This window comes from Strix uralensis, chromosome 2 (assembly GCF_047716275.1).
Source record: "Strix uralensis isolate ZFMK-TIS-50842 chromosome 2, bStrUra1, whole genome shotgun sequence".
Taxonomy (NCBI): domain Eukaryota; kingdom Metazoa; phylum Chordata; class Aves; order Strigiformes; family Strigidae; genus Strix; species Strix uralensis.
Window position 1 is genome coordinate 88,861,524 of NC_133973.1, and position 72,089 is coordinate 88,933,612.

Genomic DNA, 72,089 nt, shown 5'->3' on the forward strand with positions numbered 1-72,089 from the left:
GCACTGCTGACTCACGTTCAACTTGTTGTCCACCAGGACCCCCAGTTCCCTTTCAGCAAGGCTGCTCCCCAGCCACACAGATTGTAGCCTGTACTGGGCTTTTTGGCTGTGTCATCCCAGGTGCAGGACCTTGCACTTGCCTTTGTTAAACTTCATACAGGTCTTGTTTGTCCACTCTTCCAGCCTGTCCAGGTCTCTGTGTAAGATCGCTATCCCTTCTTACATCTCTGCCTCACCATCCAGTCTGATGTCATCAGCAAACTTGGTCAAAGTGCTTTCAATCCCATCATCCAGATCACTTATCGAGATGATAAATAGTGTGGGGCCCAGTATCAATCCCTAGAGGAGCCCACTTGTGACAGATCACCAGCCTAAGCAAAAACCATTGATCAGCACCCTCTGAGTGTGACCTGTTAGCCAATATCCTCCTCATCTCACAAACCACCCACCCAATCTATATCTTGTCAGTTTATCAAGGAGAAGCCTGTGGGAAACAGCATCAAACGTTTTGTTGAAGTCAAGGGAAACAACATCCACTGCTCTCCCCATGCTGACAGAAAGTATTATTTTGTTGTAGAAGATGATCAGGTTAGTCTGTCATGATTTGCCTTTGGTAAATCCATGCTGTCTTTTCCTAGTCACCTGCTCCATTTCATTTGTAATAGTTTCTAGGAGAACCCATTCAATTACTTTCCCAGGAATTGAAGACTAATGGGCCTGTAGTCTACTGGGTCCTCTTTTGGGACTTTCTTGTAAATAGGTATGACATTTGCCCTATTTCAGTCAGCAGGGATATCCCCTGATCTCCATGACTTTTGAAGTATATATTTTCAAACCTGCTCATTTACTCATGTTCTACACAAGAATCCTAGGACCCCATCTTATTAAAAGCCAAAACAAAAATGAAGCAAAATCTCATTTTAAGAGCTACAGACATTTGTTTTGCATACTGTAAAAAGGTATCTTTGAATTAAGGACTGTTTAAGTCCAAGTTCACAAAAAAGAAAGGGTACTACCTACAATACTTCCATGACTGAATTGAAGAGAGGAAAATGGAAGGATATAAATTTCATATTTAAAATAGAATAGAATAGATTTTACTGATAAGTAAATATTTACTTATCAGCAATTAAAGAGTCTGAGCCTTTATTAGTTTATTTTAGACCCTGCATTGAGACTTATCCAACTGAGTGAATATAGTTCTTTTCAATGTGATTTTCAGTTTCAGAATTTAGATGTAAATTACAACATATTTTCTCAACAGATAGAACAGATTAAGCCAGATCATCTCAAATTTCAGGAATCATGAAGACTCCTCTATCACTAAAGATAAAACACTGGATATGCACTCCACATGGTAAAGATATGAATTTTTACACTGAATAATACTGACTGTATCCACCCTGATACTCCAGCAACCTAAGTACTCCTGCAGGATCAAACACACACTGCATCTCTTTTCAAAGAAAATTAAACCATCCACTTTTTGACAAAGTGCTCTGTTTATTCATTCTTCAGACTGCTGGGAGCTCCAGATTCATAGTCCTAAATTGAAGCATATAAATGTAGGTGTCCAAGAGTCTGCAAATGTAAATCTATTTAGCTAGCTTTGATTTATTCCTGTATTTGGACAGCTGTACAGCTCTCCATGCTACAGTCCAGTTGCTTAAACAGAGGCACATACAGCCAGTTTGGAAAATTGCCTTCAGTCGTTCATCCAAAAGGATTGACTCCCCCCCAGTCTTATGTGAATATGTGTCTGTCAGACCCATGTGGATATCTCAAATGTCTTAGCAGACCAGAAATAGCATCTACTGCTACAGTTCAGAGCTGGCTGTTATCTGCCAAGTTTCTCTGACTGATTCGGCTAGTTCACTGCTGACCATGGTGCAAGCACAGAAAATGTATCTCACACATGGATATCTAAATTTTGGTATCTAAGTAAGGTTTTGAGGACTGAGGAGTTACTGCAAGGGCCTTGAGCACATCTCCTCACTTCTGGATGTTTGCTGCCCTGGGCTCATGATCAGCTGGGAAGGAACTCAGCTGGTGACCTTGGGGAAAATTATGAAGAAAGTGGGCTTGGTAGGGCTTGACTCTCTTCCCTCGCAAATGGGGCTGTCCTGTTGGGACTGGCCTGGGCTTCTGCTCTGTCAAAGCCAGGCCATGATCTACAGGATAATGTCCTCAGCCTGACCCCATCCCCAGGGAATTTCCTGATGCCTGGGGCTGGGATTGTCCCAGTGCTCCCTGGCTTCTCTGTTCCCTGGCTGAGGCAGTGAAATGGGTCCTGACTGCCAGGCACTGACCTGAAAGCCCCTGGGGAGTCACATGCTGCATCTTCACAGATATATCTGCAGTCAGCATATGTATGATTGTCCAGCTGGCTGCTGTAAAATGGTAGAAACTCAGATTACAAAATTTCTTATTTCTTTCTACTGTTCTGTCAGTGGTGTTCAAAAATTACTCCAGTCAACAGAAAAGCTCCATACTGTCAGGGATCACCTAGGCAAAAAGGATTTAAAAGTTAACAGTAAAACAAAGGAGCCATTGAGGATACTTGGAAGGAGCAAGTGTAGGAACTGGGACCTTAGAAGGAAAACTGCATTGTCTGGTAAATATCTATAGAACCAAATGATCTCCACAGAGTAATTATTCTTTCATGTCCACTGATGATGATCAGGTAATGAAAACATACCTAAATTAAGGCTTCCACCTATGTACTGGTATGAATTTGTGAGATCTGTGGCATACAACTTGTTGGAGAGATGAAAAACAAAACATGGCTGGTGTGGGAATTGCCTGTCTGGGTAATTTTTGGGAAAAGCGAGTACAGCCTGTGGTTGTTGGCATCAAAGTCATGGTAAATCGACAAGCTGTAAATAAAAACTTCTACAGATGGGAAAACTAGATTACTTGAGAGGATTGCTGCAGTATAGGATGGGTTAATGGAATGCTACACAAAGAGGGAGCAGGCAGCTGGATACTTCTCATAGCTGAGAGGACTCTCTTGATCAGCCATTTATTATAATGAGAATTATTACTACATCTTCTCAGGGATGAATGAAGAACATGGCCCAACATCTGGGAGATTCAACCTGATTTATCAAAGGCAATCTTAAGGATGTGTAAAGCTAGAATTTGTCTTTTTAGGAAAATTAGCATCCTTATCTGTCAGAATTACATACATTAAGAAATGTGCTGCCTGTCTCCTAATATTCAGACTCCTGAATATTACCACTATGAACTGATGAGAATTTCCTGACCTTCTGACTGGAATAAAATGAGAGTTCCATAGTATCACTTACATAATAATACTGCCATACAGGATTTTAAGAACATTAGGAGAATTACAATATTGATCTGTGAGTGAGAGCTCAAGAGATGAAACTTTAGTGAGTATTCTCTAAAATCCGCACTTCTAAGAGTAAAGGGATGAGTTACTCATCCTGCAGGCAAATGTTCAACTATGGATGATCTCTCAAATAGGCCTGCATATTGTGCAGACTTTTTTTTTTTTTTTTTTTTTTTTAAATTTTGGAGTTTTTTGGACTTGAAAGTATATAGGAAAACAGAATAAAACTCAAGTGCATTTGGAAAATTAAAGAAATGAAATAAATAAGTAGGAATCAAATTCAAGGAGAGTGCAAAGTATTGTAACTAGGAGGAAATAATCATAATTAGTATTTGTATAGATGAAGAATTTTCTTTGTTTTGGTTTGGAGGTTTTTTTAGCTAATGTCTCAAGTCAATCACAGCCTTGGAAATTTCAAATCCTCTCCTCACTACACTCTGAAAAATATTACAGGAAGGAAGTCCAAAGAAAAAGACAGACAGTACACTTCTGTACTGGAAACACAACTGTTCCAGGCTGTATATACTGTGGAAGAGAAATCTGAAATGTAAGTCCTCAAATACTTAAAAGATAGCTGCAAAGTGAAGAGGAGGACAATAAATAATGAGCTAAAGATAGACTGAGCATTTCTGTACAGTGCTTTCAGAAATTTAAACATGTCCTAGTTAAACACTAGAATAGACTGTATAAATTATTCTGTGTAGAAAGCAGATCTGAACTCTGCATTCCCTTTTGGTAACATTTGTCTAGCATTGCTTGTGCATAGTATAGTTTGCTGTAGGGTTGGGAGTGGACTTGCTGACCTCTTCAAGTCTTTTACAGACTTGTTTTTTATGATATCTCAGAGGTAATCCCTTAAGCAACTCATCTACTTCTCTTTTTTCCCCTTTCTTAATAATGAATAGATTAAAAACATATTTTTGTACTGATCTATTCAGTTTCTCTCTTTTTCCCACTGAGACAAATCCATGTGTTTAGTTTTATGTTTTCCATAAAGTGTCACATATAAAATATTAATCTCAAAGCAGGAAAGTTGATATTCTGAAGGTTACTCTTTCATACTGTTTCAGCGGGATGATTGGTTACTGTAATTAAAAAAGTTAATTGTTCAACATTTAAAATATTACTGTGCTAGTATTCTTTTCTAAATTCGGTGTAGAAAACTATTCCTATGACCGTACAGTTTTACATTTGTTGTTTTGCCCATTTCCAGTCTTTAAGTGTGCTTAACGGATGTTTTTCTGCAGGTGGTGGATGTGTGTGCTGAAGTAATTTCTTAAATTAACAGAGTTCTGTTGAATTGGATGGCATAATATTGATTTACATTATCTGAAGATCTGAATTACCACTTTCTACTTTCCTTCTTTTTTTTTTTTTTTTTCCCACAACAAGTATTTTGTGACACTCTATCACCAGGATATTCAAATTCTGTAAAATTAAAATTCATAAACTGTTACTGAGAGAAAAGAAATTTTGGGAAGGAAAATCCTAGAAAAGAGGTGGAGGTTTTCTGCTGCTGTTAATGATTTACAAAATCCTTTTATCTCTAATGGTTCCTTGTTGTTAGTTTGTCCTTCAAGTGGAACTCCCACCCCAAATTTTCCTCAGGGAAAATAGAATTAAGTCAGGATTTGCATGCAGGTAAACAGTGAAAAGGAAAATTTATTCAGGGAAGCCAAACGGAAACACTTACGGAAGCATTTTTTAAAAGAAGAAATCTTCCACTAAGAAATAAAATACACTAGTAGAGAGGACATAATTGTCATTTCTCCTTTATGAAAAGAGAACCTAAATTTCAATTTGCTTCATATGGAAGCTCTTTAAATGAAAACAAAAATGGAAATAACTAGAATATTTTTTCCTATATTTGGATACACCATTAGGAGCATAAATACCTTTCAAGAACAAGCCTTCCCAGCATCAGAATCAGCATATTTGTTTTAAATAATAAAGAAGGAACAACAGAAGGAATTAGCACTACAATATAAATGGAAAGAAAATAAATTATTCTCTAGATAATAAAGAAAAGAGGAAAATATTAGTGCATTTCAAAATTATAGATTTCCTGGCATTTATAGCTACTAACTAAATATTATGTGATTAAATTAATATGAAAGTCCATTTGCTTCTCCTTACAGAAAATATTCCAAAACAAAGCTACATGTGAATTCTTTTCACTTGCGAAAGTCAACAGTGGACAGTATAGAGAGTCTGCAGTTAACTCTTACAGATTCACTTCTAATTGCTATTTTAAAGGATATTGTATTTTTAACACTTTTTTGGATATTTTCTTTATATTACAAAATAGTTGTGTTAATGAAGGCAGCAAACACATTTAAAAAGCTGATATCACTGAAGAGTTGAGACATAGCAAAATCTTAAAGTCTGAAAATATGAGAAGCTTAGCTTTACCTGAAAACATAAATAAATGCCATACCAATATTTTTATGTACTTTAATTAATTGAACACTAGCATATCACACTAGCTAACATTAAGGAAACACAGATGTTCTCCTTCTCTACCTTGACTTGTAAAATACATTTAACAGAAAGATTAAAAAGTAAATGTCTCAGGGATTTCTATGCAGGAGAAACAATTCTATTTCAGGAGAGATTGGATGACCAATGCAAAGCTCCAGAGCAGAATTCTGACCTTTTGAATTTAGAAATAAAGACAAAGCTAAGCAACTTCTCTTTCCTGAAAAATAGCAATACTTTTTTTACATCATATGGTATTTTCAATACATTTTTGGAAGAGTCTGAACTAAGATAATGTGTCACTCATTCTGCCCCACATACCAACTTAACATGTCCTGATTGTTATGCCTTTTCTCTTAGGTGAGGCACAGTACTTGTGTATAGAGGTATTTTTTTGCTGTGGGATTGTGCTATCCTTGCAGTAAAATGTATGACAATCTAAACCATGAAATGTACATAATCACATTCACAAGTGTTTCCTCATTGTTAGTTAGTTAGTATCTAGATAAGTAAATACTAATCTAAGCATCAAAAACCATTTGAAGATGTAATTTGAGAAAGGGAGCCCACTGAAAAATCAGGTCTGTTCAGTCATTATGCTATTTAATACTATACGACTGCCATTTGTGAAGCAGTATTAAAGAACAGTTCCAGAAATAAACAGGACATTCCTGACACCCACAACTTAATATAGTTGCATCACAGAATCAAATTATTATTCAGGCTGGAAGGGACCTTTGAAGGTCCTACTGAAAGCAGGATCAACTCTGAAGTCAGAGAGGGTTGCTCAGAGCTTTGCCCAGTTGGGTCTTCAGAACCTCCAAAGATGGAGGTGCCACAGCCTCTCTGGGCAATCTGCTCCACTACCTGACTGTTCTTATGGAGAAAAAGTTTGTGTGCTATCTGTCCGAATGACTTCTGTTTCAAATTTCCTCCTTCACCTCTCATTCTTCTGCCACACACTGCTGGGAAGAACCTAACTCCATCTCCTTTCTGATGTCTCCCCTAGGCACTATGGGCTGCTGTTAGGTCCTCCACAGCCATCTCTTCTCCAGAATGAACAAGCCCTGGTCCCTCAGTCTCTCTTCACAGGGTAAGTGGTCCAGCTCCAACCATTCTGGTGGCCTTCCATAGAACTTCCTCCAACTTATCTATATCTTTCTTTTATTGTGTGTGTAAATGCAACCAAGTTCATTATCTAGATGTGGTCTCATAATAGCTGAGTAGAGGGGGGTAATTACTCCCCTTGATCTTCTGACTGTGCTCCTGTTCATACAGTCCCATATGTTGCTTATTCTCTTTTTTGTCAAGGTGCCTTGCTGGCTCACATTCAACTCACTGTCCTCCATGACCCCCAGAACCTTCTACCCATAGCTGCTACTCTCTAGATCATCACTCACTAATCTGTATTGTTGCCAGGAGATTTTTCTTTCCAGAGAATGGACATTGCATTTTTCTTTGTCAAAATTCAGGAGGTTCTGTCAACACATTTCTTCACACAGAGGATTTCAGCACTGACCTCCAGTGTATCTGTTGGTCCCTCCAAACTCAGTGTCATATGCAAATTTAATGACAGTGCACTGTGTCACCTCCTCCATGTCATTGATAAAGATGTTAAACAGAACATGTTCCCATAGATTTCTGTGGTACTTGTTACCAACAGCCATCCCATTAACTACCATTCTCTGAGCCCAGTTATCTGACCAGTTTTTTACCTATTGATTTTTCCATCTATCCAGGCCGAAATGTCCCAAATTCTACACAGGAACATTATTTAAGAGAGTGTCAAAGCCTTGCTAAACTAGAGAGAAATTGCATGCACAGGTCTCTTTTCATTTACAAATCAAATTATTTTATCACAGAAAGCAATCAGGTGGGTCAGGAATGTTTTGCTCTTGGTAAAAATCCATGCAGTCAGGACTAATTTGTGAGATTTTTCCAGTAAGGTTGACCATACTGTAGTTTCTCAGGTTGACCTTTTGGACTATCTTTACAATGAGCACAACATTTGCCTGTCTCCAGTCATTGGAGATATTATTTGATTTCCATGACCTTATGAAGATGACAGACAGCCTTGGAAGGACACTGACAAGCTCACTCAGCACCCACAGATGTAGCCTGTCAGGTGTCATGGGCTAGTATGAGTTGAGTCCTGAACAAATTCTGATCCGCAGCTGGTAGTTCCTCTCCTCCTTAAACCCTGTGTCTAAGAACGGAGGACCCAGAGACCTTGTTGATCAAAACTGAGGCAAAGGAGGTGTCATCTGTGTCTTCTGACACTAAATGGTTCATTGCTAGGTTTCTATTTTCCTTATGATATTCTGGCAAAGACTTGATTTGTGAATTGTGCCTGTGTGAAATTGATGTCCAAAATATGTGCATGTATGCAGAAGATTTTCTCTAAATGGGTAAATCATAAATTAGTCACAACTCTTTCCCCTACATTCACAAAATCCTTTGGAAATCTTTGCTGCAGCTTGTATTAGAATCGCCAAAGTTATTACTCTCTTAACTTTAACCAAACAAAATTTAAGAAAGCTATTTGGAAGTTTCCCATCAACTTGTTTTCAATATCTTCAAAGTTGCATTTAAAATATGTTAGCATATTTGCTCATCAGGACAACTATCCATGTCAGTAAAACCTAAAATGATAGGAAATAGCTACACTACAGTATTAAATTCACAATTTCTCCTGATAGACTGGATCAAAATTCATAAGCAAGATCCCATAACAGGTCTTTAAACAGATAATTTGGACTTGACAAACACAAAAACATAATATTGTATGTTACCTATGAGTATTTAGGACTGTCTCAGAAAGAAAAAAAAAAAGGTTTTCCCTTTGTTCTCAAATTTAAACATACTGAGTAGCTTAGAAATATTCAACATATTATGCTTACTTATCCAAACAAATGGATACATGTTTACTCAAAAGTGAATGAGATCATTAGCCTATCCAGGCAAGTTAACTTGCTTTGTTCTATGCCTGATTTCAGCTCACTTCAGCTCTTAATCCCACAGAAGAAATTGCAAGGCTATGCATTTTCTTGTCTTACATCATTCAAAATATCTGTTCCAGGAACAGATAAAAAGATCAATTACATAATCAGAGCTTTCCTCTTTAGTTAGTATTTTTTATGGAGATGATATGCAGAATATGCTATCAGGTTTTTAAGTCTTTTACAAATTTTCTGTCTTTTTTAAGAAACATCGGTCCTGAGTGAATTAAAAAAGAAAAAACAAGTACTTAACTAATGTAGACTGAAAACAACAAAGCAGAACACCACACTCTGTGACAAGAAAATTTGTGATCACACTCAATCTCAATGCAGACTGTCTTTCTAAACCAAATCAATCCTTTGAGACTTCAAATAAATTAGCTGTTTCACTACCGTATGATTATACTTATGAAGAAGCCCATTCAAAATGTCTTAAATACTATCAGGTTTTTATTTAGTTCTTTTCCTTGACCACAACCATTTGCTTTGACTGAAAACTTTCAACACTTCTGAAAACAGATCTTGCCTGTATTAAACAGGAGTTTTCTCTGTCTTTGACTTTTCATTTAGGCTGACAGGTTAAGCAAATCTGGGAATTTCTACGCTCTACATAAGACCTCAGAAGAGAAATCACTCAACTGGATGAGCAACATACAAAACAAGGACTAACCTTTGCTAATCAAACACAGGCGCAGTGCTGAATCTCTGCAGAATACTGTATGGATGTTATTGATCAATAAATTCCCTAACAGACTATTGCCTTGATCACCATAGACATAAGCTTTGCCACTCTCAGTAACACACTTTCAGGCCTTAGTTATTAATGAGTGCTACTAATATATCCTACAAGCACGGCTCAACCATTTTAATGTCTTTATCATCACAATATACTGAGAAATAAGAAAAACATTGTAAGAGACTGTGTTGGACTGTGTTTGTCTCAACATTGCTGCTGCACCACTACCACTTCCTGGCCTCAACATCCTGTCGTCATGGAGGAGTACGCTCTGAAGGAGATGAAATGTCCCTGAAGAAATCACCGTATCCATCCGAAGCTGGGACAACAACATCCTTTATAGTGCCTACCAAGCTGTGCTTGCATGCGAGGCTGGGTGGAGAGGGAGTCAAGGTGAGGAAGATGTGCAGAGGCTGAAGGTGCCACAGGTTGACCCTCCCCCCGGCACGACCACCGTAAACACCTGGGCATGCACGCATGGAGGAACATAGGGTGGCACATATTACAATGAGCTACGTGGAAATTGGCAGATTCGTCAGAGAAATTGTGGGGACTGAGACAATAAAAGGACTGTGTACTTGTCTCTCAGTGGAATTTGACTTCATCTCTCTGTGGAGCTCGAAGCTTGGATTTTGAGAATTTGACATCATCTCTCAGTGGATCCCCCATCACCTGCATCGAGACCAAGCCAACGGGATGTCGCTGGATTCATGGTGGTGGTATCTGAACTTGCTGCATCTCTTCCATTTTCTTGCTTACTTGTTCTGACTTTTTCTTTCTTCTTCTCTCTGTCCTATCGCTATTACCCCTTGTTACAGGAATAAAGCTTAAAAGGTTGTACAGCATCTGAGCTCGTTTGTGTCTTTATCTTGCTCTCGGGATCGTATTGAAACCTTCCCTGACTTTGGATCAGGACAGACATATAGTCATTTTGTACTAATTTTTCCAATCCCATAATTAAAGAATAAAAAATAAAAAAATCAAATCTCAAAACAAGTGAAGGTCACATGATTAGAGGGAGGCTGTATGCAGATTAATACTATGTTTTTAAAACTTCCTACATACTTAACTGCCATTCCTTTCAATATATTTTAAATGTTTCACTATAAGCAACTTCCAGGAGGAATCCATATAGTCTGAAACATAGTGTGGAATGAAATAAGGAATCAACTTTTCTATGTTTTTTGATGAGTAACGGCATCTGCATAAGGGAAAAAAGCAAAAAGTAGTATTTGTATCTCACATAGTCCATGCCAGATGGTCTGCTGAAGACACTAATTCCTTGCCTGCTAGGAAACCCTAATTACTGCTTTAAAAGAAGTAATTTAAGTAATTTAGCAATGGTTTTATCTGATATAACATTTAAAAAAATAAGGAAAATAAGAGGAATGAAAATATTTATGTGAGAGATACAGTTTCATCATTTATTTTTCATCTGCAGATCTGTGGTACAACATTGATTGTTCTGAATCTCAATATAAACAAGATCCCTTTATTATATGGTAGTGAAAATTGTATTGTACTAAATCCTGTCATTTCATTCCTGTGTTTGTCTCTGTGCTATCTATTCTTTTTATATTGAGTTCCATATGGACATCACAGAATAAAATTGCAAATTTAGCCACCTTATTAAAAAGAGAAGAAAAGGCAGAATTTTCCACCAGAAAGCATAAAATCCTGACAGCATTTTGTGGAAGAGTACTGTAAAGTTATGAGGCAATTTCAGAGGAAATAAAATTAATTTAAAGGGATAATAAAACTTTTTTAAGCATTGCTTGTATACTTCATAATTTGTTATATCCTGTCAGCTAAAAATAATGTTCATGCTAATTATATTTACTGTCTCCATAACTGAGTAATAACCATGCTATCTCTCATTTATTTTTGTCTGTAACAATATCACTAATATGTAATGTACACCCTTAATATTTGCAATCATACAAATGTACTGAACCCTAAACCTCATAGGATGGGAATAACCATGGCATCTTATAATTATTGTATTTGTTGGAGGTTCTTTAACTATGTGTCCACATCTATAACATTAGAAAAATGCAAACACGTTACATAGACTTGTTAATTGTTTGCTTGCTGCAACTAAGAGGCAGAATTAGAACACTCAAATACATTAAAATGAATTGTTAGGATTATTTTAGGTTTTTGTTAGCATCTGAGGAGAATGGAGTCATAAAAACTTTAAAACAAAGAATATCCTTTACAAATACGTAGTTTGATAAATAGAACAAAGTGTAAAATACTATGACCCAAAGCAGAAGTATTTATCTCTTAGTAATTAGACTGCAACTGAAATGAAAACCAGGATGAATTCTTTATACTGTACTGTACTTCAAGCAGCCAAAATGAGAAAGCATGAAAAGGATAATAAGGGGGAGTGAGGATGGGGGAAGGAGTCAGGGACAGGAATGGGAGACATTCTAGACAAATGTCTCAAGACATTTTCTTATGTTTCTTACCTAAACATAAAAATCAGAGATGTCCACAGAAACTAAAATTTTTGGGTTTTTAGTATCTAAAAAAAAAAAATCTGAACATTGTAGAAACATACCATTTTGATTACTTTTGCCTTTTATAAAATATTTTCTTTCAACACTTTATCCAGCCACTCTTTAAAAAATATAAAAACAAGATTCACATATAAGTTTAAATATTTTCAACTATCCAAAAAGCCATATTTTTAAATGTTGGACAAATCACAGAAATTTGGGATAGTTTCCAAGCCCACATAAGAATGAGATATTTTTTCATGTTTTTTCCTGCAGCTTTTTTTGTAAGCAATTGTATAGAAAGAGAAGATACCAGTAGTATCACTGGTTGATACTTCCAACTATTTTTCTTTACTTCAGTAGCGATATCGATCTATTTACAGTCTAGTTTCCCTCTATAGTAACAAAAAATTAAAGTGAGAGCAGTAAAGGAAAATTGCAGGTTCCATCACAGATGCAATGTAAAGTTGGTCATCTGCCCTGGCTCCTGCTCATCCTTGCTTCCTCATTCCTCTCTCTAGAGCTGAAATGGTGCCAGGGACAACAGGTCCCTGCTCTAGCAGGGCAGAGAACGGTGGCAGGACCCAGAAGCAGAATCACTTTGCCTGTGTTTGCCAGTAGTGCTCTTCATTCTCCTGATGCAGTGCTCTATTTATAGCTCCGGGCATTGCCATAGATTTTCTCAAAGAGAAGAATGGGTCCAGCTCTCTGATGCTGTGGTCCCCACAAAGAGGTAAAATCCCTTAAGGGACAGGTCCTGAACATCCTGAGAGTGCAGTTAAACTGGGGAGCAGTAATTAGAGAGAAACAAAAGCATTCTGGCCTAATAACTGTTCCTCAAACCATCACCGTGGTACCATGTCCACAAAGTTTAAGATTATGGAACCTGAGCTGAATGTAATGTAAAATACCAGAAACAGTGGTGATAAAACTAAAATTTTGTCATCCATCACTGACTGGTATTACTGAAATACTGCATTGGATATAATATAGTTTGCAAATCAATCTAATGTGTTTCTGCACAGTGCACTGAGCTCTTTTTTACATACATATTGTTCAGTCATTTAGGCCTGCCTATACTAATCAGGACAACATTTTTTTGCCCTTTTACTCTGATGTGAATGAACAAAAGAAAGGAATCTGACTGAGGCTGCACATTTAAGAACCTCTAGCTTGAAAGCAATCTAAATCCTCTTGTGCATAGACACACCAGTTTCCAAGAGTACTTCTAACCCAGACTGGAAAATAAAATCTAAACAACAGACTACTGAGGGTGAAAAGGAGATTGGAACTTCCATATATTTACAGTGCAGTTTTATGCACCAGAAAAATCTAAAGGCATTAGATGGCTAGTATTTTTCTGAAGCTAAAAAATGTATCCTCTGAAAAAGATTTAACTTAACACACACAGGTTTGTTCGGGTTTTGTTTGTTTCTTTGTTTTCTTTTAAAGATCATGTATCCACATGACAGTAAATGCTTTTAGGACACCTTTTGGGACAGGAAAAAGAAATTGTTCTGAAAAAATATCAATGTCTAGTGTGTTGTAACTACCTAGGGCATATCTACACTGCTTTGAAGGAACTTCCTCTTAACCTCCCCCAAATAAAATTAAGAAAACAGTAAATTTAGTCACCTGGTGCATGCCTGACTTCACAAAAAAACCCACAATGAATGAGACGGAGTAAATTTAGTCACTCACAATGCTTAATAACGTCATTCTTGGGTTTTAGTTTTTATAGGGTTTTGTTTGTTTGTTTGTTTTAAGTCACCCTAACTAGCTCCTTGTTAGACAAAGTCTGCTAATGGTTCTGATGATAGTTAACTTGCAGGATTGCTCCCAAAAAGTAGCACGGATAAGTTTGCTCCTCAGTGATGAACGACTCCTCATCTTCATCAAAAGGATAATAATGTAGCCAGTTGAGCACACAGTCCCTACAAAACGTTTTCTATCTTATCTTGCTCAATACAACCCATGTTCATCAAGAAAAAAATGTTACTATTTGGAGACCTCTATGTTTCTACTAGTAAAAATATTACCAATCTCCAGACCAGACTGCATATGATGCTGCGGTGTGCAAGCAGTGTTGCAGTAGAACTACAAGACATTTCAAAGACCTTTCTCTGGAGCCTTTGCTGACCTTGAGAATCAAAATCTGTTATGGCACAAAGGGACTATCATCTCATATTGAACAATGCGGATGAGAAATTAATCTGGCTACTACTGTAAAAGACAATAAAAAATATTTCTATAAATATATTAGCAACAAAAGGAAGGCTAAGAAGAATCTCCATCCTTTATTGGAGGTGGGGACTGACTTTGCCTCAGTCTTTATTAGTATGACCAGTTGTTCTCAGGGTACCCAGATCCCTGAGCTGGAAAACAGGGACAGGGACCAGAATGAAGCCTCCATAATCCAAGGGGAAATGGTTAGTGACCTCCTACACCACTTAGACACATGTAAGTCTATGGGGCCAGATGGGATCCACCACAGGGTACTGAGGGAACTGGCGAATGTGCTCCCCAAGTCACTTTCCATCATTTATCAGTGGTCCTGGCTAACTGGGGAGGTTCCAGTTGGGTGGAGGCTAGCAAATGTGATGTCCCATCTACATGAAGGGCCAGAAGAAGGATCTGGGAAATTACAGGCCTGTCACTCTGACCTCAGTGTCAAGGAAGGTTAGGGAGCAATCATCTTGAGTGCCATCCTGCATGTACAGGACAACCAGGTAATCAGGCCCAGTCAGCATGGGTTTATGAAAATCAGGTCCTGCTTGACTAACCTGACCTCCGTCTATGACAAGCTGAACCACTTAGCTAATGAGGGAAAGGCTGTGGATGTTGTCTACCTAGGCTTTGGTAAAGACCTTGACACTGTTTCCCACAGCATTCTCCTGGAGAAAACAGCTGCTCATGGCTTGGACGGACATATTCTTCACTGGGTTAAAAACCGGCTGGATGGCTGGGCCGAAAGACTTGTGGTGAATGGAGTTAAATCCAGTTAGCAGCCAGTCACAAGTGGTGTTCCCTGGGGCTCAGTATTGGGGCCAGTTCTGTTTAATATCTTTATCAATGATCTATACAAGGGGATCAAGTACACCCTCAGTAAATTTGCAGATGACACCAAGCTGGGTGGGAGTGTTGATCTCCTTGAGGGTAGAACGGCTCTACAGAGGGATCTGGACAGGCTGGATCAATAGGCCAAGTCCAACTGTATGAGGTTCATCAAGGTTAAGTGCTGGATCTTGCACTTGGGTGACAACAACCCCCAGCAGTGCTACAGGTTTGGGGAAGAGTGGCTGGAAAGGTGCCAGGAGGAAAAGGACCTGGAGTTGTTGTTTGACAGCTGGCTGAATATGAGCCAGCAGTGTGCCCAGGTGGTTATGAAGGCCAATAGCATCCTGGCTTGTGTTCAGTTTTGGGTCTGTCCTTACAAAAAAAACATTGAGGTGCTGGAGTGTGTCCAAAGAAGGGCAACAAAGCTGGTAAAGGGTCTTGAGCACAAGTCTTATGAGGAGCAGCTGAGGGAACTGGGGTTGTTTAGCCTGGAGAAAAGGAGACCAGGGGAGACCTTCTCGCTCTCTACAACTACCTCAAAGGAGGTTGTAGTGAGGTGGGTGTTGGTTTCTTCTCCCAAGTAACAAGCAATTGGATGAGTGGAAATGTCCTCAAGTTGCACCAGGGGAGGTTTAGATTGGATATTAGGGAAAATTTCTCCACTGAAATTGATTGTCAGATGCTGGAACAGGATGCTTAGGGAAGTGTTTGAGTCACCATCACTGGAGGTATTTGTAAGATGTGTAGATGTGGCACTTAGGGACATGTTTTAGTGGTGAACATTGCAGTGTTGGTTTAATGGTTGAACTTGATGATCTTAAAGGACTTTTTCAGCCTAAATGATTTTATGATTTTATGATTCTATGAGTGAAAATCAGCACATGATGTCACTGATGTAATGAATAACATACCACATTTATATTTGTAATTGCCACTTATGCATGGGTATGTGTATTAATGGAAGTGTACTAACAAATAATCTGTTTTCAATTTCCACTGTAGTGTTTCATTTCACAAAGATCTAATAACAGTGATGATAAAACCATGGTCCAAAGTGCAGCCACTCTAAAAAACTGTTTGGTCACTTTTAAAGGGTGAGAGATCTGATCTGGTTAGAGAGACTAGATCTACACTAAATAATTCTGGGCAATATGTTCAGGTTCTGAGATACCACTCTCCATACTGTTGAATGATGCCATTCTTTGGCATGGTTTGGGCCCATTTCAACCATCATTCTCTGAAACAACATATGGACATATTTTAGGGAACTGCAGTACACAAATCATGTACTTAAAAGACAGAAAATAATTAAGATATGCTACTTTAACATGCTCTCTTTAGCGTAGTCCTCTAATATTGTACCAGTAAGCAAACCCATCCTACGTCTTCTCAACATGTCAAAAGCCAAGAAATGTACTATGGGAGAAAAAAGAGAATCTGTCATATTTCTATAGACAGTCTCCCAGGGCAACTATGGATGACAAAGGAGCAGCACCACTGAGTATATCTGCATAGTAATGAGGTAACTCTCTGACCAGTATGCCGCTATCAGAATATGTGTAGGGCAGCAGTGTTAAACAGAGGGGATCGGTTATCTTCTGCACAAAATTGAAACTGTACATAGCTGTGCATGTATATGACCTCACCAGCTTCCTCTCCTTCAAGGAAGGAGCTTTTAAAAAAGTGGCACAGTTCATCAAGGAGTGACAAAGACAGTTCACATGAGGAGCATAGAGATTCCATTTTTTTTAGTTTGGTTATTCCCAGGGTAAGGAAAAAGATACTAGTTGGTAAATTTTGTGATAAAAGTAGTGAAACTTGCTCTATACAGATGATGATCTTATGCACTTGTACCCTGGCTATGCAAGGGTTGGAGGGCTGAAACCTTCTGGATCATGACAGTTGGAGTGACTTACCAGAAGAGTCAGTTTAGGGGCAGCACACAGTGATGACATTGATGACACAGCAATCCAACCTTGTACTTCCAGGTTTGTCACCTCACAATAAATTTTCTAGATGCACTATCACAGGACGCAGCTGGCAGGCAGATGAGTGGGGAGGGTATCATCTTGGGTGTTGTGTTAAAGAAGGTTTCCAGTAAGTAGGTAAAAAAGCTTATGGGAAACACTCCTTGCCAAGGCTCGTGGCAACTGACTATACTGTTTTAAGAATTTATGTAGATGGACATGGTGCATGCTTTGCTCCAGGGCTGTAGAATGGTCCACCCACTTGATTATTGTCACAGACTTTTCTTTCACACATACCCAGAGGGGTTTCTCAGTCAGGATAACAAACTTTTTGATGTGGTGTTATGGATAAACAAGGGACCTCAAACATCCTGATGTTTGTCCAACATTCTTATTACTCTCTAGCTTCACACCAACACCATCAGTTTTTTACTGTTACTCTTCCCATTGATTTTCAGTCAAAATCTAAAATTTTAATATTAAACATATTAAACAAACCTTAAATCTTTATCCTGTCTTGTAATAACACACAAAAGAGAAGTTTCAGATTTGAATGAAAATGATAGACAAGTTTCTAGGTGAATGTCAGCTGATTTAGAGTCATGGAAGTAGTTGCCAAAATGGAACAGATTGCCTTTCTAAATGGATTAATCTATAATAAATTTCCACCTGGTTAAAAGACCAATAAGTCAAGTGAGAGAGTCTCTTAAGTTTTATTAAGTTGTTTGAGAATGAACTCTTACTGTAGTAATAAAGAGTGGGAGATACTGGCAGACAACAATGTGTCCTGTTTGCTAAGCTATTTTTTCACAACTGGAAGTTTTGGCTCAATAAAGCATGAGGAGGGGAAAGAGGCAGGATTGCAATTCATCCAGACAGATGGTAATAGGAAGTATGTTACCAGAGAAGATACACACAGAAAGGAGGGTAGTTTCATCCCAAGCCAGCATTTGTAGCATTTTTATTTATTTATTCATCCATTCACTGGTTGTGGGAAAACACTGAAAAGTAGTCTTCATGAATTTGTGTTCTCTTTTAGGCTACCTGAAAGACATTTTTTTCTCTCTCTCTCTTTCTTAGCAATCAAATGTAAAGCATAAACTGCTGGGGTATAATCCAAAGGTACAAATAAAAGATGTTAAAAAGTTCATATTCCATTAAAGCTTGTTGTATGGGATATTTGTGATGTGAAGAAAATATAGGAAAGAAAGGTAGCCAGAAGTCATGTGCTGTTTTACAATCAGTTATTGTAAGATGCACATGAAGAAAGCAACTATAGCCACAAAAAAGCCCCTCTCAGTTACTTTAGTCACCAAATGAAGAATGAAGATTGGATAATGAGGGCAGACAGAGAGACAGAGAGCAGCAGAAGTGCACTGATGGATGTCTTGGGATGAATGGTGAACTAGTTAAGAGTTTTTGGGTCAAGATTAGACAGCAGACGAATGCTGGCAATGTTGTGGTGGGTCTCTGCTACAGATTGCCTGATGAGGAAGAAGTGAATGAGGTCTTCTTCAGAAAATTGGAAGAAGTTTCATATTTGCAGTTTCTCATGGGGAACTTGAACCACCTGATATTGGCCTTCAGGAATCCAAGGTCCCTGAGACATATGGGAAAGTCTGAAGTAAGGAAGACTGACCCTCAGTGGAGGAGGATCAAGCCAGAAAACGCTTAAACAACTTGGACATACACAAGTCTGTGGGACCTGATGGGATGTATCTACAAGTTCTGAGAGAGCTGGCTGATGTCATTGCTAAGCCACTCTTGATTATGTTTGAAAGATCCTGGTGACTGGGGCAGATTTCTGAGGACTGGAAGAAAGAAAACATGACTCCAATATTCAAGAAGGATGACCCAGGGAACTACCCACCAGTCAACCTCATCTCAGTCTCTGGGAAAGTGATGGAGGAAATCATTCTGGAAGCTGTTTCCATAGACATGGTGATCAGCAGAAGTCAACGAAGGGGAAATCATGCCAGGCTAACATGATAGCCTTCTATGAAAAAATGTCTGTCTTGGTGGCTGAGGGGAGAACAGTGAATGTTATCTTGACTTTAGTACATCCACACTGACAAACTGAAAAAATACAGACTAGAGAAGTGGACAAGTGAGGTAGAGCAAGTCCAGGAATTGACCAGAAAGATGATTAAGGGATGGAAGTAACTGTCATATGGAGAGATATTGAGAAAGCTGGGACTGTTCAGCCTGGAGAAGAGAAAGTTCAGGGGCAATATATCATCGTATATAAAAACCTGATGAGGGAGACTAACACAGATAGAAGAGAGAAGGTGGACTAAAGAGGTGGTATCCAGTGACAGAACAAGAGGCAATGGGCAAAAATTCTATTTAAATGTAAGAAAAAAACCTTTTTACTCTGGTGATGATGAAATGCTGGAAACAGTTGCTCAGAGAGGTTGTGGTGTCCTCATCCTTGGTGATATTCAGAAGCTGAGTGGACATGATGCTGAACAACCTGCTCTAGTTGATCTTGGTCTGAACAGGTGTGTTAGACTAGATGATCTCCAATGATTCTGTGATTCTGAGAAAGCTACTGTCCTGGTTTAACCAGGATAGGGTTAAGTTTCCCCAGCAGTGGGGGGGGAGCTCTAGCCGGGTTATTCAGATACCATGCGGATGTCACATCCTGGCAGGTCACATTTTCCTGGCGCGGAGCGCGGTGCACTCGTGGTTTTGTACATCGTGCTTCAAACTGCTGTATTTGGTAGCTATTTTGCTCTGTTCATTGCTATCACTATTACTGTTATTGTTATTGTTGTTGTTGGTTGTGTTGCTATTGCACTGTTGTATTAAACCTTCCCTTATTTCAGTCTTGGGGCTTTGTATTTCACTCCCTTTGTGGGGGAGGGGCAGCGGCCGCGTGGTCTCAGACCCCCCGGCAGGGGCTAAACCACCACAGCTACCATGTCTTTAACAGGTAGAAGGTTAAGAAATAATTATGTGATAAAAAAATCAAAATAGCATTATCTTTCAGCTGAGATTACTTTCAAGGATTGAAATCACTCTACCCAGAAGAAAGGAACCAATATTAACATGAAAACATTTCAGCTGGAGAAAGGTGATGACCTAGAAATTAGTCTACTGATCCACACCATGTTTATTCAAATTGTTCTCCTTCAGTTTAAAGACAAGTACTATTTTACATAGGAGAAAAGTCATCCACCATTTTCCCTGAGGCTTTTAGAAGGTATATTCAGAATACTGGAGAAAGCACAGGGTTTGAAGAGTGTAAAATACCAATGCCACCTGTGATCCAGTCTGCTTAACTTAGAAATCTCAGTTATGCCAAGATTTTTATGTGAGTGAACTAGCTTCATAAAATTCCCAGTAGAATCTATGCAGAGAGACAGATGCCTTTGAAGGTCTGTCAAGAAAGTTTCAGCTGTATAGGTGAAAGTTATGACACAGTTTTTTCCTGACTGGAAGAAAAAATGTCGGCCATGAAAGACACTGTTCTGAATGTTCTTTTTTAAGTCAAAACCCAACTTTATTAACCATGGGTAGATAGTTTCAGTTTGCCAGAGCTCTCTTCATACAGTCTGCTTATGGTCTCTTCCTTCATGTAAATACATGAAGTTGCAACTGCCTTGTTTCTTTGATTTTCCCTTGCAAATAAAGCTACTCTTCCAGATTTATCCCTAATTCACATCCAGATTTTGGGAAACTCAATAACAGATTTGAAATTAATTTATTTATTTTTCATAATTGACACCTTTCCAAAAATTTTCAATAATAAGTAGTGCTTTTTGACTACATGGCTATTTGTCCAAGGAATGATATAGAATAAGATGTCTAGTGTCCTGGAAATGAGTTCATGGGTTCATCATTTCTCTGTCACTGAAGAATAGGAATAGGACCTTGTAGAATAGATTTTGTTTTCAATTGTGAAACTTTTTTTTTTGTTATCAAAAAGTTAATAAAATCAAGAACTAACAAGCATTTAACATCTCAGTTACTATAAACAGTTTAAAGTATTCAGTATAGCTGTGCAATCTGACTAAAGGGTTAGTTTCTACGTTCAGTGTATATATATATATATGTTATAATAGTCACTATCATATAACACAGAGATGTGGGAAGAGAAACAGAGTTTGAGAAACAAAAGCAGAAATTCCTATACGGAAAAACAGTAATCATGAAATGTAGAAGCACATAGAGGATGCTCAGAGGAAAGATATACCAATTGACATGATCAAGGTGAAAAGCAATTCCAGGGGATCAGGAAAGCCCTTTGTTTAAGAAAAAGACCTGTGGCCATTGGGATTTCAATTTCCCTGACAATTCAACCAAGGATACCCGTTCTACAATCACTAAAGCATCATTTAGACACATCAAGCTGGAATAAAACTACTTCTTTACTGTTCAATGAACAGTAGGATCAGTGGCAAATGGAGAAATCATCTTAGGAAACAGACACAGTGTAATAAAATGCTAGGAGATGGTGAACATTTAAGGTCTGCTGATCTCGTAGTCTAAAATACTCTGGAGAGTATGGTGCATACAAAAAGCTAGAGGTTGCTAAGAACACTGGACTCCATAAAGCAGTCTAAAGAAAAAGCAGCTTTACTCTTAAATGGCTAAATAAGAACCCATTACTATCAAAATCAAATTTAGGAAATTTTATTACCTAAGAAATAGTTGAAAGAAATTGTAGTACGTGTTTACAATAAAAATCTATCCTGGGCAGAATGCTGAATGAATACAGATTTCAAGAGACTGGAACAAAAGAGCAGACAGAGATGTTAAAATATATAAATTGTTTTGGTTTGATGTTTTCTTTCCCCCATGAACACATTCAGTGCATACCATTCCAGATGTGCTGAAAACAGGATACTTGTTTCTAAACAGACTAATATATTTTTATTTCTTCCTTTAAAGGAAGAACCATGTTGAAACTGTTAGGTTATGTGATTAAAGGTTCAAGAAGGATCTGTAAACAAGGAGGATTACAGAGGAAAAATAACAATAATTTAATCAAGGAGACAAGTCATTGCCCTGGCCCCTCTCCCAGCTGTCTCAGGAGAGCCTCAGCCTCATGGGCTGGGAGGAATACCTATCACCATGAGTCAACAGGAGCAGCTCTCCAGATCGCCTTGCAGACTGAAGGGTATTACTGCCTGGTGTTATGGGGCTAGTGTTGGGATGCAAGGGAGCAGCATTTTTGGATTTCAGAAGACTTAGTATGAAATGTTAGGGAAGGAATCAAAGGCAGGAAAGGGAGGATCAACGTAGCTTGGAAAGAAATGGACATAGGGAAATAGGGGAATAAGGTGATAAAAGGGATCAGCCATGTAAACAGTGCACTTGTGTGGCCATGCCCTGCACCTGATCCCCACACTGTGTCCTGTCTCCTCATTAAACTCCATTTCTATTTTCTAACTGCTCTGCAGAGCCTGTGAGATCTGGTAGGGTCAACTGAGAAACCTGTTTCCATATGTGTGTGTGTGCACGTGTGTGTCTATGCGTGCAGGAGGTAACTGAAAACCAGGGCATCCAGGGGCCAGCTACTGGGCAGGTTGCGTGTCTAAGGCCAGTTACTCGCCTTCACCTTAATCATTCTGAAAGGGAAGGATGATGAGGTCATTGGTGTCATTCATATTCATGTGAGTGCCAAGTTTTCTGTCTGTGTTGATTCTTGTGGCCAGGTGTGCGTATATGTATATATGTATTCTATATGTGTGTTTGCATGTGTGCCTATTGGGAAGGTGTGCTCTGTTTCATTTCTAGCTGGACCTGGGAAGAGGGAGCTGGAGCAGCCCTGCCTCCATCAGGCTACTGAACTTAACAACTCCTATCAAAAAAAAAAAAAACCCAAACAACCCAAAAGATATGTATCACAAACATCAAGATGTTGTCATGTTATTTATGGTAAAACTAAAACTCATGTTCAGGAATACATATATCTGAACAAGTAGCTGGTTGTGCAGAAAGGATTAGATTTTGTATTTCCCTCCAAGATATTTCCACTAAATAATTAAAAGATATGATCAGAAGAAAAACACTTCTATATGTCCCTAAAACATAGGCAGTATCAAGTAATTAATATTTTCAGACAGTTTGCTTGAGTCTCATTCAGAACTTAGATTTTTTCTACGTAAGTTGAAGGATGACATCTGTAGATTTTTACAATTATTTTCAATACTAATGAATTTTTCTCTAGAGCAGGTAAAGAACCAGAATAATTTCATTCCCATTCACTATCAGAATCAAATTTCTATGAATGTTGATTTCAATACAATCTATATAAAGTTACTGAAGCCAGTGGAATTATAAAATGACACCAAGGTTCAGTCCAGCTTTCAGGTACATATTACTGACTGTGGCAGAACAGAGGAAGGAAAAAAGAAGCCAAAGCTACTTAAGTTTTGATTGTATTTGCAAGGCCAGGTTTTGTTGTTGTTGTTTAGAAGACCGATCACATTTCATATAGAAATCCATATGCTGACTTTAAAACAGAGCCTCATTTAAAGAAGAATGTCCTCTGAACAGAGGAGACCTGGCATGTTAGATATTTTTTGTAAGAATGGTCAGGATTAATTGGAAGATTCCTCTCTGAGATAACCCTGTAAGTTAAGAAGACATAACTCCATTTCAAGCTAAGTTCTTTATGAAAGGGTGTTTTTTTGGCTTCTAAATTAAATTTTAATTTTTCAGTCCTTAGGCTTCCTCCTTTCAAGCTCCCCATAAATCTTCATTTACATCTTTTTATCCTTTAAACATTCTTCCTTTCCTTTCTCTTCTTGGTTATACTTTCTTCTATCACACATACTCAGTCTTTCATGACCCTGGTCTTCCTACCTTGAGAGTTCAATTTAGCCTTTTCCTCTTCATCCTGTTATAGTTTATCCAGTTACTTCCCCACTGTGTTGAAGAATCCTCCCAGTATGAGTGCTTCCAATACCGTTGTCTGTTATCTGTAACACATCCTGAACCTGACTGCACAATAAGGACTCAGGAATGATCTTAGCCATTTTACAGCAACAATATAACTACGTAATTTAAATGGCAAAATGCTAAACAATAGAAATTTATAAGAAAACAAAAGCTTACTTTTAGATGTACTAGGAAAGCAAATTATCAACTTGATTTAATCAACAGCTTAAAAATTAAAATCAATTTACTAGCTCTTAATTTGTTATCACAGAATTACAAAATAATGTAACATAATTTGAGGAGTTCAGAAGTACAGTAGAATGCATGTTCAATGTAGCTTAATTAGAAGCATTTCACGTCTGTTTGGTTTTCACATGTAATTTTTACATAACAGTAAAATGAAGTCTAAACAGGCCAATACTAATAATTTGACTAAGAAATCTTTAGAATTACCGCAGCAGCAGAATGGTATAAGTTTTACCTCACTGAGTGCAGTGACACTGTCTCAGTACTAAAGTGGAACAGTTACAATGATTCTGCATCTGTGTATCTGTCTAAAGTTAAGCAATAGCGACAGCTCCATGGTTTCTACATCTGATTCATCACTGGTTGGTTCTGCTTCTCTAAGTCTTTAAAATGCGGGGTATTTATCACAAAGATAACATTCAAGCCTAGTTCTAAAGTGCAAAAAATACCTATTTTGAAGCACAGCGTGCCATCTAGTGGAAATACGTTGCAAACAGCACAGCAGTTAGCAGAACTAGAAAAGGAGGTAAAAAACACTAATCACCACCTCTCCTGAGCTGAGCAGCATTGTCCCACTATCCATTCGTTCTTTGATTAATGAACACCTGACATATTTGTGACTCTTCACTTCCAACTAACTCTAGCCGAGTATTCGAGACAGTATTTGAGGGCTTGTTATAAATTATTCTAATGAATTGGAAATGAACACAACTATTTTGAAATCTGTGCATGAATTAGGGTCTCTAACGAAAGCTAACTTTCAACAGCAGAAGCCCAAAAGCTTAATTAACTGCTCACTTAGTCACTGCATAGTAACTCAACCTCCACAAACAATTCCTGTGGCTTCAAGTTTTTTCTTTTCTTCATACTGGGATATTACAAAAAAATACTGGCTGTACTCCCTGTTCTTGCACTGAGATACAACAGTAAATTTTGAAAGACAAATTTTGCAGAATCACAGAATCACAGAATGGCTGATGTTAGAAGGGATCTCTGGAGGTATCTGGTCCACTTTCCCTGCTCAGGTAGGGCCATCTACAGTCAGTTGCCCAGAACCATGTCTCGATGACTTTTGAAGATCTCCAACAATGAAATCTCCACAGACTGGGCAACCTGTGCTAGAGATTGATCACCCTCACAGGAAAAAAAGGTGTTGCCTGATGTTCAGATGGAACGTCCTGCATTTTGGTTTGTGCCCATTGCCTCTGGTCCTGTCACTAGAAACCACTGAGAATAGCCTGGCTCTTTAAACCCTTCCTTCAAGTATTTATATATATTGAGAAGATCCCCCTGAGCCTTCTCCTCTGTAGGCTAAATAGTCCCAGGTCTTTCAGCCTTTCCTCACAGGATAGATACTCCACTACCTTTATCATCTCTGTGGCCCTTCATTGGACTCTTTCCATTAGGTCCATACCTCTCTTGTACTGGGAAGTCCAGGACTGGACACAGTACACCAGATGTGGCCTTACCAGTGCTGAGTAGAGGGGAAGGACCACCTCTTTCAGCGTGCTGACAGTCCTTTGCCTAATGTAGCCCTGGATACCACTAGCCTTCTTTGCCACAAGGGTACAACATGCTGGTTCATTTTCAACTTGTTATCCAACAGGACTTCCTCATCCTTTTCTGCCAATCTACTTTCCAGATGAGTGGCCCCAGTATATACTAGTGCATTCACTTCAAAGAGGAAATATGTATCAGCTTTGTTATTACATATTATGATATTATCATGTATTCTGCTACATATTTAAAGGAATTATTAATTTATCTTTGCTTTTTCTTCCCACAAATCCATACCAGGCATGGGTTTCATCACCCTTCAAATGCAGACATCATCGTGTACATCACTTCATAAACACATAATTAAATCTGGACAACGTATCTGTTAACTAAGTAGGCATTCTCTGATTTTGGTGGGACAACTAAGTAATGACCTTCTCCTCTTGTAACTATTGTTATTTCATCTTCAGAAAGCTTTCTGCTGACATGAGTACACTGGCCATCCTCACACTGCTGAGTTAATAACTGAGCATTAAGGAGTATCCAGGTGTGATAGCATGCAGCTGCCTGTCTTGCCAGCACCTAAAAGGAAGGGAGAAGGAGAGATGGCTGCATTCAACATTTCTAGAGGAACTCAGCAAGAATTATTTCACCTGTCATTACAGCAGAAAATACTGGTTTGAGAGCCTCACATTCTTACTGTTTGGTTTAGTCAGTTCAGGTCAATTTAAGACCATGCTTTTTCTAAAAGACAGGTCCTGCACTTGCTTCCAAAAGAAACACAGGGGCAGGGCTGAATTATCTCTTTTCACATCAGTGTGGTTTAAACGGACTGAAGCTGATTGTGAAACTGCACCCCAGAGGCAAGCTGGTTGATGAGCAGTACCGTTTGTCTCAGATGCTCCCAGTGCTGTCTCACAGCTCCCACCGCATTGTGAATTCAGCAACCTCAAGTTTCCCATGCCTCTTGCGTGCTCACTGAAGAAGAAAAGCTCTTCTGAGGTTGCAAAATCTCACCTTGGTTCACAGCTCCTGTTAAGATTCAAGATTATGCAAGAGCTATGCAAAATATTCATATGAGATGTGGAGGTCTTTCGCGCCCCCCCCTATTTTTAACATTGGTGTTCATACACTAATGACTGGATCACTTTAAACTACTGAATCTAATGAAATTCACTTGGAGGAAGAAAGAATTTATCAAAGAAATCTCAGGGCCATTTGCTATTACCTTTGAGAACTCTTGGAGGACAGCTGGGGTTTTCAGAGCAGAAGAGGAAAAACATAGCATGCAGCTTTAAATAACGGGGTGGGGGGGAGGAGAAAGAGAAGGAACAAGCTTCCTGATCTTGTAGTCTAATCTCAGCTTCCAGAAGTGAACTGGAAAAAAAAAAAAAAAAATCATCAGTTGATCTATTTATAGCCTTTGGAAAATGAAAGATGGTGTTAAGAACAAATCACTTCAGAGAAATGCAATTTAAAAAAAAAAAAAAACAAAACAAAACAAACTCGTCTTATGGGTAAAATATAACTCACTGTCTCTAACTTTTAGCATTGGCTCAGATGATCTTATAGCAACACTTAGGACACATGGTACAAAGCAAGGAAAAAGTGATAGAGTGGGAGTAAAGCTTGCTGGAAAACTGTACAGACTGACTAAATCAGAGGTTAGCCATCAAAATGACAGACAGTTTTGAGAAGGGTTCTTCAGTCTGTCTTTGACAGTTTCTAAACTTAACATAAATCAGTAAATGTCAAATTGCAGCAGAAAGGGGGACAAGTTCTGAGATGTATAAATGTGAGTGTTGCTTGTAAGACTGAAGGAAAAAAAAAAAAAGAAAAACATGTTCTGCTTTGCTCTTAATCCAGAGAGCATGTAACAAGAACGTGCAAAAGTACAGGAAACATGACCTACAAAGAATCACCTTAGGTATGAGGACTGTTTAGTCTGTAGAAGACTAAGAGCATAGTCTTTATATGAATAAGGGTTGTTGTTGCAAAGAAGAAGGGAATAATTTATTCTTAGTGTCTATGGGGAATAAGAAAAACATTTCCATTACAGGAGGTTCTTAAGGACAGATTTGACAAATATTTGGTAGGAATGGTTTGGACATAGTTAATTCGAAAATAAAGGAATCACTCTCAAGGTTAACTCTGGTTGTAATTTCTATGACTGTAGATGACAGATATATTGGCCAAACTATTAAGCATTTTTCCTGTGTCCAGAACTAAAATTCTCAGAGTTCTCTGGCAAAAATCAAAGTTATTTCTGTTCCTAGATCTGTTTGAAATTTAAGGAAGGAATCAAGGTTCTTTATACTAGGGATTTTTTTCTTTTTTTCAGAGGAAATATTGGGAAAAAAATAAAAAGGGAAACCTTTGAATTGTACAATGACTGTCTCTTTATACTTTACTTGTTAGGCATTTGTATTGTTCTCATAAGTACTTGCAATTCTCAGTGTAAATTCTGAACAATGAGTAGCTTTAATGTGATTTTCAAGTTATTGCTTTGGAATAAATTAATCTGTCTCTTTTAGTATTGCTTTTCCCATGCCAACCCTTTTTATCCATATGTGTAATATAACACACGAATCTGACTGAATGACACAACTGAGCATTTTAAAAAAGAGACAGGGAACCTGGAAAAGATAAATAAGGTAAGACTTCAGATAGAGCTACTAAGATCTCAGAATTTCTCAGTAGGTGTTTTCATGACAGGAGTCTAGACATTACACATCAATTTTCCTGCAAAAATGACAGTCTCAAAGTTATACTAAGTTCTGGTTTAATTAGTTTCCTGTGGATACCGTGGCCCAGCAGTGACTGTCTGCCATGTAGGACAGCAGCTCCCTGTGGGCCGGGGGCCAGGAGAGGCAGGGGCACCCCAGGTGTTCCATCAGAGCAGGGCCTGGCGGCCGGGGCCTGTCCCACCATTCCAGCCAGCAGCAGAGCAGCAGAGTAGCCAGGGACCACAAGGGCACTCCAGCCACAGAGCATCAGGCATCTATCAGGGATAGACCAAGACCAGGTTGGACCATGGGTGTGAAGGTGGGCCTGGTTTGGAGGGTCCATGACTGAGCAGGACAGGGCTGTTGGGAGCTGGAGACCAGCCCTGCTGCAGCGTCGCTGGGGCAGGGACTGACTGCCCTGGGGGCTGTCATGAGGTCCTGGGCTGTGGGCAATGTAGGGGGAGACCTGGGTGAAGCTGGACAAGAACAGTCAGGCCTGGTGGTGTCTGCAGGGCCTTGAAAATGACCTTGAAAATGTTAGATATTGCATTCCTAATGATGTGCTGACCTGGGAATCATGACTGTCAGGTATTCTCAAGGGAATATTATAAACATTCTCTCATTACTAAAGATGGAAAAAAGAAGAAAAATATTTTATCAAGCGGTAGCAAAAATTAAAAAGCACCTAATCCCAAACCCCCCTAAATTATGTCTCTCCTACAGAAAAAGGTTTTGTTTAATTAAGCAGCCTTCTTCAAACTTTAACCTGCTCAAGGTTAACTCAAGACCATCCAAAAGCTTCATGTGCACTCCAGGTGAGAGTTCCAGTAGGCCTACCATGTGCTGCAGCATTCAAGGACACATGTCTTGTTAGCAAAATTGACTTTCTGTTGCTTCACCCCCTCTATAATGTTGAAAGATATTCTTAGATCGGTGCTTCTATTCTCATAAAAAGTACAGGTTTTCACTTTATACCAACAATCTCACCAAACAGAAGGACCTACCACTTTTATAGTGAAGAACAACTATCCCTTATGCTTTACCCTGTGAAAACATTGCACATTTCTGTTTTCTGTGCACAAGGAATTCGCGTGGCTATGCTCCTTAGCCAACTTCAGTATTAAACGCCTATTAAAATTAGATCCATGTATGAATTTCACACAGTTTGCTTTGTCAGTTTGTTTCCAATTTAAGGCTCTATCCTAGCTGAGGTTCACTGATTGTCATACTTGCTGTATTTTCAAAATCATACCTGTGTAGAAACAGCACAGTGTGGAGGTACAGCTTTGCATTCACGAGCAGGTGACAGAGGTGTTCTGTCTGTTTTCTGATGCCATGGGTGTAACCATAGAATACCTTTGAAGGGGTACCTTCCCATACAAAGGATCTCCACCACACAAAATTTGCTACTATAAATATAGATAGAAGACAACACTTGCCTGCTGTGCTTTTATTTAGAATACACAGATATTCAGAATAGAAATTCTGAGACAAATCACGTTGCCTGTACTCTAGTTCTGCTCAGCCAATGATACCAGAACTAAACTCATACAGATCACATGCCACACTGATTCGAGTCATAAGGGAAAGGGTACAAAAACTTTCATTACATAAAATATTAAACAAACTATGATTGTTTGCACGGAACAAATGAAAGAAACACAAGAGTTCATTCTGGTTTATTCTGGTTTTGCTGTCCTATCATCTCACTATCCTATAGGGCTAGCTACACCGTACATAGGAAAAAAGTTCCTAGCTTCATTCAAACGAGCAGGATTTACAAGTCTATGCAAATCTTGCCAAATGTCGTATCACCTCAGGACAACTGTTTCTCTCCTTTCTTCTAATTTCTCTCAAAGGCCAGACTCGTCAAATAGAGGAGTCTTCCAGCATCTCTGAAGGTCAGTAGGTTGAGATGAATTTGCACAGGAGTGAGGAACAAATTCCAGAGAGAAACATCATTACAGCTCCAACAATTTTCTTTTGCTCTCATCTCTCTGACATCCCATCAGTTCTCTTGTTCATATATTGGCTGCTAATGCACGTTTTTGTCTTCTAGCTCTCTGCCTTTCCCAGGGAACCTTTGTAATTGGGAAAAACTTTCATGAGCAGATAGTGTTTGAGCTGATAGAACTAACAACAAAATTAGCAAATAAAACAAATTGCCACAAGCCATCACAGCTGAGCATGCAAGTAACTGGCCCTCGATGTATCTTACAGGGATACCATGGTTAAAGCTGGCAATAGCTCCTGGTATTTGAATGGGGATCAAATGGAGGAAGAATTAAAAAAAAATTCACTCCAATTAATTTAAATTCTTTAAATATACACTTCATTTAAAGACCACTTTAGAAGCTTCCAAGTAATTAAATAATTTGAAAAGGTGGTAGGAGATGAAGGAAAGGGAAGTGAGAGAATTGTAGAACTGGCAGTTTCATTAATATTATGTTATAGTTGAAAATTATATACTCACATTATCCTGACTGGCCTCAAATTGATGGATTAAGAACAGTTGTGACTTTCTGAATGAAGTGACCGTAACCAGGAAAAAAAGCCAGCATCCAAAGGTTGTGTTGTTATAAGCAACTTGACATATCTTATCATTCACCATTATTACACTTGTCAGGGCACATATCCACATGTACTTTTTCTCAAGCATGTAACTATTTTTATTCACTGACCGTTTGAGGGTAGAAAGAGGAAAGAAAAGAGACTGACTGAAGTACAAAATTTTGTAACTTTTGTTAAGAATTACAAAGTTAGGTCAGTTCTTCATTTTTATCTTTTTTCCCATTAAATCTTTCCCTCTTTTCCATCCCATATACACATTTCTTACCCTTGTATAAATTTGGACTAGGTGTTCATCAGTGGATGAATTTATTTAATGAACTAGAGATTCATTCCCCTATATGTTGTCTTTTTTCTGACACCAAATCACCTTTGTATGAATTGCCTGCAGGCTGTACACTTGTACTGCATTTATTATGGAATTTATGATGACATGATGACTTTTCCAGGCTCCAGCTGTAATGCATCTGGTGTTTATGGAGGTCAAAAGAGCCAGAAAACTGTGCTTTTGCTTTTTTTCTGCCAGTTCATGTATTTTTTTCAGCACAAAAGTTTCAACAGGTGTTATCCATTGTAAAAAAAAAAAAAAAAAAAAGAAAACTTACAGATGTGACCTCTTAGGGAAGGAAACTTACTGCAGAAACTACACCTTTGGCAGTATTCTGCACTCTGCTTCTGTAAACCTTTTCTGGTGAAACAAACATTGTCACAGCGCAGTCATATAGCTGGGTAGACAGCCCCTGACGTGTCTGAAAAGATGTCTGCAAATTAAAAAAGAACACAGGCTTCAGAGTACAGATATATTTTTAGGTGAAGGTGAACAGGATCATGCAATTCTGTCTTTCTAACATAGTGGGTATGTGATATTTAATCTTGAAATTACAGAGCTAGAAAATAAGAAAAATAGTTTCCAGGGTGGAGGTCTGTTCACTTTCACTCAACTATGGTTTTTTTATGGGGGAAGAAAGATAACTTCTTAACAGTTTCTCCTGTTTCTTTTGTCTTGCAGTCCAATTCTGACCCAAGATGTCCAACAGCTTTTGCCTGAATAAACGTAAGCAGAACCATGTTCATTAGCTGAGAAACGTGCAGAGACAGAACTGCATTATGTTCTGTGAAGAGTTTTCTGTGATAGGGTGTTTGGTAAACCATCACATCACCATGTCTCACAAAGACTGTGCTGAAAGGCAAGTTTACAAATTGCTTTGTGATTTGTTTGTCAAACAAATTTATGTAAAAATAAAAATTTGAAGTGTTTGGTCATTCCAAAAAATTAGAATGCAACATAAAATACGCTATGTATTTCCACTGATAGAAGAAAGATGAGCTGCTTTTGCTTCTCAAACAATGTTTTCTGCTTATCATATATTGTTTACCATAAAGTATTCTAGCACCTCTTTTAATGTATTCGAATAAAAATAAGCTGTTTATAAATTCACTGTAACTCCAGAGTAAAAGCTGTTACTTTAAGATATAGTTCTAAACTGCCAACCTGACAAAATGAAAGATAATTTCTCTGTATGCACTGGACCAAAAGAATTACTTTCAAGCTCTCTGATAAAGTCTCACCAAGTTCCAATCAAGTTTCCAAAGAAAGCATTTCTCAAGTTGCTGGTTGGTCTGTCCCACAGCTGGGAACACTGAAATGTACTGCTTCTTACCCTGGGTCATGCCTGCCATGTATATCTAGCAATTCCAGATTCTGTGATTCAGGAGCAATAAAAATGCCAGTTTTCATATTCCCTGCTATAGAATAAAGAAACTGCAAGACTCTGGGTTCTAAATGAAGTTCATCACTTGAGTTCTCAGTAATTACACAGGAAATCATGGCTCTGGGTAATCTTCAGGATTTGAATTTTGAGACTGTGTCTTAAAGAGCTGGGGCATGGAGACTGGGTTTCTTGGAAAAATCTTTCAAGACTTGTAGTGCCAGGGCAGTGTGAATAGTACCCCCACTGCCACAGGGCCTGGCAGTCCTGCAAATGTTCAGTTGAAATGGGAATTGGACAAGCCCTTGCAGCTGCAGAGACCTAGAAGCCTCCAGCCAAATTTGAGCTGAAATCAAATTTTAAGAAAACAACATCCTCCACAAACTGGAAGTTCCCCCAAGTCTGCAATTGATCAACATGTTAATGATAGAGCTGTTAAAACATAACATCAAACTATTTTGCAAATAGAAAAATAAAACCCAGAAAAATATGCATACACTTATTCTATCTGCCATAACATTTTACCATCAGTACAATCTGTAAAATAACTCCATCTTTCCTCATCTGCTACAGTTAACCAAGGATGTGAACTACAGATCTAAACAGAGACGAGATACACATGTTTTTTCCCTCATGTTGTGTCACACGTAACTTGTTTTATGGGGCAATTTTGCTTGAGAAGGTAATTTGCAACCTCCTTTCAGGTAGTTGTAGAGGGCGATGAGGTCTCCCCTCAGCCTCCTCTTCTCCAGACTAAACAACCCCAGTTCCCTCAGCTGCTCCTCCTACGACATGTGCTCCAGACCCTTCACCAGCTTCGTTGCCCTTCTCTGGACACACTCGAGTAATTCAATGTCCTTTTTGTAGTGAGGGGCCCAAAACTGAACACAGGAATTGAGGTGTGGCCTCACCAGTGCCAAGTACAGGGGTAAGATCACTTCCCTCATCCTGCTGGCCACGCTATTTCTGATACCAGCCAAGATGCCATTGGCCTTCTTGGCCACCTGGGCACACTGCTGGCTCATGTTCAGCCGGCTGTCAATCAACACCCCCAGGTCCCTCTCTGAGTGGCAGCTCTCCAGCCACTCCTTCCCAATCCTGTAGAGTTGGTGGAGGGTGTTGTGGCCGAAGTGCAGAACCCGGCATTTGGCCTTATTGAAACTCATACAGTTGGCCTTAGCCCATCACTCCAGCCTGTCCAGATCTCTCTGAAGAGCTTCCCTACCCTCGAGCCGATCAACACTCCCACCCAACTTGGTGTCATCTGAAAACTTACTGAGGGTGCACTCGATCCCCTTGTCTAGATCATCTGCCATGAGCAGCCAGTTTTGCCAGGAGAATGCTGTGGGAAATGGTGTCAAAGGCCTTACTAAATTCAAGGTAGACAACATCCACAGCCTTTCCCTCATCCAATAAGCAGGTCGCCCTGTCGTAGAAGGAGATCAGGTTTGTCAAGCAGGACCTGCATTTCATAAACCCATGCTGACTGGGCCTGATCATCTGGTTGTCCCACATGTGTTGTGTGATGATACTCAGGATGAGCTGCTCCATCAGCTTCCCGGGCACTGAAGAAAAGCTGACAGGTCTATAATTTCCCAGATCATCCTTCCGACCCTTCTTATATATGGGTGTCACATTGGCCAATTTCCAATCTGTCGGGACCTCCCCGGTCAGCCAGGACTGCTGGTAAATGATGGAAAGCGGCTTGGCGAGCACCCCAGCCAGCTCCTTCAGCACCCTCGGGTGTATCCCATGCGGTGCCATAGACTTGTGTATGTCTATGTGATGCAATAGGTCACTGACTATCTCCTCCTGGATTGTGGGGGGGTTGTTCTACCAGTCTCTGTCTTCTGGCTGAGGAGGCTGAATTATTAGGTCTTACAGGAGTTCCTATTGCAATTAAATCCTCTGTGATGGAATGGCATATGGTACTGCTGTCAGAAAAAGTCTCAGGAAGAGCTTAGAAATCTGTTGTCATTATTGAAATGACAACATTAATTCCATGGAATGATTCCATGATCATTCAGGATAAATGTTTTCTGGTTTAGCTGCCATTCTGCCATCACTGTCACTACAACTGGGGTGTATCAACAATAGCTAAAGTTTAGAGGTTAACTGAAGAAGTTCAGAAAAGCCAGCAACTTTCACTTCCTTTTTTTGTCTTGAGTAGATTTCATGCAAACAGGATCATTTGCACTGAAGGGTCACTTCTTTTTCATTTAAGATAGTGCATTTGAATCAAGACCCAAATAGGCTGAGATGCTCAGGCAAAGATGACACAGGCAAACCACACACCACACCTAGAAGACTACAACTTTGCATTTATTAAAAACAAAACAATCATAAATGGACAACATAGGGAGGTATAAAATGTGGCTACAAACACTAAAGTTAAGATGTCTATCTGTATGTGTTTGTGCATGAACTAGATGTCAAAACTTCAAATAGAGTAAGATCAAAGGAGATCCATGAATAAATTCAGTTGCCAAAAACACACGTATAAAACTTTTTTATTGAAAATGCTCTAGATATCCCTTGTGGACTCCATCTGTCCTTCCTGAAGAGTACAAGTCTCTGTTATTCTTGTGTCATATCTGTCAGTGTTGGGATGTTTTGACTTTTTTGACCATTATTAAGCATAGGTAAAGCTATCATGAATCAGCCTAACTTAAACATTTAATTTCTGATTATGATCATTTCAGACCTCTTCTTTTCATATGTGAAACCAGGAAAAAAAAGATTTTTTTATTTTTTTATACCACTTTATATTTGTCTGAATTTTATCAATCTGAGTTATTGATTCACCTGTCTCATAAGATTCTGGCACAATTCTTCATGGACTGCTGTCATCCTCAGTACGATGAATAATTTTGTATAAGCAAACTTTGTCATTCCACTGATTACTCTCTTTTTCCAGTACATATATGAGTATGTTCAACAGTCTATAACCCAAAACACAGCTTTGGGCAGAACTCCAGTTATAATTTCCATCCATGGAAAAATAAGATTATTTACCTATACTCTCCCTTTCCTACTTTTGAAATGACTATTCAGCTTAGTTTTTATCTCCTGACTGCAAAGTTCCCTTAAAGTCATTTAGTGAGGGATTTTGCCAAAAATATTCTGAAGTCCATTTATATCAGTGAGATCATTCTGATGGGTATCCTTCCAAAGAACTCCAAGGGGTTTGTAAGATGATATTTCCCTTTACAAAACCCCTCTTGACTCACCCCTAAGTGGTTCTATCTACTCCAGTGTTGACCAATTCTGTTATTCGAGCCAAAGGATTCGCCTACTAACTGTTTTTTACTATTTTGCCCTGTACAAGTGTTAAGCTCAGTGCCTTATTTCCTGCATTCCTCCTGGAAAGCTTTCTAAAGATTGACATATTTTTCCTTCCCACACACACTGTCTTTTGGTACAGAGGAAGTTGTTAAGAGATTATACACTGCCATTAATACCTCAGCTACTTAATCTCTGAATTTTCATATACTCCTTAGTGATAGTCAATTAGCATACTGTTTAATTAGCAAAATATTTGCAACTTAAAAAGAAAAAAATATTGTCTTTTTAATAATGGATACATCACACTTTTACAAATTTCTAAATAAAACTTTCTAGAATATTCTTCCTCCTTCCCTTCACTTTCATTAAAAATAGTCAGATATTCCTATTTTAATAAACAAAAAGAAAGACTGAATTTTACTGGGCAAAAGAGAAAAATGTTAAGGAAATCAGTGATTACAGGATGTTAACCTTAGACTTCTAAATTCTTTATGAGGTGTTGTCTTGTCTTGAATAAAGAGTAAACATTTAAATGACAGCAAACATATTTCTTCTAGAAATAAAAATGTCTCTCAGAGTATGAAAAATTTTCACATTTTCTAAAGGAAAAAGTATTTAAGTACTAAGTATTTCTCATCTTCTAGTAACAAACAATAAGTTTTAATAAAATTAAAAAGTCCTGAAAACAATGCTACTACAAGACATGCTAAAGTGGAAGGACTTCATTAAAGGACACATTTGAGAGAAGCTCCCACTGACAACTCCATCCCTACAAAAATATTTCAGAGTAAGTTAGATAACAAAAACTGTTTAGATGTATTTCAGTAAATGGGAGTCAGTTTTACCACATGTTAAGTGGCTTAATGTACTGATTGAGACTATTCAGTGCTAGAAGTCATAAGACTTCTAAATTAGAGTGTTTAAAACTGTGAAACCTGAGGTGTTCTCTGTAAGGAACTGTTGCCATATCTAATGGAATGTCTGTTCTAAAAAATTAACTGTGTCATTGCAATTGCAATTTCATCATGCTTTCTTTATTCATTAGTAAATTTATTGAATATTCTCATTTGTACTCTGTGGTATAAATCAGTACTGAGACTTCACCTCCAAGCTTAAGTAGAGAGAAAAATCCTGTAGTTATCAGGTCTGCTTAAGGCTGATGAAATCTCATAGATAAATTAGCATTTTAAGTTAGTCTAAATCCTCATTACCTCCTTCTAATTTATTTAGAGCCTAGGTGTAACATTCTAGAAGAATTTAAAAGGCAGACACTGAAGTTGAAAAGAGTCTTATTTTCAAGGTTCTTGTATTTTCTGCTGCAGGTAAGAAACTTTCTGTAGATCTTTTCTTACACTTCATTTGGGCTTCTGTAGTTTTCTTCCCATCAGAAGCATCTAATTCTTGTTGACTTTCTATGAAGAACAGGAAATTCCTACCATAGGACTCTAATGCTCTTTACCTGTCACAGTTTCCTGGGGTGAAGGGTTTTTTTTTTCTGACAGATTGATGTTGTTTCTGCATATTCTTCCTATTCCTGTTCTCTGTTTTAAGAAAGATTCTTACAGAATTCTTCCTTCACATTAAGCAGTTATACTTTTACCTATCCAGGACCGGTGTACAAGTGCAGATAACTCTATGAGTGTTCACAAATCTAAATAAGTGCTTGTAGAATCAGGTTAGTGTGCCCTTCTGAGGACCTCCTTTATGTTTCACAATAACCTAGATATTTCATTTTGGAATGCAATATTTTTTCTTTGCCTCATCAAAAACATATACATATTGTTTACTGGTCATTTATCAGGCAGAAGACACTATCAAGGTGAAGAAAAATCTGGGCAAGACAGCAGAACAAGAAAGTGTACTAGATTTAGATTCTACAGTGAGAAAGACTTAAAATCCAGAACTGAAAATGTTTTATTCTGTACAACTGATACCTAAAACTCAGTGGAAGCTTGGAATTAATTAATTTTGGGCATGTAACTCTCACCACACTCAGATGCATGTTGTCCTTAACCATGCTAAGCCTCTCTCCCATAGAAGTAATGCCAAGTCACAGAAATTGAGCAAAGCAGTATGTAATACTTTTTTGGAGCCAACCTGTTAAGTCTGCTCTAAGTGCCTAACACAGAAGACTGGCCCACTAACAAAATGAAAACCAGTTTCTCTTCATACACATGTACCTGAAAATGAAGACCATCAGATCAAGCTACTATGAATCTGAAATCCTGATGGAACTGGTGAATGATGTGGTTAAGCCACTATCCATCATATTTAAGAGGTCGTGGCAGTCCAGTGAAGTTCCTGCTGACTGGAAAAGGAGAAACATAATCCCCATTTTTAAAAAGGAAGACTCAGAGAACTACAGGTCGGTCAGTCTCACCTGTGTGCCTGGCAAGATTCTGGAGCGGATCCACCTGGAAACTATGCTAGGGCACATGGGAAATAAGAAGGTGATTGGTAACAGCCATCATGGCTTCAGTAAGGGCAAACTGTGCCTGACAAATTTGGTGTCCTTCTATGATGACTTTACAGCATTGGTAGATAAGGGAAGAGCAATTGATGTCATCCACCTGGGCTTATGCAAAGAACTGGACACTGTCCTGTACCACACGGCAATGTGCACTCACAGCCCAGAAAGCCAATCATATCCTGTGGCCAGCACGTCGAGGGAGGTGATTCTCCCCCTCTACTCTGGAGAAAGAGGGAGAGGGAGAGGGAGAGGGAGAGGGAGAGGGAGAGGGAGGGGAGGGGAGGGGAGGGGAGGGGAGGGGAGGGGAGGAGAGGAGAGGAGAGGAGAGGAGAGGAGAGGGGAGGGGAGGGGAGGGGAGGGGAGGGGAGGGGAGGGGAGGGGAGGGGAGGGGAGGAGAGGAGAGGAGAGGAGAGGAGAGGAGAGGAGAGGAGAGGAGAGGAGAGGAGAGGAGAGGAGAGGAGAGGAGAGGAGAGGAGAGGAGAGGAGAGGAGAGGAGAGGAGAGGAGAGGAGAGGAGAGGAGAGGAGAGGAGAGGAGAGGAGAGGAGAGGAGAGGAGAGGAGAGGAGAGGAGAGGAGAGGAGAGGAGAGGAGAGGAGAGGGAATTTCAGTTGGAACAGACCTACAACAGTCATCTAGTCCAACTGCCTGACCAATTCAAGGCTGAACAAAATTTAAAGCATATTATTAAGAAGCATTGTCCTAATGCCTCTTAAACACTGCCAGCCAAGGGGCATTGACCACGTATCTAGGAAGCTTGTTTCCATGTTCAACCACCCTCTCAGTAAAGAAATGCTTTCTAATGTCAAGACTGAACCTCCCGTGATGTAGCTTTGAACCATTCCCACATGTCCTGCCACTGGATACCCAGAGAACAGCACCTCCCTTTCCACTTCCCCTTCTCTGGCATCTATGGAGAGCATTGAGGTCACCCCTCACTCTACTTCTCTCCAAACTAGACAAATGTAGTGTCCTCAACCGCTCCTTACAGGCAGTGCTACAGGCTTGGGGAGGAGTGGCTGGAGAATTGCCACTCAGAGAGGGACCTGGGGGTGTTGATTGACAGCCGGCTGAACATTAGCCAGCAGTGTGCCCAGGTGGCCAAGAAGGCCAATGGCATCTTGGCTGGTATCAGAAATAGCGTGGCCAGCAGGATAAGGGAAGTGTTCTTACCCCTGTACTTGGCACTGGTGAGGCCACACCTTGATTCCTGTGTTCAGTTTTGGGCCCCTCACTACAAAAACAACATTGAATTACTCGAGTGTGTCCAGAGAAGGGCAACAAAGCTGGTGAAGGGTCTGGAGCACATGTCATAGGAGGAGCAGCTGAGGGAACAGGGGTTGTTTAGTCTGGAGAAGAGGAGGCTGAGGGGAGACCTCATCGCCCTCTACAACTACCTGAAAGGAGGTTGCAGAGAGCTGGGGATGAGCCTCTTTAACCAAGTAATAAGCAATACAACAAGAGGTAATGGCCTCAAGTTGGGGTTCAAGGGAAGGTTTAGATTAGATATTAGGAAGTATTTCTTTACAGAATGGGTTGTTAGGCATTGGAATGGGCTGCCCAGGGAGGTGGTGGAGTCCCCATCCCTGGAGGTGTTTAAGAGTCAGGTCGACATAGCGCTGAGGGATATGGTGTAGTTGGAAACTGCCAATGCTAGGTTAATGGTTGGACTAGATGATCTTCAAGGTCCTTTCCAACCTAGATGATTCTGTGATTCTGTGATTCTGTGACATGCCTTCCAGGCCCTTCGACATGTCTTCCAGGCCCTTCACCAGCTTTGTTGCTCTCCTCTGCACACATTCAAGTACCTCAACATCTTTTTTAAACTGTGCAGCCCAGAACTGCACACAGTACTCAAGATGAGGCTACACCATTGCTGAATACAGTGGAATAATCACCTCTTCTGACCAACTGGTTATGCTGTGTTTGATGCATGGGCAGAATGCAGTTTGCCCTCATGGTTGCCAGAGCACAATACTATGGTTAGATGAGGAATAACTGTATCTTCCTAGATTTTAAGTTATTAATTTTCAGTGTTCCCTACTGAACATGAAGGTTTTGTGTATTGGTCTTAGAGGATACCCAAGTATGTATGGAGTCCTGGCACACAGCACTGAATTTGAGACCACACATGCCACATCCATAGTACTGGGTTTTGTGGTTTTTAAGTTAGTGTATGTTCAGATGTTCTGCCAATATGGTCATCTGGGTCTAAGCTAAGTAAAAATTTGAAACTCTTATTGCAACTAAGAAAAACATAGCTATTGTCTAGAAGTAGGAGAAAATCTTTAGCTTTTGAAAAGTCTCCACACTTTGAAATAGAATGTTATATGTCCATAATTTTCCTTTATTCTTTAAAACAATCCCCCTAATCCCACGGTATCAGTAACATGGGCCAAGTGACACCAAACTTCTGACAACTAGTGACACATCTAGCTGAGGCAGCTGGACATCATATATAGAACTGTATCCTCACACAAGATTCATTTTAAATTCTTCCTTTTTAATAGTGGCCTGTTTCAGTGATTTCACATATATCCTTCAGGTGCTTTTTACTTTTCAGTTATTTTCTCTGATTTAAAAACTTTTTCATTTCAGTGAAAAGAGAAGCTTAGTTAAAATGGAAAAGGTAGTCCTAGTCTTTCTTATGCTCTGAATCATCAATCAGTTCTGTTTAGAAGCACCTCTTCATGCTCAGTATGTTCTCCTGGGAGACTGTACCCTGAGGTAAATATTCAATAATATTTTGTATTTCTGTGTAGAATTCAGAATGTTCTTCATACTCATATGCCAAAGGTTTTCCCCAAAACATCTCACTCAGTAAACCTCTCTGGATATTTGTGGGGTGTTTTTTATTGCAGGCTGAATACTCTCAGTTTTCCAAATTGCACTATTGCCCAGGGAAATCTTCATAGTAATTTTCTCCCCAGACTCACCTAAACCCCTGTCAAACAACAGGGAAGCATATCAACAAGGAACTTAACTCTTGTAGAAATTTTCTAGCTGTGTTGCAGTCAGCTGTCAGCTTTTCCTGTTGCCCACTATCTGGTCTCTTTTTCCTTTCAAAGCAGTATCTTTTATTTTTTTAACTGCCACCGAGCATCTCTGCTCATTTTACCCTCAGAGATTGCATCTTCCATATTCCTTAGCATTAAATAAGCCAAGGGAGTTGGAGTGGAGCTATTTTTAAAGAAACAGACTCTAGTATTACGCCATGAAACACAAAACTGCAAGTCCAATAATTCTTTGAATTAATTTTATGAGTGTCTGAGGTACAAATACTGACAACTCCAAACTTACTGAGTAAACAAATATTAGATATATAATAGGAAAATGAAGTGTGAGTAAAATACAGCACAACATAAAGCAGAAAAGTGAAATGAAATACAGCTTGCTAAAGATTGCCTAGCATAACTGGATAAGGTGGTAACAGAAAAGAGGATATTTTCATGTAAAGCAGCGATCAATACATACATAACATGAGAAAGTTTCTCCACAAGCTACTGAGCTGGTAATGGAAAAATTAGTAAGAAAACAAAGATCCCCCAAGAATATAATAAACCCAGGCTCCAGAGTCCTAAAGTACTTTTCATGCAGAGAATGTAACGACATTTCTTTTCCTACTTTTCTGCCAGAAATGCCAGGCCAGCAGGATGATATAGAGTCTTATAAGCCTTTCTGTTTCATTTCTGTACTGGATGTTTAGTAATGTGTACTAAAATAGTCTACAGACACAGAAGAAAATAATGTGTTCTTATTCAGTGTCCTTATTTTCTGTTCATAAATACTTCAAGACTCCTTGCAGTGATGTGCCATTTTCTACAAATAATTAGCTAAGTGTCATGCATGTTTTTCTCTTTATTTAAAAATCAAGTAGTGTATTGAGTTCTGACTTGATACACAGAGTGAATTTACATGGCATAATGCAGTTAAATAGCTAGATACCATGATATTGCTGATGGCACAATACAAAAACATAAAGGAATCATTTGTATGAAAAGAAGTTGCCTAACAGTCTGTAAAGCATGTAGTTTAATGCTGCTGCCTGAAGCATGTGGCCCAAAATTTTTTTAGCATGTTGATTGTTTTGGATCTGTTTCTGAGGCATCTAATTCTCCCTCTACATTGAAAAAGCAGCTTATGCACCTAATTTAAAATACAGATGTGGCTATGGGACAGGAACCAGAAAGTTAGGTTTTGCAATATTCTGTTCTGCGGTAACCATATCCCTTCTTAGTTTAGACTTTTGTCTAATGTGTAAAGGAAATCTGTCTGAGAAGAACTTGAAACCAGTTTTCTTAGAAATCAATCTGTTTTGAACCAGGATTACAGCAGAGTGATTCCATCTATTCTAGTCTCCAGCCTTTAGCATTCTGTACATGTCCTACTGCATTTTTTGATAAAAAATGACGTTCTTTTGCACAAAGAGAGCATCACAAGGCACAACTCAAATGTAAAATGTATGAAACATAAGAACTGACTGCTAATACTCCTTACCTCTAAATAACATGTTTTAACCTGTGCCTTCTTGACTATAACGACACACAGCTTTGACTGACCTTACGTATTTTATTCCCTTAGTTCAATCATTCTTAAAATATACGTGTTTCATGTAAAATAATATTTCATATAGATCAACACAGAAAATGGTTGGTAAATGCGTATGGAACATTCACCCCACACTGTTTGACAACGTCAAATCATTTAAGTATTTGATGACCAGTAGTCATTTTTTTGAATAATACATCACAGAATCATAGAATGGTTTGGTTTGGAAGGGACCTTAAAGATCATCTAGTTCCAAGCCCCCTGCCATGGGCACGGACACCTTCCACTGGATCAGGTTGCTTAAAGCCCCATCCAACCTGGCCTTGAACACTTCCAGGGAGGCAGCAGCCACAACTTCTCTGGGCAGCTTCTTCCAGTGTTTCATCACTCTCACAGGAAAGAATTTCTTTCTTATTTCTAATCTAAATCTACTCTCTTTCAATTTAAAAACATTACGCCTCACCCTATCGCTACAGTTCCTGACAGAGTCCCTCCCATCTTTCCTGTAGGTCCCCTTTAAGTACTGGAAGGCCACTATAAGGTCTCACCAGACCCCTCTCTTCTCCAGGCTGAACAACCCCAACTCTCTCAGCCAGTCTCATAAGGAAAATGCTCCAGCCCCCTGATCATCTTTGTGGGCCTCCTCTGGACCCACTTGAGCAAGTCCATATCCTTCTTATGCTGGGGTCCCAGAGCTGGATGCAGTACTCCAGGTGGGGTCTCATGAGAGCAGAGTAGAGGAGGAGAATCACCTCCCTCAACGTGCTGGCCACACTTCTCTTGATGCAGCCCAGGATATGATTGGCTTTCTGGGCTGTGAGTGCACATTGCCAGCTCATATTGTATTTTCCATCCGCCAATACCCCAAGGTCCTTCTCTGCAGGACTCCTCTCAATCCAGTCATCGCCCAGCCTGTAATTGTGCTTGGGATTTCCCCGACTCATGTGCAGGGCCTTACACTTGTCCTTGTTGAACCTCATGAGGCTTGCATGGGCCCCCCTCTCAAGGCTGTCAAGGTCCCTCTGGATGGCACATCCCTTCCCTCCAGCATGTCGACCACACCACACAGCTTAGTGTGGTCAGCAAACTTGCTGAGGGTGCACTCAATCCCACTGTCCATGTCACCGACCAAGATGTTAAACAGCACTGCTCCCAGTACCGACCCCTGAGGAACTCCACTTGTCAGTGGGCTCCACTTGGACATTGAGCTGTTGAACACAACTCTTTGAGTGTGACTATCCAGATAATTTCTTATCCACCAATTGGGCCGTCAGTCAAATCTATGTCTCTCCATTTAAGAGGCAAAGATGTCATACAGGACAGTGTCCAGTGCTTTGCACAAGTCCAGATAGATGATATCAGGTGCTCTTCCCTTATCCACCAATGCTGTGAAGCCGTCGTAGAAGCCCATCAAATTTGTCAGGCATGATTTGCCCTTACTGAAGTCGTGCTGGCTGTCACCAATCACCTCCTTATTTCCCATGCGCCCTAGCATATTTTCCAGGAGGATCTGCTCCATGATCTTGTTGTACATATCCACCAGTTCCCCCAGGACCCTCAGATGCATCTCATCATGTCCCGTGGACTTGTACACATTCAAGTTCCTTAGATAGTCTCAAACTTGATCTTCTTCCATAGTCAGCAGTACTTCATTCTCAGTACTCCACATGGAGTAAAAATACATCAGTATTTTTCTTCAAATTACAGTTTACAATAATGTTTACGCATGTTTGATGGTATAAATATGTTTGCAAGTACCTAAGAATAGTCACACAAACTTGAAGTATTATAAATGAATGACAATAACAGCAACAACCCATAAATAAACAATGGCCTAGATGTTAAGTCACAAAATACAGAGTCACTAGTTCTGGTTCCTGAACTTTTGCTTCATTAATGATACTTTCTGTGCATGAACAAATACAGACCATTGAAGAAATGCTATTTAGTGACTGGTATAAAATGAATTTACAATGATAGTTGCATTTTAGTATTTGGTCCAGAGGCATATTGGTTTTACTAAAATTAAAATTAAGTTGGAAAGGGCATTGAAATCAAGGGAGATGTTTAATCCGAAGCTTACAGTGGAAAAATTTATGTTTTATTTTCTGTAACGAAAAGGTATAGATATGGCAGTATGTAAGAATATATTCAAAATATAAGGGAGAAAACTATTCTTTAAAGACAAATTTCAATGAAATCTTGAAAAAAAAAGTCAGAGGTCAAAGCAAACATATCCTATTAGTTGAACTAATACTATTAGTTATGGCTAATTTGTAACACTTGTCTGAAAAATTAAATATTCATTAATAACATATTAACAATTCTATTATATTATTTGTACATGTATTTATATTTAAATAAGCAGAACACATGCACATAGTATAAAAATGAATAATGTTGTAGTCCATTTTACTATATCTGTCAAGGTTTTGCTTCTCCGTTAAGAAGATTTTTATGAAGAGCTCTGAAAGCATTGTAACTTGCCTTGTATTAAAAATACATAGTCCTTTGGATGCCTAATTTTCACTTCATGATTGCCATCTCCATGGGTGTGAATATAGAACATGCTATATTCTCTTTTGTCTGAAATTGGAGGTTGCTTTATAAGTTCTATTGAGAATAAAAATGTGAATGTCTTGAGACCAATTACTAAATAGTTCATTAAACAATGTGGGAAAAAAACAATTCTTTTAAATTCCTTCCAAGTTGTCCCTTATTTGCATGCACAGTTGAATCCATATTTCCCTTATATTCCACTCCCTGGTTCCTACCTGCAGTAAGCTGCTTCTATTTCTGAATCATCTCTAAGGATTCCTGTTTTCCAGTTTCCTATACAGGGTGGTAGCATAGCTGGATTAGGCACTTATTTTAAGAATAATATAAAATTCTTGATTCAGTTAACCAGACTTGTTCATGATTTGACAGGTACTAGTTCACTTCTATTTTTGATAGCTTCCTTGCAAAATAAGTTCCCGGGGACTTTTTAGTCCCTCTCCTGCACTTAGGCATCTGGATAATTAAGATATTACTACTACATCACTGTGGTGCTATGAAAAAGCAGATCCTCTACAGTGTATTGATTTAGGCTGAATTAATAGCAAGGGATTGCATTTAGGCATTTGGATTCATTTATTTTCTTGAGCTTCTCTGTAACTAATTGCCAAAGAGATCATCCAGCATACCTTTCTTTCTTGGTTCATCTATTATAGCTTACATAAGCTAGTTTACATAAAGTGAGCAAAGATTAGATTGTGATCACCCCACTTATCCAATCAAATGTAATTTCATTTGGTAACTAGCTTCAAAGAACGGCAAAGCAAATGAAAAAGTATGAAATTACTTCCATGTGTATAATATTCAAATAGGCTGGTATACTTCAGCATGGGAAAGACACAACTTGGGAAAAGGGGGATGTAAGAGTGGTATACATACTCATAAGCATGAGGAAGAGAAAGTATTGGAACTGACAGTTCATCTCTTCTAGTGAAAGAAGGGATGGTCAGCAGAGACAAGTAGGATGCAAGTTCAGAGCAAAGAAAGGGAAGTGTTTTTTTCATGCAGTGGGCAACAGAGCTGTGGAATTTCTTGCCAAAGGACATTGCAGTTGCAAAGAGTTGATAAGGTTGATGAGGAGCTTGGATGGCCACCTGGAAGAGCTGTGAACTGGGGGTGACTAAGGAGAGAAGCCTTACAAGACTACAGAAATCCCCTGAGCTGAAATCAGTTGAAATCTGAGAGCATATTAGGAAGCCATATGTCTGTCCTGTCCATCCTCTTCCCAGAGTAATTGCTTATGACCAGTGCTGGAGACAGGCTTGGGGTCTAGACAGACAAATGGACTAAACCAGTATTTTTGTTTGTATGTTTCAACCTTGTAAACTTCAGGAAAGTGTTGTTCTACAAAAAGAGAGAGATGTTTGTACACATATCCACTCTCATTTTCTCCCCCGTCATTGCCTCACCAAACTTGATTCTTTCCAGTAGCCACCTGGGAATGGATTTCCTGCTGGGTTAATTACGCTAAAAGCTGACAAACCTGTCGACTGCTCTCACCACAGCAGCTGTTCAGACATTCCATTATATATAACCCGTGTAATTCTCCCCTGTTAACTTGCCAAACAGCATGCAGTTGGCTGAGAAAACAAGTCATGGCAATTGTTCCTTTATGACTGGTATGCATCACCTCCTCAGTAACTTAGATCACAAAAATAGCGTGTGTTTCTTAACTATATTGCCTGTGCACTCCTGCCCACATCAATACAGATAATAATGGTGCAGTCTTCTGGTAATGGAACAGGTAATTACACAGCTCCCAAAAACATTCTTATATTACTCATGAATTCATAGAGCAAACTATGCTAAACATTGTTATTCTGACACAATTTTGATACTTTGCATGTGTTTGTGATTCTCTCTGAAAGTAGATTGTATATATTGTCAAGACAATCACTATACAATGGTTATAGACAAAAGCTAGACTAAATTGGAGTCAAGTTTAGGATTAAATTACTACAATGACATGGTATCTTCTAGAAAGGCAGTTAAAAGAAATTCAAATATGTATAGGCATCAAAATAATCATTTAGGGCATCCAAATAATCTTACCTCTGCCATAAAATTAGGCCATAAAATATTTATGTTGTTATAAGATTATATTTGTTTCTATTTTCAAAGACTGAGTAACATTAAAAAAAAAAAAAAAATCCCTTTGGGATTCTTCCTACTAAAATGTTAAACAGAAGTGCACTCTCATTTTCATCCATGCTTCCACTGCATGTCTTTCCATATTACATAGGTCCTGATATTTTACATTCATCACTAGAAACAACCCACACATGAAATTGTTAAAATCCCGGTGGAGCTGACTTCACCACTGATGCTTCAACATTTTCATACAATTTTTAAAGAATCTCACTCTTCCACCCAGTTTAACAAAATCAAGTGTGGATAATCCCTTTCACCTTAAATACATATTCCAACAAAAAAAAAGTATCTTAAGCAGCAAAAAGAAAACATTTACTTACAGTGTCTTAGAGGGTGTTAGCATTTGTATGTCTTCCTCCAGTCACATATGTCAAGGGAAAATGGTATTCTAACTAGTGCCTCTATAACATTAAATAAACCTTGTCCATAGCATGATGTACCATTAGTATTACAAAAAGTCTTAGAATATCTCTAATACGCACAAACTGCAAAGCATGTCAATGAATTATCTTACTTTTGTATATCAATTGCTATAGTGTAAAAGTTCTTTTTCTCCTGATATTGTATCGATGGGGTGTTTTATTACAGCAAGACTTCCTATATTACCTCAGGCTGTGAAAATGTTATTTTAACTTCTTTCAGAATAATGTCACAACCTGTCCATTAAAATTAACCATTAACATGTGAACTGCAAGCTGTTTAGCAGCACAATCTCTTCAGCTAATAAAGACCATTCCTCTCTCCCCAACCCCCCAGATGGTGAAGTGGGCCATTGTAAAGCTCAACTCCTTATTAGAACTGTTTGCCCCATTTACAACTGTCACTGAGGGTCATTCAGAAGGCAACCTGCATGAACTTTACCTTCCCCCAGTAACCCTCAAAACTATCCATTATACAACTCATCAACCTTAGGAGGAATGAAGCAGAAGAGAAAGCTATTATGCAAGAACAAAAGTTACAGTGAAAGAAGAGTATGCAACAACATTCTTAGTAGCATGATATTTTTTCACTTTGAAAAAGGAAAAGCAAATAAGGCCCAGAAAAAGACTGAGTCTACAAGCCATCATAGTGGAAACAGTGCTAAGTACAGATAGGAAATAAACTATAAAAGGGCCTTGGGCACAAACAGAAAGGAAGTAATTATTTTATGACTCCCTTTCCTCCCTCTTAGTTACTGAGATTATAACTATATTTTATTGCAGTGGCCAAGCAGTCACAGAAGTCAAGATGTCTGTTTGTGCTTGTGCAAGTATAGCCAGAAGAAATTTGTCCTAGCAAACAAGTCTATCAACTAATGACATCCAGCAGGTCTTATTTCCTAAGGGAAGAATTAATTTCTCATTAATGACAATTGTAAAGATGATATCACAATTCATTACCCAGTTCACTGCCCAGGAAAAGACCTAAGGAGGTCAGTGTTCTGCCTCAGCACTGAATTTTTTTTTTTTTTTTTTTTTGCTTGACTCAGATGTGTAAGCTTGGAATTCTTATGCCGTTGAGTGGATGAAAATAGCTGTATCAAAATCCACTCTCCCAACACAACATATGAAAATGCCACCTCTTAGACTCATCAAAAGGACTCCATATCCCTTGCCTTGTCCCAAAGAGAAGTCTGTCAAGTCCAATGAGAAACAAAATAGAATCCTGCTGCCAGAACCTCATTCAAATGCATTGAATATGTTCCTTTCCCTGCCCTCCACACACCCATTGAAGCAGCAACTCTGGGAAGGCTTTACCTTTACAACTTTTGCCATGTAAAACTTCCCTTTGGCAACTCCAAGCAATTTATTTGATCCAGTCTCTTGGATATACCATCTTTCACACCAACGACTCACAAACTACTTAAGAATAAGCAGCTGTTTGACAACATAAAGCAAGGCTACTTGGCAGTTTAGGACAGGAAGTACAGAGAGTTACCATATGCAGCTTTAAAAAATTGGAGCAATATCCAAACTGGAATGTGGCCAAGACACTAGATCTAACAACTCTATTCCCACAGGCTCTGAGACATTTATTTCTTAATCCTCCAAATCTACTTTAATTGTGTGTAAGGAAATGTCCATGTTAAAAGAAAAAAACAAGCATTACAGTAGTTCTTTTACAGCTCTTTGTCTGCACATACCACTCAAATCAAGTTTCCTCCCCTCTATTACACTTTCCAATTACTGATCTCTTCTAATCTGTTCCTGTTTCCTACCATTTTCTCAGTTACTCTGGTTGAGTTTGACTTGACTTTACTTCATTAATTTGCTGCTAGCTCTTCCTGTCTGCTGCTCCTTATTCTAACCCTTTATTTAGTACCTTCTGAAGTTTATTAAGGTACCAGAGAAACTCTGATTCTCTCTGCCAGTTGACTGATAAAAATGCGGAGTAGATAGATGTGATTGAACAGCTATCTTGTCCTACCACTTAATTAATTATTTTTTCCTGCATTTATCCTTACAACTTTTGCTGTTTCACGCAGTTCCATAACTTGTGCATTAAATCAGTTGTTCTGTTTTGTGATTAATTGGCAGGCAACATGTTTTTAGAGGTCCCTGGATCATAGATTTTGAATAACAAGAGTCCTGTCTTTGGGATGTTGTATTTTTCACCACACTCAGCAACAATATAAATAATAATTCAATTTCGGGGGAGTCATGGGAGATCATATATATTATATTATATTGTTCTGGTTTTGAAAGGCCGTTTGAAGATGTAGTCCATATCACTTTATTCATAGATAGCATTGTGGTGCTTTGTGTGAAGAGATCGATAGTTATTTTGCTGGGTACTTTAAACACAATTAATTAATTAATTACACTGATCAAAAAGGTTATATATAGAATCCGTACAACAGTAAACACAAAAACTTAAAGCAGTTTAGTTTTTCAAAGTGAAACTTAAGATATGGACAGACACTAAGGGATTGGGGATGTTGATTTTTTTGCAAAATGTTCGTTATTTAGAATCTCATTTACATTCATAGATTTTTATAATCTCAACTATTAAGAACAGCATATCCAAGAAACGTGTTGTAATCTCCACTGCAATAACCATGTATTAACATTTTAGAGAGGTTTATATGCATTACATCGACCCAAGCTACCCTTCTGCAAGACACACTGAAGTATACACTCTGTTGGGTGGAGTTCTGATTTCACTTCTGGCAGTGGTGCATGCTTCAAAAGCTGTAGAGTATAATGTCAATTCAAACTACATGACTGCTTCTGAAGAGGAAGTAACTCCTTAGACGAGGGTGTAGTCTCCACAGATGTTTAGCCTGGAGGCTATGAGAGTCCCTGGAAAATAAATGAGCTATGACTGGACAAGTCCTAATTCTGCATTTGCAACCGTATTGTTTGGAATAAATAAAAGAAACTTAGAATAGTTTACAAGTTAGCCCTAAAACAGAAGTCTTGAATTACATGATAAACTAGAATAAATGGCACAAAAAGAGAGATTTTCCTAAAAAAAAAAAAAAAAAAAAAAAAACAAACCAAAAAAACCCCCCCACAAACAGTCAGATAATAAGGAAGATCATGCAAATTTTACCAAATAAACTAAACAAACCCACTATTTTCATTTTAATCCAAAGTAGAACTTTAATCCAAATACAGTCCCTCTTTTCATTATATAAAAATGTAGGTGAAAGTTTCTTAAACTGAATTTTCAAATGAAAAAGTGTTGTGAATCATCACTCTCATGCTCTGACTCCCTTCAGGCTTCTTCATGTGACTGAAGCCTTTGTTTAGAGAAAGTGAACATGACTTGATTAGATGAGATTAAGTTTGACTAGATTCACCTGTCCCCTGTTTTTCATCTATTCACTTTCCTTGCTGTAAGGAAATGGTCACTTAGGGAAAGATAAAAAGGGGAAGAAAAAACATAGAGAAAAAAAGAGAGAAAAAGGGAAAAAAAAAAAAAAGAGCAGGAGAATACTTTGAACATCTTATTCCGTTTTACCTAATAGCTTAATTGCTCAATCAGAACCCATGCAACAGGAATGATAATTCCCGCAGCAAAACTTAGCAAATGTAGAAAACTTAGGTCATTTCACAAGAGCAGGCAATCTGAAGGGAACCATTTTCTATTTCAAACAATTTCAGTTGTTTCTTTAATAGCTGTAAGAGACTAAGAAATTAATTTAACACTAAGAGAGAGATTCCAAAGGCCAATCTGTCACAGAGATGCCCAAATTCTGTATACCAACTCTCTTAACAGGACTTAGATGCTAACTTGCCTTTAGTATCTTTGACAGCCTTAGCCTAGAGATTTGTTCCTAATGCAATGGCTTCATCTTTATAAGAACACATTCATGTGTAAAGGTGTATTGAATGAAGAGTTAAATATTAATGGAAGCAGGTGAGTCCTCATCACTTGAAATACTTCACCCTGCTTGCCAAGAAATCTAACTTCATGTTTTATCTTTTTTAATCCTAAATTTTAAAACACTGTAACAGCTAGGATTTTAAAAATAAAATAATTTTTATTCTTTTATGTAATTTGGAAGTGTACAGAAAGAAATAATTTCAAACTTAGGAATTGTAATTTGATAACAATATTATTACTTCTCATTCTTCATTAAGATGAAGGAACAAGAATTACTTTGTCTTACAAGGTTTTTTGACATATGTGTCATAAATTCAACAGTTTTCAACCAGGCAGTCATGTGAGGTAGGATGCATTTCACTTAGTGTCAAGTGTCTAAAAATTAGAGGTCTAGATTATGTTAGTCACCTTGATTCTCCAATTATCAATGGAAATAAGCATCTCCCAAGAGAAATTTCATATCTTCTTTAGATAAATCTTCAAGACAGATGAGATTAATCTTTCTGTATAGATTCCTGTTTCCTTTCAGTTACTGTAGAGGTAGTACAGACAAGAAGTTCAACCTTGAATCACAGATTTCTAACAGTAAAGATAGATATTTGGGGTCCTGTTCAAAGGTACAATCTTTCAGGTAATATTTGTTTATAGGGAGTCTAATCTCAAGCTCTCAAATAACCCAAGATTTTAAAAAGCTGCACTCAGTGCAAAAATCAGATTACAAGTGTATGGGCACAAAAAATGAGTGAGTTTAACAGGAGAGACCCACTTCTGAAATTCTTTACATGTGATTTTGACTTTGCAGATTTCATGAAACTGATCTCTATTTCATTAAATAATTCTGTACAAATAATTAAATAATTACAGTCATGGACTGATGTGAATGCCAGTTTTATGGTGCCATTAAATATTTTTGTTATAGCTCATTAAGTTGACAATAAAATGTAATATCAGATCCATTCTCCTTTTATTACACTGCGCCCCCCCCCCCCCCCCCCCCCCCCGGAAATATCAGTGTATGGCAATTGAAATAAGCTTGGGTGAAGGTGGAATCATAACAATTATTATTCTACTATGAGAAAAAGAAAAGCTAGTCCTTTGTAGGAAAAAAAGGGCTGGTGGTGGTGTTCTATTACTTTACACTTCCGTTGCACTTCAGAAATATCAAATTTTCCTGGAATTTGTTAAAATGAGAAAGAGCGTATTGGTGGTGCTTTTTAATTAAGGCTTTTGAGGTAAGGTCTTATTATTGAAATGACTGGATGCTTTCATTAGTAGGAAGTGCTACAGACACAGTTGAGTGGCAGATATTGTTATCCATTGCTGTTTGAACTGTTTTCCATATTCATACTTCATTTTCAGATCCTGTGAATTAGTAATTACAGATTATATTGGCCAAAGCACTCGAATCCCTAACGGTCATTGTATGACTGTCATTTTGGTGTCTGACTGGAGTAGAGGAGTCTTCATGTGGTACTACATAACTAATTGGAGTTTTCTGAAACAGAACAGTGCAAGTATGCAGCTGTTCAGAGCATGTCATTAAGAGTGTTTTAGATTACATTTATACCCATGTTCAGGTTTTATATCTCAGCATCGACAATCTGGAACATCCCCTGGAAGAGCAGTGTGGCTAGACTAAAATGTGCACAGCTAAGCATTGTGGTTTTAATTGCATACTTTAAAGCACATCTAAGGCATACTTTCTTTAACAGAGTAGATTTCTCAATGTGAGGGTGTTCCAACCTACAGTGCCCACAGAGTGTCCTTTCCACGAGGCTTAATGCTTCTGTAAGAAATCGATTCCTTCATTGGTTCTTGGTCTAGTTGGGATTTTATTTCTGTTTCTAAATATGCAACTTACCTAGATTTTATCAGCAGCAAAGTGGGTAGAGAAAGAGTATTTCAAATAATTTTTACCACTTAATTTTACTAATAAACATTTACAATGTATAGAAAGTCTAATTTACAGCCAAATAATGATTGATCTTGATAGACGTTGTAGTTTAACCCTTGTAGACAGTTAAGCCCCACATTGCTCACTCCCCCACGGCAGAATGGGGAAGAGTCGGCAGGGTAAAAGTGAGAGAACTTGCACGTTGAGATAAAGACAGTTTAATAGGTAAAGCAAAAGCTGTGCATGCAAGCAGAACAAAATAAGGAATTCATTCACCACTTCCCATCAGCAGGAAGGTGTTCAGCCATCTCCAGGAAAGCAGGGCTTCAATACGTGTAGCAGGAAGACAAATGTCATAACTCTGAACACCCCTCTTCCTCCTTCTTTTCCCAGTTTTTATTGCTGAGTGTGATGTCAAATGGTGTGGAATATCCTTTTGGTCAGTTGGGGTCAGCTGTCCTGGCTGTGTCCCCTCCCAGCTTCTTGTAAACCCTCAGCCTACTCACTGGTGAGGTAGGGTGAGAAGCAGAAAAGGCCTTGAGGCTGTGTAAGCACTGCTCAGCAATAGCTAAAAAAATCCCTGTGTTATCAACACTGTTTTGGTCACAAATCCAAAACATAGCACCATGTGTTATCTGCTGTGAAGAAAAATAACTCTATCCCAGCCAAAACCAGTACAGCAGGGAAGAGAATGTTTCTTCAGGACTTCAAGACTCTGAATGAGTAATTTGATAGGTACGGTGCAGTGTTACACAGGTACCATGGTCCTAAGAATAATATATACATGTCTTAATTCTCTTTACAGTCTCAGTATTTGAAGTCTCTCAATGTTTTATAGTTGGCAGCAAGTGCTTTTTATCAGAAACAATGTTCAGTATTTAATTTACTATTAAATTAAATACCTTGAAAATTACAATTTTATTGTATTTATATTTATTATTAAATAGATATAATTAGATGTTTATAATATCTAATAAAATTTTATTATATATTATACTAAGCAAAAAATTCAAAATTTGAAAATTTGAAAATCATATTATTTTAATTTGTGAAAATAGTCCTATTGATATGCTTTCATATGCACATAAGTAAAAATGTAGAAGACTATTTTTTACTGTGTAATTCATATGCTGCATAAAGGTGTGAAGATTCTTTTGTAATCTTTTGCGTTGTTTTATATGTAATTAAATTAAACTTCTTTTTAAGTGGCAGAGGTGGAAAAAGCTTCTGACTTTATTATTATGAAATTATATCTATCTGTCCATATACACATACCCTTACACAGCTCTCCAAGAACTAGTTATTATCCTCTGAATTCAATGGCGTATATTTATGTGTGTGTATGTGCATATATGTGCACATGTATACATGTTTTTGCATTCTCATTACATTAAATATCAAGACGCTGTCACAGTTTTAATTTTTCTATGTACTGACAAGTTACTGGAAAGTAGAATCACGTTCAGCTTCATCCTTCATTTATTATCTTCTTGAGGAAATGAAGCTGATTCTTCCAAGGTTTAAAATATTGGGGGGTTGTTTGTTTATTTTCTCTGTGTAAAGAGGCTGGAAGACACAATCAGTCAATAGTCTCAGGAGGTTTGCAGATGTTCATTTAAAGGCATTATTAAGGAAAGCAGCAGATGTGTTCTCTGGCAAATGGCTCAAGTTGCTGTGACTCTCTGTTTGTCCCTCAGAAAGCTAATTTACTAAACAATGAGGTGAATAAGACCTGTTATGAATAAATGGTTACATTTCTCTGCAAAAGAAGGTTACTGCAATCAGTATGCTGTCCAGCTGCAATGAGGAACAAAGAATACTTTCCCTGTAAGGACATATCCTATATGGAACTAAACATCTGCAATACCCAAACCTTTCTTAGCACCATGCAAGCAAAGATAATAGGTATCTCACAGGGTCAATCATTCAACAGATGAAGGAGAAAATGGCAATTTTTTTAGGCCAAGTGGGCCTGTGGTAGCTAACATTGGTACTAGTGGTTTTAGGGGTGACATAATCTTTACCATGACCAAAAAAACAGCAGGGAAGGAGGAAGACACATGTTCTCCTAGGAGAAACATTATGGTGTTAGATGGCAATATCCACATAAAATGTAGATATATAGAATCATAGAATGGTTTGGATTGGAAGGGACCTTAAAGATCATTTAGTTCCAACGCCCCTGCCATGGGCAGGGACACCTCCTACTAGACCAGGTTGCTCAGAGCCCCATCCAAGCTGGTCTTGAACACTTCCAGGGAGGGGGCATCCACAACTCCTCTGGGCAACCTGTTCCAGTGCCTCACCACCCTTACATCTAATCTGAATCTACCCTTTTTCAGTTTAAAGCCATTACCCCTTGTCCTGTCACTACATGCCCTTGTAAAATGTTCCTCTCCAGCTTTCTTGCAGGCCCCTTTCAGGTACTGGAAGGCTGCTATGAGGTCTTCCCAGCGTCTTCTCTTCTCCAGGCTGAACAAGCCCAACTCTCACAGCCTGTCTTCATCTAAGATAGGTCCTTTTGTCAGTGGAGAATGAACTGGCATTTCTTGGATGCAGTCATCTTGAAGAGGACATTTACATTTCACCATTGGTTTTGGGAAGTAAAGGCACCAATTTGTCTTTACTGACTATGAAGAAGGTGGAAGATCAATAGCTCAAATATATGCATTGACAGTCTATGCATCTGGGGCCTGATTTGGTTCACTAAAACATAGTCATCTACTGCAATCTGACAAGTTGTAGTTAGAGACATTTGTGTGAGAGGATGACAGATATAACACAGGATCCATAGGAGATCCAGGGCTTTCTGAAGTGGCAGCTTGAAGCCAGACTGATTCACAAAGGAGTCTTAAATGGCTTTAAATACTTATAACTAGACAAATTAATCAAGTTGCTGAAGTTATGTGATATTAATACCACCTTCTCTGGTTGTTAAACATTGATTTAGATTTCCAATAATGCTGTAGGATCTAAAACTTTTCAATGTTGCAAGTGTTTCACCACTGTCAGGGCCAGAGAATCTGTTGCTATGAAATAGCCATTAATTTGCACCGTTAGTAATCAGCTTTAGTAATCCATAATGCACATTAACCAAGCACTCTGTAAGTGATTGTTCACACATGCTAAAAATGCAATGTTTCCTCATTATGTGGGTACATTAGTGAGTTCTTACAACATTCTTTTTTCTATCGCTAACCCATGAGCACTCAGCTTAAAAGTAATAAAATAAATAAATTAATTTTGCATTTTGAGAGCTAGAATTTCAGCTGGCTTATATAAATATAATTTCACTGGAGTTAATGGAGTTTTCAAAGTTTACACCAATTGAGACTTGACACAGAATGAGCTTATGCAATACATTTGACCAGTACAGCTTGATACTTTTGGTATGAGTACTTAATTTGGTCAAGTGAGCACAGTGAAAGTCAAACTTTCCAATACTAATGAGGTTTTTATTTTCTTTGGACTGTGGTTACAGAATGATTTAGGAGTTTCAGTGTTCTACACCTGTCTGTCTTTCCTTCTTGTTGGGCTCCTGATGAGTGCTAAGATCCCAGTCAAGCTTTCCCACAAGAATTGCTTAACTCATGGCTTCTGGCTGGATGTTCAGGCTTTCCTCTTAAGTTCTGCAGCTCCCTGGTTGGCCTCCTTCACCACAGGGTTGTCTTGGCTGTCTGCCCTCAGTATTTTTTCTCTCTGCTTCACCTTTGCTCTCTGCTGTACTATGTTCTTTTCTGTAACTGCTGAGTGGACAGGAGACCTATTTCTAAAACTTCCTCCTAGTTCTATTTTCCAAACTGATGACTGAGTACAATAATTTATTTCAGCTCCTTCTCAGCATGTCCCTTGACAATGAGCAGCTGAAGGGTGGAGTGAACATATTGAGAGAGGGATGCACTATTCTCATCTGGCCCAACACTAAAATGTGGCAGCAGCAATATTTGCTCTCAGTCTTCCTAGGCTTTAAAAAGTTTGAAGAGAGAGTAGGATAACTGGCAGAATTCTGAGGGAGGTAGAGGTGAAAAAAACTCAGATACTTCCAAAGAAAGAGACTCAGACATAGAAAAACAGTATCGTGTTTATCAACATATAGATGAAGAGCATAAGCTAAAGATGAACCCATCTAAGAAAAGCTGATATATATTAAAGAACTCTGAAGAAATGCATTTCCTTTAATATTTTCCTTTGTTAGGGTATACACTAATTTATGCCATAGCTTCCAGTTTAGTTAAACTCATCTTTACAAATGGCAAAATGAAGTCAATTTGAGATCAATGACAATAAAAAAAAGTGAGTCTGTAAATGATCTAAAAGACAACATAATGAGGTAGGTTGTGAACTACAGTATACCACTAAAGCCTTTGAAATGTCCTATTAACAATATGGGAAGCAAAGAGAATGCAGCTGCACTCTTGGAAAGCAGAATAGATTGAGTTGTATTTGGTTTTGTCATGTACCTAAAACAGATAGAAACACAGAAGCTAATTTAGATCTCACAAACTTTGTTGGAACCAGGGATAACTTCATTAAAGTCAGTTAAAAAAGTCCCAGTATAAAAATTGAGTGAAAAGGTTATAAAAAGTAGTCTAAAAGCTTTAATAAAAATGCATGATTCTTCAGTGCTGAAGTCTGGTGTTGTCTTTGACAGCTGTCTGTGCTGAATACAAAGTGAGTATACATCAGCTACCAAATTAGAAATCTCCACTAATTTGTGAGTCCATGTTTGTGTTTGATAATGATGTTTGCAAGTGATTAGCTAGAAGTTTCTGGTACATCTGTACTTCTCCTATAGTTAAATGTTTATCAGAAAGAAGATCAGAGAAAAGCATGAAAATATTACTGAAGGGATCAAAGAACATGAGGAATGAAGCAAACATTTGAAATAGAAACATGCTATGCTGAACACGCAAAGGTAAGGGTTCACAACCGGTCTCACAGTCATTCAAGATTTATATAATCCACAAATATGAGAAACATACAGAGATGTTCACTAGCAGAAACTTACACCTAAAGCTTTCAGACTGCATTTGCTCAATAGTTGAAATTCCCCATAAGGATAATTTTAATGCCTTTTTCAGTGGAATAGAGTACTCACACAGGGCAAAATATCCCAACAGTGACTTTCTAGATATGATTAATTTAAAATATTATCAGGACAACAAAGGATATGATGCTCCACATAACTTTTATGCCTTTAGAGTTCATGCTGGATACAATAATTTATGTTTTTAAATTTGATGACAAGTTCTAGTCAATAGTAAACCTCATATATATATATATATATTGTTGGTTCAGAAGGACAGATTGAATTAATCACCATTAAGTTTCTAATCTTGATTTTTTGAGCTTGTGCCAAAACCAAAAATATGTTTTAAGTAAGAAATATTGTTTTAAGTAAGAAACATAAATACGTGATTTAATTTCTTTAATTTATAAAATCTAGCTTGAATATCATCTTGTACACACACCTTTGATAGATAAAGCTTGAGGTAACATCCATGTTTAATTCTTACTTCATGCGCTAGGGGGTTCCCTTTCCCTCCTATTATGTTGACGTTCCTAAATAGTTTAACATATATATATATTTAGGCTAGCAGGAAAAAACGTCAAGTGTGGTTTTCATTTGCTGCTATTTTAGGTGGAAGAATTTATTCAGCACATTAAGCTTTCACTATATGAAGGATTTAAACTATAATCCTGTCTCTAATAGAAGGATATGTAATATTATCCTGTATTTTGAATCTGTTCATTTACAGATATAGATATGTTTCAAAATTCTTGAGCTGTATGTGAATTATATTTACTAAAATAAATCATATTTTTATACACTAATTTGTGGAATTTTTTTCACAAAATCTCAAGCCAAAACACAGATACACTATTATAGTTTTATAATAAAGTAAAATACATAGGGATAAAAAAAAATATGACAGAGCAAATAATATTTTTTCCTTTTTTTTTTTTTTAATATATTTCTATGGATTAAAATCATGTTACTGTAAATTTTAGAACAGTGTGCCATTGTGTTTTCTTTTTCAAATATGAAAAACCTAATCCATCTAACTATATGTGCTACAGTATTATATTTATCCACATTTATTATGCAATACAGCAGAGATTTTGTTTGCTTGGTTGTTTGGTTAATAGTGTTATCGAGGTTCTAAGACACCCATTAAGGATGAGATTATCTTCTGTCCAATGATTGACTTTACCCTCTCAGAAGTTCCTGTCTTACATTCAGAACAAAGCTGGCAGTAAAAGGAATGTTTTTGAGAGGGACTGGGGGAAATAGTAAAACTCTAAAAATGTACTACATTTTTCCAGTATCCTACACTCTTCTAATAAAAATAGCAAGTTCCATTCAAATTTTCTGTTGAATCAAAACTCCTGAAATATTCATGCATTAATTATAGTAGGAAAATAGGTCATAATGTAATGATCCTTTAAATAAAACCCACTCCTCTTTCTAGTTATTTCTGTCTGTATCTTTTTCCGTGCACCCAACTCTAGAGTAATCTAAGTAGGACTCAGTGACAGACTGAAGGCATATATTAGATATTTATGTATAAATATCAACTCAATAGAGACCTAGCTAATACAGTAGGTGATGCGGACAGCTTTTCAGTTAACAAAATCTAGGTGCCTTTGTTAGGGTGAGCCAAATATTTTTCCAGACTCTACTGGCTTCTTTAATTAGATTGCCATTTTGACCATAGTGGGAGCTAGACATCTCAGACTACACAGCCACATATAGTTGTGAATCTACAGTTAGGACCTGAACTGTCTTCCTAAAATGTTTAAAGAGAAAATATTGTCTTTTCCTGTCTGATTCAGATAGGAAAAAATATTATGGGTTTAACTCAGTTATGCATAATACGTTCAGTGTCTCTTACAAAGATCTAGGTATCCAAGACTTCTGCACAGATCTTGCAGATATGATACAGGACCTACATGGAGACCCATGCCCCTCTAAAGTAGAAGCTGGACCACATATGCTAAGGCATCTCAAAAAGCATACTTGTCTAAGTATAAGCAGCTGAGTAAAGCCCTAAGTTTCTTGTAAACACTGAAACAAAATTTATTTATTTCAGTGCAACAAGGAGTAGCTGTATCTAGATTTAGCTACTGAGTTGTGATACAGCATGCTCTGCAATGAGAGTCTTTCATCCATAAATACATAAACCTGATTACATAAATCCTGATATTCAAAGAACACAAAAAAGTCCTTTTGCATACAAACCATGATGCACTGGAAGAAGTTTGCTTCCCTCAAAGTCTTCAACCTAATAAAGTCTCTAGTAGTGCTATCTCCAGACCTGGGAACTGATAAGCATGCCTGAGTACTGTAATGTTGTCATAGCCAAAATAATTCTGAGACATCATAAGTACAAAACATAACTTCTCTTTATCGTTTGTATAAGTATATGGCAAATGAAATCACAAAGCATTCAAGGAAAAACCAGTCTTCTTAAACAAACATGGCACGTAGCAACAGCTAAGCATAACTATTGTTCATATCTGCACTGATAGACTAAAAAGTGGCAGTGCAACCTAATGTATCTTTCCATCATTGCTGTCTGATTAACTTGCCTTTGCATTTACAATTGCTCCAGCTGCACTGACATAGTAATTTACTAAGCTAATGCAAGATGTTTGTGCTTGTCAGTTCTACCTTACTATTTAAAAATTAAGTCTTTGCTAGCTCAGTTCCTGCTTAGCTTCTTAATCTTAACTCCTATCTTATTACTTTAAATGTACGTTCACATGATTACAATCACTACATTTATTGCAATTTAACAAGTTACCATTTGTCAATTGGTCGGCTTGGTCATGATTTGTAACCTTCAAAATGGTTAATGTGCTTAGCACCACTTTAAAAAGGTATCTCATTTCACTTGCAAAGAGACATGATGGGTTAGAGAAAGGAAGGTACACATATGTTAATTTCCTTGGCTCAATTCACAACAGATAATTTGATAAGCAGCAGTAACTTGATCAGGTCAGCTGATCATATAAACATATTCTCAAACCCTGTAGACATAGACACATTTCTGGGAATGTGGTTTGTGGAATAAATGTCCCCAGCTGTACGTTTAGTCCCTCTCCTGAAGGTTACTACCACCAGAGCAGAATCAGTTGCCTCAGTACAAAGTCAAAGGACTTTATTTAAACAAGTATGTACATTATCAGCTTTTCTGGTGAGTTTTACTTAGTACTTTATTTAGAAAAAGTGATAAAACTAGCTTCAGAAAGCCTACGTAGTGCTGGTAAGTCATATGAAGCAGCATGTTTTCTAAAAAAAATGAGAGCCATCTGCAAGCAATTTGTTAAAGCAAGAATAAAGAAAAGGTATGAACTGATTATGACATCATCTGGAAAGTGTGATTCTCTGCATACATTTTATTCCAAAAGTATCAGCAAATCCTGAGGAATCATATTTGATGTGATAGACAATAGAATGGCACAGTAAAAGATATCTTATTTTCTTATTTGTTAATATAAACTGGATGGTATCAAATTTCAGACATTACCTAACAAGTCAGAATTTAGGTCATCAACCCACTGATGACTAGATAGCCCTGCATCCACATGCATGCCAGATTCACACTGCAAACATGTATTATTAAGTCATTTGTGTGTGTGTGTGCATATTAACATTAATGAATCCACCAACATCCGTGTATATATTCACCTATCCGTGGGTATGGAATTCACTACATGAATGGATTTATGCAATCATTATCTGTTTCTCATGCATCGAACATCTGCCTGACATTTACCAAACAGAATACCACTGAAAACATAACACTTGAAAGAGTGTGGTTACATTAAAATTGCATATTTATACAGCAGGCATGATTTCATTAAAAATTTCATTAAGATTTTTTTAAACGAAACACAAAGAATAAGCATTTTGTGCACTGTAAGTGGAGATAAATTCCTCTGAATAGAATGAAAAAATTGGAAGAAAAGAAAAAAAATCATATTACTGCATTCCATTACCATCTCTATTATATAACATATTTAGCAATAGTGAATAGTTCTTCAACATTTAAATAGTAATTGTGTCAAAGTGAAGAAAGTTTTGAACTATATGATCTTTTGTTATGCCAGAATCCATAAAGGTCTACTTAAAGAACATGTCCTGGTTTTCTAACTGTAAAAGACTGTATACTTTCAATAGTACTGATCTGCAGACTGAAGTGTCCTGAATTAATCCATTTGGAAGTCATAAACTTTCTGAGCACAACCAGTTGACTCAGAACAATAAGAGTGCCCAAAAATTATTAGAGGCTTTCACATATTTCAGAATTGCTTCAACTTAGAAGCAATAAAGCCAGCCAACCTGCCCCCTACAATACATTTTTCAAGAGTCAGTTTTTAAAAGGCAGCATGTGATGCCTGTTATATGATCATGTGTTTGACTGTGTGTGCCCATCCTTTATTTGACAATCACCTGTAACATTTTTGGCATTCAGTACAATTGGTTTCTATTATAAACATAACAATCCAGGTTCTCGGGTGCTTTAAATTGGTATTGTTCTACTGGAGGTAGTGAACAAATATTGACTTCAATGGGGCTATGTTGATTTATACTTCCAGAAGACTTATCTCACTGTGTGGTAATACATTTTATTAAAACAAACTGAGTTAGCACTTCATTTGGTCACAAGAACCCTTCACTGATCATGGTAAATAATTTTCCTTATTGATGTATTCCTAAATTTTAATCAAACACCCTACACTTCAGTGTGCATCAGAAGTTTATGGTAATTGAAGAGGTGTGCATGAGGTTATATTACTTTCAATTATCTCATTTAAAATTTTATCAGTTCCTTAGGCTTAAGAAGCACTTTATTTATACTTAAATGCAAGGTTATACACTATACCACAGTACTGTCAGTATCTCATCTTAGATAAAAAGGGTTCCATCTAATTATTTTCCAGAATTTTGTGAATCACATGAAATTTTACTTAAGCAAATAAGGAGTCACACAGTATTATGTGACTTGAGCACTGTAGCAGATCTTAAATATTTCAAAAATCTTTGCAAGTCACTATTCAGATAGTTTTGGCCTAGAGAAACAATGTCCAACAAGCCCTCTAAGCCCTACATCAGCGTATCTATATAACAAAGAGAACTAAGGGGAAAAAAATCAGAGAACTAAGAGAAAAGGCAGATCTGGGAATGATTCACAGGAAAGAAAAAGTATCTTCCTGTGCTCCGATGTTAGGCCCTTTGGTGAGTTCAGTGTGCTGGCCCAGCAACTCCCTCCTCACCATCTTCTCTCAAAGCCACAATTTTTCCTTCCATATCAGTGCTGATGTATACACATCCTCACCAAGTCAACAGCATGCAGTTTTAGCATAGGGCCTCACTGGAAATGCCCATGGTACAAATGTAGCTCAACACAGATCACGCATCACAATACACTTATCAAACTAGTCAGACAAAGGAGGAGGTCTTTAGGCAAGAAACCAGTAGAAGTGGCAAACATTTACAACAAATAGCTCTGGTTTAACAACAGAGTGGCAGATCAGAGTAACTGGCTCAGTTTTTTGACAAGAAATAAAAATCAATATATATCTATTTTCCATTTTTTATTCATGCTGTTTCATATTACTTATAAGATAACAAGAGGAGGACTTTGCTCTAAAACTACATTCTTATGAAAATGGGTGCTTGTCTGTGCTGAAATTCCCAATTACAGGTGTAATCAGATATTGTGTTGTAGAAATATATCCTCAGAAGCTTGAGAAAAGTTTGTTTCAGACAGGCTAAAAACTATCATGATGTTGAGAACAGGTACAAAGCAGAAAGCAAATATAGCTGCACCAGTAACCCTTTTAATTATTTAAAAATTAAATAACATGATAAATATATGTATCTAATAGTGAGCGCAAAGAAGCCTGAGAACTGAAGGATGAAACTAAAAAAAGGACTGAGGCCAAAAGTATGTTACAAACAAGTGACTTCTTAAGGAAAGAATGGCTTATAGAATATTTCAACAACTTGGTTCATTGTCAGTATGTAATAGCTGATGAAATCCATCCTCTGACACTAACGAATCCACTAAACACTACCTCCAGAATATTAGTGTTCTTCTTCAGATACTAAGGAAGAAAAAGTGATGTTTAAAAGAACAGAAGGAAAGCAATATAAATGAAAAGGATAATCAAAGGTAAACAAAGCCAGTGCAATTCTAGAACCCACAGAAACAATGGAATAACTTAATGAACAGTCACTTTGCTAACACCTCAGTAATAATAAGGTGACCAGAAATAGATACCATGGACACTAATCAACAGCCATGTCTAATATATGCCATTTCCTTTCTGGATACTGTAACAGGTCTATTGTCTATGGGTGATTCAGTAGACCTGGTGTATCTAACAAAACTTTGTTTAGGTTTCCATATCAAATGAAACAATAATGGATTTGTACCTAGTTAAAAAACCCACCATGAATAACAGTTATTAACAGTCAAATTGTGAAGATGTATCAAGGAAACTCCAAGGGGTACCCTTCAGAGTGTTATGCAAAATTTTTATTAACACTTTGTCCAACAAATCAAAGAGCACACCTATAAAAATAACTTTGATAAAAACTTGAGAGTAGTTGTAATCATTTTCAAAACAAGATAAATTCAGAATGATCTTGATCAACAAGTAAGAACACCCACTTTCAGCTCAATTTCAGAATTTTTTTTTAATAAATTTCATATGATATCTCTGCTAAGAAGCTGTGCTATGTTATTATAGGTCTGTGACACAGTGACTGCTTTGATGCTTTTTTGTCTCTGATTGGAAGAGTAGGGAGGAAGGGACATAGAGTTGAAATGAATTTAAGTTCTGTCTTTGGCTAGATGTTACATTCAGTTTTCCAATAAACTTAATAGATTTTTGCGTGAAAATTCTCTTTTTCTATTACTACTTTCCCAGCCATATAACAGTCCATCTGTCAGTAAGAGACTTACTGACATGCAGTTCTCAGATCAACATTATACAGATTACATCTGTGTCTGACCCTGAAATCCTACTATTTTCATGGATGTTATGGCAGATGGAAGCAGTTCCAAGATGGCACCTAAGGCAAAAACTGTGAGTTGCAGAGAAAATTAGATTTCACGTTCATCTGATAGGTGTTGCATTACGGAAGGTATAGACTCATAAGAAAATCAAATCATACTTTGCTAACGTTTTGTAGGTGCTGTAAGTTTTCCTTAGCCATGAGTGTCAGTGTTCAGCTGCAAGGTGTGAACTTCCCTGTGTGAAAATACCTCATATGTGAAGTCTGCTGGGGTGAGTGCATAACTGTTATTTCCCAGTCTAATAAGGAGTTACAAGAGTGGTAGCAAAAACATATACTTTAAGAATATCAGCTGTTAATTCCTGTGGACTGCAGTTTTGTATTAGATTAACCACATGAGGAGCTGTTTGATAGTGAAGGGAAGTTGCTACAAGTATACTTGAAATTGTCAATGTACAGTGAAGTGCTAAGGCTTGGACAACAGGCCCAAGCCAGAGTTGACCTATAGATGAATCCTGTATATTTTATAACCGATAACCATTGTGCTAATAGGTATTGTACTAAGTTATAACAACCCACTTATGCTGATGTAAAAAGTGCTAAAGAATTGAGATACTGAAGCCTGAACAACAGGCCCCAAGCCGAAGCTGCTAATTTAGTATGTAATCATTAACAAAGTATGTAAACTCACTAGTGAAAGATGCAGCTTAGAATATAATCAGTAGTGAGGACGAAATGCTGAGAGAATGTATCCAGCTTCCCTTGTTTAGCCTTGTTCAAGGCTGAGAACCCACGTATTTGGCCTTGTTAGAAACTTCCTTGGTTTCCCCCCCTGAGCCCTGGCCAAGCTTTGGGTGGAATCCAACAGGAGAATGAAACCAGAAATTTTCCACTCAAAACAAAGGTGCCAGCTATTCTGGCTTGTCGATCTCTGGTATATAAGTCTGGGCCCATTTGCAGCGACTTTGGATGCCTCACCTATGGGTGGACACACCGCGTAGGATTTCCCACTTGCCGGGACAGGCTCTCCAAATCCTCGCTGTAACCGGGGCTCCCCAGCGACTGCGGATCTGGATGATGATGATAATATATGCAAGTGGTGATGTATCTTTCTTAATCACTATTCTCTCTCTCTCGTGTAGTAATGATTTGATGCATTACCCTGTATTTTCCTGTTTGTTGCTTTAAGTGCACTATTCTGCTTTTTCTTACTGCATGTTTTCTGTATTACACTGTTACATTATTTGGTTATCACCAGTAAAATATGCCTACTCTTTTCACTCTGGTGTTCGAGTTTAATTGGTATCCTTAATCAGAAAAACATACAGGGACCTGTAAAGTAGGATATTTAATTTTAACACTAACTATCACTTGTGTTTTACTAGCTTTTATTTTTCCCATATTTTCCTGCAATGTATATAATTTCATTTATACTTTTTTCCTAACTACCCTCTGTAGTCATTACCCACTTGTAAGATGTTTTGAAACCTGTAACTCCTTGCCTAGTGGAGATAAGACAGGCCTTGGACAGTCTGAAAAACTCCCTGAGTACATCCCTGATATCAGGAACCTAAAAAACAGTGTCTAAGAAGATGCCAGTGTCAAGATAAGCAGCTGGAAGCTGGTCTAAACTAACCTCCTTGGAACAAACAGGAGCTGAAGGACGGATGAGGTCACTCTATGACCATATATGGACATGAGAAACCTAAAGTTCAACTAGCGGACAGTGTGAGGAAGACTATGTGGACCACTAAGGAGGGGAGAAGACCCTCACTCTATTTTCAATACACATGCTCAGACTATGTAAATTAATTCTGAGAACCCATTAGCATAAGACTGCCTTTTCTAGGAAATATGATGAATATGTATGCTTTTTGTGTATATTAGTCAGAGTGTTTTGTTAGTAAGTCCGGCACTCGTGGTGGAGCAATCCCCAGTGCTGCCCAGCACTGTAAATAAAGAATATGTGCTCGACAGTTATACTCAGTTCTGACTGTTGAGTGAAGCTCTTTGTTTCAATAGTGAAGATGTTAATTGGAAGATCTTTAATTATACAATATTCACAGGCTTCTCATAGGTCCCATGAGGTAAATTATTTCATGTATGAGACATTTCATGATTGGTCAGATAAATTTTGTAGCTGATATGAGGACAAAGGCTACTGAAAATGGAGTCTCCAGACAAGATTATGTCACATAAGAAGAACTGAAAATTATTTCTACATAAGATTAACCATCAGTAACTTTTAAGATAAATAATATGAAGAAATGCATCAGTACCTGTACTTGCACTCAGGATGTGGTATCCTAATTCTTTTGATATATCAGATAGCACTAAAAAAAGATTAAACTACATGCTGCAAAACATTCTGATTAGCTAATCTTCATTGTCTTGAAAATACCCAGTTGTAATTATAAAAAAGCCCAACAATCTTAAGTACTGACCTAAGAAAACCTAAGGAAACCGGGCAGGATAGTTACCAACTTCCTCCCATGTCAGACTCCAGGTCAAGAGCAAAATATTTTACTGGTTTTGACTGAGAATCTGGATACCATCAAATTAGAAAAGGAAAAAAAACCAAACCAAAACAAAAAAAAACAGGAGGTGACGCTTAAAGGAAAAAAACACATTTATGACACCTTGTCAATTATTTCAGTCCTCTAGAATGCCTTTCAAACTGTTAGTGCATCAGGGACTTTTTAGAAGGCACTAAATGGTCCAAGCCACATTTTGAGAATTTAAGACATCCTCACATATTGAGATGACTTCATTTATTTCCATAAAACATCGGAAGAACATCTGGCAGCAGCGGAAAGACTTCTAAAGCTTTTTAAGGAGTAATGGTTTAAACTTGAGAAAAACAAATGTCAATTCATGGGGGATCGCATTACCTTCTAAGGATATGCTTGTCCTGAAGATGGGCAGAAGCTTCAGTCACAGAAACTGGATATTAAGAAATATTGGATAGTTCCCGGAAACATGGATGCAAAATCTTGTGCTGATTCTTGAGGACACTTACACAGAGTATTCCAAAACAGCTAACTAAAAGCAGATTTGTCATGATACAAAAATATGAGAAAATTTTTGATTTCCTGAAAAGTTTTAAATCCATACTTTGTTTAAATTCCTGAAAATATACTAGCAGCTTGTAGAAACTTGTGATTCCTCAGAAGTCAATGTCAGAGTATTAGGTGAATATATTAATAAGATGTTGAATAGCAGCTTTTTAAGATATATAAAAACATAGCAAAATTAAATACTCAAATTTATAATCTGAAATTTGAGGAGGCCACAAAGAGATTTTCACTAAATTAAATGCATCAGGTACATGAACTATAATTCCTCATAGTACCTACTTACAAGTCAGAAAGAGTCTTGTGGAACTTGGCACACAAACTATTTAAAAACAGTTGCAGTTATGCATTAGTTTGGAAAACAAAGTGCCAGCATATATGTTTCAAGTTGAATAAAAGCAAAGAGATTAGAGACACTGAAGTTCAATAGGCATTTTCAAGAAAAACAGGTTTTGGAGGTTAAATTCAGAGATTATTCCAGTACTAATTTACATAGCTACACACGTAACAGAATTGTTAAATTGTTGCTGTTGTCAGCAGTACACACAGAAGAGACCTGAAATGACCTCAAAGTCTATGGTGGCTGGTCAGCTGGAGGCAAAAAGATAAAAGTTCCTCAGTCTGACTACATATTTTTACTTTTCCTTTTGTTTTACGTGGCCTGCTTGAGCTGTTAATGGCTGGGTATTTTCCTATCTTATTTGTTAAGAGACCTTGATTCTGGAGAACAAAGACTGATTTCCAAAAACACTAGGAAATTTGATCATAGACAACCCTAGAAGATATCTGAGCACGCATGACTTTTTTTTTTTTTTTTTGGACATCTATTTCTGGCTATTTCCAGCAACAGGACACTTGTTAGATGGAGCTATGTTTTCACCTCAAGTGCTCAAGATATTACAGTCTTAAAAGTTTGTCCACTACAGACAGATTTAACCTATAGTATAGGCTGGGGAATTGAATGTGTAGGTCCAGTACTGAGTCCATAAACACCAGACTCAAGAAGACCACTATAGAAATATTGGCAGAGAAATAGAGAAATGGATGTTGATGGCCAATGACCTGGACATGGAGACATCAACAAACTCAATTAAAACTTCTGAAGTTGTTTTTAAATTCTTCATTAAACTAAAGATGGGGAGAACAAACTTTTAACAAATATTGCTATCATCTGAAATCTGACTTGGATTTCACCACAACCAGTCACCCTAAACACCCTGAAAACACTCTAAACATCACTGGAAAGAAGCAGGCATTTTGTGAGGCCTAGGTGTCTAACACAGGAAAGATATCTCACATCTTAAAAGAACGTACCTCTAAACGTGTCTCAGAGAATGGTAAGTCCTGTCTCTGTTACTTGCAGTAGCCTTCTATTAGCAGCTATTACTTGTAGAACTACAAAATCAAAATCACAAACACTGAAGAAGAACAGCAGGATAGGCATTCTAATGCTGAAAAGATCTGGAAAGTTCACTGCTGGTGAATTCCTAACAAGGCATATTAGCAGAAATAATATAAAACAGACACTTCTGGTTTGTAAACTATTGTTTCAGAAAAAGAAAAAGGAAAAAAAAGAAAAAAAAAAGGTTAAAGATTCAGTTCAATGGACAGTTTACTGAAAATGCTAATGAAAATACTAAATAAATAGTATTTAAAGAGCCCATGCAACATTAGAAGGTCTGAGGAATCAAACAAAGAACATTATAATTATAGAATATTATAATGTATTCTTTAAACCAGTGGTCTTTCTTCACTACAAATACTGTGCTATGTTCTTCACTATCTTAATATGGATAAAGTTACAAACACGGTAACAATATGGTCATGACAGTAATTGTGGCTGTGGAAAAAGGTTCATTAAAAGAAACTCTGAAAAAGGCTGAGATACTTTCTATCAAATATGAATGAATAACAGACTTAATAAACACATACAACATGATAAGTAGTACAGGAAAAAAAAAAAAAAGCAGATATTTGTTTTATTTTTTTCCTATTTATAAAACAGACTAATGGCAAAATGGGAAGATATGTAGATTTCTAACAATAGATACTTTCTCACATAGTGCAGCATTGCCACAAGATATCCAGAACTTAGGAAGACTCGGAAAAAAAGGATCAGAGATGCTTATGAATCAAGGGTACTCAAGGGATAGCAAAATTCATTCTTTAAATATACAATGAGGAGCATATATATGGATGCTATACTTCAGAGTCTAACCTGACCTCTGACTTTTTTGAGAGAAAGTAGATTTTTTTGCCCATTCTCCTGAAGAGTTTGGAGCTGGTCACAGACAGTGACAAGGTTGTAGATTTTTTGGAAAGGATTATTTTAAACCAATCTGATAATCACTGATGCAAGCAAAGTAAGATATGAATTTTAAATATTTCACAAACCATTGTAGGAGGTACTCTGTCTGAGTAGAGACTGAAGACAGTAGAATTATGCCTACTAACCAGAAATGAAATCACAAGACTCAGAACTCCATATTCATAATTTCTGTTCACCACAAGATATGCTCCACACACTCAAGTCCAGTTTGTGAGATTGCAAACTCTCTTTTTTTTTTCCAGTGTCTCACTTCAGTGCTGTTTTTTGTACAATGCTGTCCAAGATAACTTTTCTCCTTTAAGCACTGCTGTATACAACAGAAACAGAAAAATATTCTTAGAAAGCATATATATAAGTAACCATATATAAGTAGCTAAAGCTTTTCAGATCACTCCCAGGCTTCAAGAGCAACAAACTATGATTCTGCAAAAGCATCCAGCAGTCAAAAGGAACAGGAGAAGCTCCACAAAAAGACTCCTGTACAAGTAGTATCTTTCTCAATAGGGTTGTCAACCATCACAACTCAATTCAGGTTGCTATCATGCTCTATTACACTTCTCTAACCAAGACTATGGGCTGCTTCCATGCACACACAACACTCGATGAAATTTTCAATGGAACCTAAACCCAAACTGCATTTGCTTCAGTTTAAATCACTTGTTCATTAACCTGCTCCTGAGTTACCACTTTATAACTATAACTTTGAT